This window comes from Salmo salar, chromosome 11 (genome assembly GCF_965601325.2).
Source record: "Salmo salar chromosome 11, fSalSal1, whole genome shotgun sequence".
Lineage (NCBI taxonomy): Eukaryota > Metazoa > Chordata > Actinopteri > Salmoniformes > Salmonidae > Salmo > Salmo salar.
In genome coordinates this window covers 56,001,242-56,070,543 of record NC_138301.1, presented here as the reverse complement: position 1 = coordinate 56,070,543, position 69,302 = coordinate 56,001,242, and the positions used below count along the sequence as shown (strand labels likewise).

Genomic DNA, 69,302 nt, shown 5'->3' with positions numbered 1-69,302 from the left:
CCGTGACAATCCGTAGCTGGACAAGGGTCGGCTCCACCCGCACCCCAACAGGTAGTATGTCTGGTCTCACCAGGGTTACTGTAGAGCCCGTGTCGACCAGGGCCAAACATTCCACCCTCTCTACCTTGACGATGACATTGCAGAAGTCCCCAACGGTGGTACGTCCCACCACAACTACCGGACTAGGAAACACGGCGGCAGCTACACCCTGGGGGAGCAGGTCCCCACCCTCTTGTCTGCGCTGCTGGGTACCTCTTTTGCTTACAGTGGGTTCGGGGGCGGGGGGGGTGGGTCCGCGCTGCCCCCTGCGTGAGAACCCGCCGTTGTTTCCCTGGTGACGGGGGAATCTGCCACACTCCCGCTGAATGTGGCCAGGCTGGCCACAACCCCAGCAGACAATAGGAGTTGAGCTGACACTGCGACGCTGCCTGGAGCCCCTCTCCATGACAAGCGAAGCAGTCTTGACTAGCCCGCCCAACTCGTCGACCCACTCTGGTTTCGTGACCCCTGGCACCCCAGCCACCACTGCTCTCACCTCTGGTTGACTGGCGACTTCCACTCTCACTCCCTCACCCCAGATCAGCTCCCTCTTCCTGGCTATCTCCACTGCAGCCCGCAGAGATGGTGGGTCCGCCATCTGAACATGCTTACCCAGTTCGGTGGAAGAGAGCGCTCTAATAAAACTGTCCCGTGCCAGCTCGTCTTGCACCCCAATCGGCATAGTTGCATAAGCCCGCCTGGTCAGGCTCAGAATACCACTTGCCAACGCCTTTAATGATTCCCCCTGAAGTCTCTTTTTGTTACTCAGTTCAATCCGCAGCATGTTGGGCTGCGCGTCGCTGCCGAAACGGCCCCCCAATGCCTCCACTAGCGCACCGTAGTCGCCCCTCTCGTCCGGGGCTAGCGTTAACAGGCATTCCGACGCCTCCTCTGTCAGGCTCAGGGCAAGCTGTAACGCTTTCGTCTCGTCAGACCACCTCCCGGCTCTAGCCAACAACTCGAATTGAGTGAAAAAAACTTCCCATTTACCTTGTCCATTGAACTTTGGTAGTTTAGCCGCTACCGTGGCTAATGGCAATAGGCCGCTGCCATCTCTGTTTACATAAGCAGGCCCCGCCATTTCCGCACCCGGTGACGTCAATATCCCCGTCGCCGTGACGTCTGCTCTCGAGCGGTGTGAAGGAAAACCCGCCAGTTCTGCCATCTTGCTGACTGACAATTTAACTCCCGCCATGTGGCCCTCCAGCTCTTCTACGGCAGTCGCCACCCGACCCTCCCGACCGGGCACCCCCGAGCCCACAACGGACACATTGTCCGACTCTTCCTTAATTTTCCGCCTCGCCCCAAGCATCATGACCGTAGATGCGAGTCACGCTAAAGCTAACCCGGTCTATACTGAACAGCTAACTCGCCTAGTCTTGATCCCGTAGTTCGAAAACACTTCTGACGCCAATGTAATGACCCGGCTGGGTCATAAAGGAAAAAGAGACGGACTCTAGGTGTGCAGGTCAGAACACAGGTTTATTCCTAAACTGGGCTATTGTTCAGGCCACAGCCCACGCCGCTAAATGCCGAACGTACACAATTATACCATGTCGAATTAAGGGTTACCCCCATAGGAACAGATCAAGGCCCCGAACAGAAAAGAGAGAGAAGATGAGACAGTAATCCCTATTTATGCATTTCCAACTCCCGCGGGATTACCCATCATACCCCCCCAACCTTTCCCTCTGTCCTGACATATTTAACCCCTGCTAGTAGCCATGAGAACCATAACACACCCACAAACACAGAACACAATACCGGGTCGTTACAATATATTTTAGTGTATTTTTACAAAACGCTATATATCCATTGTTTAGCTGGAATGTTCATATCTATTTTAAGATTAATGCACTTACTGTAAGTTACTCTGGATAAAAACAACTAAATGTTTTACATACAGATCACATATTACTGTGTTGAATTATTTAAAAAATATATTTTTTTATATTCATTTCTTTTTTTATTTGTTACATTTGACTGCGTAAAACTTAGCAGTAATACTTATTTCTCTGAGAGTGAGGCAGAAATATAGTATTTTGCTAAAAAACATAACTATTTGTCTATCTGAAATGAAACCATGAAATCATAGATTTTAAACATATCTGTCATTGAACAAACCCCACGCCATGATTAGATAGTGAAAAAAAACACATCAATCTCTTTCAGAATTTCTCTTTAAATAATAAAAGCTCATTTAAATCGATATATAGCGTTTTGGAATGAAACTCTTCAACTGGACAGTGTCATTGGTGTTAACCTTCAAATATAATCCAGTTCCATGATTCAATTATATGTTGAGTTATTTTAGTTTGGTTTGAACCCTGACCCCTAGACCACCTGAAATAGAAACAAATGTATTTCATAATATCCAGCTCAATGTGCATCAAGTAGCTCAGAGAGAGAGAGAGAGAGAAAAACACATCCAGTAATCAAATCAAATCAAAGTTTACCTTACAGTGAAATGCTTACTTACAGCCTCTAACCAATAGTGCAAAAAAGGTATTAGGTGAACAATAGGTAAGTAAATAAATAAAACAACAGTAAAAAGACAGGCTGTAAAAGTAGCGTGGCAATAACAGTAGCGAGGCTACATACAGACACCGGTTAGTCAGGCTTATTGAGGTAGTATGTACATGTAGATATGGTTAAAGTGACTATGCATATATGATGAACAGAGAGTAGCAGTAGCGTAAAAAGAGAGGTTGGCGGGTGGTGGGACACAATGGAGATAGCCCGGTTAGCCAATGTGCGGGAGCACTGGTTGGTCAGCCCAATTGAGGTGGTATGTACATGAATGTATAGTTAAAGTGACTATGCATATATGATAAACAGAGAGTAGCAGCAGCGTAAAAAGAGGGGTTGGGGGCGTCACACAATGCAAATAGTCCGGGCTGCTATAATGTAAAGATGGTGCAGATAGAATCAGAACCATCCAGTAATGTAAAGATGGTGCAGATAGAATCAGAACCGTCCAGTAATGTAAAGATGGTGCAGATAGAATCAGAAGCACCCAGTAATGTAAAGATGGTGCAGATAGAATCAGAACCACCCAGTAATGTAAAGATGGTGTAGATAGAATCAGAACCGTCCAGTAATGTAAAGACGGTGCAGATAGAATCAGAACCGTCCAGTAATGTAAAGATGGTGCAGATAGAATCAGAAGCACCCAGTAATGTAAAGATGGTGCAGATAGAATCAGAAGCACCCAGTAATGTAAAGATGGTGTAGATAGAATCAGAACCACCCAGTAATGTAAAGATGGTGCAGATAGAATCAGAACCACCCAGTAATGTAAAGATGGTGCAGATAGAATCAGAACCGTCCAGTAATATAAAGATGGTGCAGATAGAATCAGAACCACCCAGTAATGTAAAGACGGTGCAGATAGAATCAGAACCGTCCAGTAATGTAAAGACGGTGCAGATAGAATCAGAACCGTCCAGTAATGTAAAGACGGTGCAGATAGAATCAGAAGCACCCAGTAATGTAAAGATGGTGCAGATAGAATCAGAACCACCCAGTAATGTAAAGATGGTGTAGATAGAATCAGAACCACCCAGTAATGTAAAGATGGTGCAGATAGAATCAGAACCACCCAGTAATGTAAAGATGGTGCAGATAGAATCAGAACCGTCCAGTAATATAAAGATGGTGCAGATAGAATCAGAACCACCCAGTAATGTAAAGATGGTGCAGATAGAATCAGAACCGTCCAGTAATGTAAAGATGGTGCAGATAGAATCAGAACCATCCAGTAATGTAAAGATGGTGCAGATAGAATCAGAACCACCCAGTAATGTAAAGATGGTGCAGATAGAATCAGAACCACCCAGTAATGTAAAGATGGTGCAGATAGAATCAGAACCGTCCAGTAATGTAAAGATGGTGCAGATAGAATCAGAAGCACCCAGTAATGTAAAGATGGTGCAGATAGAATCAGAACCACCCAGTAATGTAAAGATGGTGTAGATAGAATCAGAACCATCCAGTAATGTAAAGATGGTGCAGATAGAATCAGAACCACCCAGTAATGTAAAGATGGTGCAGATAGAATCAGAACTACCCAGTAATGTAAAGATGGTGCAGATAGAATCAGAACCACCCAGTAATGTAAATGTAAATGTTTTCAACTCTTCATTAAAAATGTCCTATATTCTCCTGGTTTAGCTGATTTTACCTTGGAGCGTTGAAGTAATGTAATGTTTAACTTGTTCAGTTTCAATCTTATAACATCTACATTTAGGGTCTATAATAGGCCAACACTGAGCTACACAGTACAAGTAATTCATTTGGAATCTACATAACTTGCACTTTATTAAATAGTAAAGTTTATTCATGTAAGAAAACCATACACTGTAAGACTGTTCTGTAATTTCAACAGTGAAACACTGTAAAATGCACAGTCAAATACCTTAAATATGTTTTACAGAATGAATGCTTTAGATTGCATTGAATTACGGGCAAAATGCTGTAAAATACCGTTTAACCCCTATAAAAATGACTCTAACAGGTCCTTACTACACCTTAAGAAGTATTCTAGTTAATTGTAATAACTACTAGCTACACTGTAATAACAACATACAGAGGCATAACAGCAAATGAATGTTACCATGCTTGTTACAAACGGGCAAGTTCCCACTTTAGTTTTTAGTTTATTCTCAGCTGTATCCAATTTAGTAATAACTGTCACAAGGTTGTAATCTCTTGTGGACAGATACGCTGGGTGTCCAAGATTACAAAAGTTGGAGGATCTATAAACTCTAATTACCTACCTGTGAATGCACACTCTTCAATATCTCCACTCAATGTGGCTGCTAGCACTGGCCCTCCAGTAAGTTACTATCTGGGTTGACTTGGTTGAGTTTACAGAAACAGACCTCACTGGCCCTCCAGTAAGTTACCATCTGGGTTGACTTGGTTGAGTTTACAGAAACAGACCTCACTGGCCCTCCAGTAAGTTACCATCTGGGTTGACTTGGTTGAGTTTACAGAAACAGACCTCACTGGCCCTCCAGTAAGTTACCATCTGGGTTGACTTGGTTGAGTTTACAGAAACAGACCTCACTGGACCTCCAGTAAGTTACCATCTGGGTTGACTTGGTTGAGTTTACAGAAACAGACCTCACTGGCCCTCCAGTAAGTTACCATCTGGGTTGACTTGGTTGAGTTTACAGAAACAGACCTCACTGGACCTCCAGTAAGTTTACCATCTGGGTTGATTTGGTTGAGTTTACAGAAACAGATATAGGACAACCTCACTGCCTGGGAGCTACCATACAGATGTCATACCAGGTTATAAATAAAAAAAATAAAAAAAATACTTATAATTCATGTGTACGTTAGCTGTTATGACATGCTGATCCTCCTTACAATCCAACTAGGAGGATAAAGCCACAAGTAAACCACAGAGTTCATGTAATATCTGCATAAAGTACAATGTACTTTCTAAGTGTCACACAGGATTTAGCTAGTTAAAATGAATTGCATCTTGAGGAGCACTTACTTGTAATGAACGTGTACCGTCTGAAAGCTCAATCCAAGTGAGAAAAGAAACACACAGTAAAAACATCACAGAGTACATATCTGTCATATCTGCATAAGTACTGTACACGGTGGTCACTAGTTGTTTCACAGGATTTAGCTAGTTTAAAGTGAAGTGTAACTTTATAGTTACCTATGAGGAATTTATACATAATGATTTATTACTCATTATCATGTGAAAATACCTACACTTTTACTTGAGTACATTTCTATTAAGGTATCTATACTTTTACTCAAGTATGACAATTGGGTACTTTTTCCACCACTGGGAATAATACTATGAAAATTGTGAAAATTATGATAATTCACTTTTCGTCTAAGAGCTGTTTGAAAAGTCCGCCTGAATTTTCAGCCTATTTTGGTAGGATGGTGTTTTGGCCTGCCTGGATATTTCGAGGGTGTTACGCAGATGTGAAGATCTTGACACGATGCCTTAATTCCTGGGATAAATAAATAATTGCACCAATGCATCCCATCCAAAATGTGAGAATATTCCTCAAAAGTGAATCCCTTGCAAGGTTACATGATGGAATAAGAGTTTGTCTTATGACCATTTTGAATAAGAGTTTGTCTTATGACCACTTTATTCAACCAAGCTCAATAGGCTTACAATTTGACAAACACAAATGACTATCTCACAATTTTTAACAAAACTGTTTATTAATGTGTCTAAAAAAATGTTATTGATGGTTAAAGGAATTGATCCATTGTCAAGTGCACCTTTAAATGATTTAACAATTAATATATATTTTTTTTAAGGTTAATCATTCGTGAGGCCGTTTTTGCCATTGGGCCTGGGCATCAGACTACAGAGCTCTTTATTGCAGAGTTGTGTCAATAAGGTGGTCGGTTTTCAGTTGGTTAACACTTACCATGTGGGTTTTCTGTTGGCTAACACTTATCAGGTGTGTTTTCAGTTGGCTAACACTTTTCAAATCAGATTTTCAGTTGGCTAACACTTATCAGGTGGGGTTTCAGTTGGCTAACACTTTTCAGATCGGATTTTCAGTTGGCTAACACTTTTCAGATCGGATTTTCAGTTGGCTAACACTTATCAGGTGGGGTTTCAGTTGGCTAACACTTATCAGGTGGGGTTTCAGTTGGCTAACACTTATCAGGTGGGTTTTCAGTTGGCTAACACTTATCAGGTGGGTTTTCAGTTGGCTAACACTAAGCAGGTGGGTTTTCTGTTGGCTAACACTTATCAGGTGGGTTTTCAGTTGGTGTGTGCAGGCTGAAATGTAATACCTTGGGATCAGAAACTTTAACATTTGTAACAAGCATAGTAACAAAAATGAGGTGTACCACTCTGTAATTACAGACTGCAATTACAACCAGTTACATGTTGTTATTGCAGTGTAACTATGAATCATTACAAGGAATTATAATAGTTTTTACAGTGTAATTGCAGTGTAATGAGGAGCCCTTTAATGAAGTGGTTACTGTAATAGTGTAATAAGGAGCCCTTTAATGAAGTGGTTACTGTAATATGTAATGAGGAGCCCTTTAATTAAGTGGTTACTGTAATAGTGTAATAAGGAGCCCTTTAATGAAGTGGTTACTGTAATAGTGTAATGAGGAGCCCTTTAATGAAGTGGTTACTGTAATAGTGTAATAAGGAGCCCTTTAAGGAAGTGGTTACTGTAATAGTGTAATGAGGAGTCCTTTAATGAAGTGGTTACTGTAATACTGTAATAAGGACCCCTTTAATGAAGTGGTTACTGTAATAGTGTAATAAGGAGCTCTTTAATTAAGTGGTTACTGTAATAATGTAATGAGGAGCCCTTTAATGAAGTGGTTACTGTAATAGTGTAATAAGGAGCCCTTTAATGAAGTGGTTACTGTAATAGTGTAATGAGGAGCCCTTTAATGAAGTGGTTACTGTAATAGTGTAATAAGGAGCCCTTTAATGAAGTGGTTACTGTAATAGTGTAATAAGGAGCCCTTCAATTTACATTTACATTTAAGTCATTTAGCAGACGCTCTTATCCAGAGCGACTTACAAAATGATGCATTCACCTTATGATATCCAGTGGAACAACCACTTTACAATAGTGCATCTAAATATTTTAAGGGGGGGGGGGGGGTTAGAAGGATTACTTTATCCTATCCTAGGTATTCCTTAAAGAGGTGGGGTTTCAGGTGTCTCCGGAAGGTGGTGATTGACTCCGCTGTCCTGGCGTCGTGAGGGAGCTTGTTCCACCATTGGGGTGCCAGAGCAGCGAACAGTTTTGACTGGGCTGAGCGGGAACTGTGCTTCCGCAGAGGTAGGGGGGCCAGCAGGCCAGTGGTGGATGAACGCAGTGCCCTTGTTTGGGTGTAGGGCCTGATCAGAGCCTGAAGGTATGGAGGTGCCGTTCCCTTCACAGCTCCGTAGGCAATCACCATGGTCTTGTAGCGGATGCGAGCTTCAACTGGAAGCCAGTGGAGAGAGCGGAGGAGCGGGGTGACGTGAGAGAACTTGGGAAGGTTGAACACCAGACGGGCTGCGGCGTTCTGGATGAGTTGTAGGGGTTTAATGGCACAGGCAGGGAGCCCAGCCAACAGCGAGTTGCAGTAATCCAGACGGGAGATGACAAGTGCCTGGATTAGGACCTGCGCCGCTTCCTGTGTGAGGCAGGGTCGTACTCTGCGAATGTTGTAGAGCATGAACCTACAGGATCGGGTCACCGCCTTGATGTTAGTGGAGAACGACAGGGTGTTGTCCAGGATCACGCCAAGGTTCTTAGCACTCTGGGAGGAGGACACAAGGGAGTTGTCAACCGTGATGGCGAGATCATGGAACGGGCAGTCCTTCCCCGGGAGGAAGAGCAGCTCCGTCTTGCCGAGGTTCAGCTTGAGCTGGTGATCCGTCATCCACACTGATATGTCTGACAGACATGCAGAGATGCGATTCGCCGCCTGGTTATCAGAAGGGGGAAAGGAGAAGATTAATTGTGTGTCGTCTGCATAGCAATGATAGGAGAGACCATGTGAGGATATGACAGAGCCAAGTGACTTGGTGTATAGCGAGAATAGGAGAGGGCCTAGAACAGAGCCCTGGGGGACACCAGTGGTGAGAGCGCATGGTGCGGAGACAGATTCTCGCCACGCCACCTGGTAGGAGCGACCTGTCAGGTAGGACGCAATCCAAGCGTGGGCCGCGCTGGAGATGCCCAACTCGGAGAGGGTGGAGAGGAGGATCTGATGGTTCACAGTATCAAAGGCAGCAGATAGGTCTAGAAGTATGAGAGCAGAGGAGAGAGAGTTAGCTTTAGCAGTGCGGAGAGCCTCCGTGACACAGAGAAGAGCAGTCTCAGTTGAATGCCCAGTCTTGAAACCTGACTGATTAGGATCAAGAAGGTCATTCTGAGAGAGATAGCAGGAGAGCTGGCCAAGGACGGCACGTTCAAGAGTTTTGGAGAGAAAAGAAAGAAGGGATACTGGTCTGTAGTTGTTGACATCGGAGGGATCGAGTGTAGGTTTTTTCAGAAGGGGTGCAACTCTCGCTCTCTTGAAGACGGAAGGGACGTAGCCAGCGGTCAAGGATGAGTTGATGAGCGAGGTGAGGAAGGGGAGAAGGTCTCCGGAAATGGTCTGGAGAAGAGAGGAGGGGATAGGGTCAAGTGGGCAGGTTGTTGGGCGGCCGGCCGTCACAAGACGCGAGATTTCATCTGGAGAGAGAGGGGAGAAAGAGGTCAAAGCACAGGGTAGGGCAGTGTGAGCAGGACCAGCGGTGTCGTTTGACTTAGCAAACGAGGATCGGATATCGTCAACCTTCCTTTCAAAATGGTTGACGAAGTCATCCGCAGAGAGGGAGGAGGGGGGGGGGGGGGGAGGAGGATTCAGGAGGGAGGAGAATGAAGTGGTTACTGTAATAGTGTAATGAGGAGCCCTTTAATGAAGTGGTTACTGTAATAGTGTAATAAGGAGCCCTTTAATGAAGTGGTTACTGTAATAGTGTAATAAGGAGCCCTTTAATTAAGTAGTTACTGTAATAGTGTAATAAGGAGCCCTTTAATGATGTATCTCGTCATGTGGGGGTGGGAGGATGTCAACGTTGTGAACAGAGTGCCCCATGGTGGCGGTGGGGTTATGGTATGGACAATCATAAGCTACGGACCACGAACAAAATTGCATTTTATTGATTTTATGGATTGTAATTTGAATGCAGAAAGATAATGTGATGAGATCCTGAGGCCCGTTCATCCACCGCCATCACGTCATGATTCAGCATGATAATGCACTGTCCCATGTTGCAAGGATCTGTACACAATTCCTGGAAGCTGCAAATGGTCCAGTTCTTCCATGACCTGCATACTCACCAGATATGTTACCCACTGAGCATGTTTGGGATGCTCTGGATCAACGTGTACGACAGCGTGTACCAGTTCCCATCACTATCCAGCAACTTCACACAGCCATTAAAGAGGAGTGGGACAACATTCCAACAGGCCACAATCAACAGCCTGATCAACTCTATGTGAAGGAGATGTGTCACGCTGCATGAGGTAAATGGTGGTCACCCCAGATACTGACTGGTTTTCTGATCCACTCCCCTATCTTTTTTTAAAAGGAAACTGTAATAAGTAAAATAGTGTAAAATACAACCACCCTTCCCTCAGTGAATTTAATACATCCATTAATCCGTTCATTCATTAATTCTTTACATTTACTGTAAAAAGGTTACAGTAAGACTAGTGATACTGTAAAACTGTTGACGGTAACATGCTGTACTGTCAATTTCCAGCATTATACTGGGAGCAGAGTTGCCAGCAAATTACGGTAATTATATAATACAGCACTGTTTTATCTTACTGTAAAACATTTTACAGCATCCCTACTGTAAATTAAGAATACAGTATTAACCTGGCAACTCTGATGCCACCATAATGCTGTAAATTTACAGGGGAATGTTTTATTGTGTAGCTTTGAAAGAGTGGGCTCTATCCTGTTCAGTTATCGGACATGTGCCTGTCTGCCAGTCTTCAATGCTTCTATGTCAGTCCTTAAAATATATATTTTTTTACTTTACCTAAAAACCCACCAAAGCTTCTTAAAACATCTGCATAGCTTTTATCATAATACTTCCCCCAAAACCATTCCTCTACTGTCCTCTCTCTATATGTACTCATTCAGCAGCATGCTTTAAACTAAAGCCTTTGGGGGATTTCTGAGTCGTTGTCCTAAAGTAGATTTACCTTCAAATCGCCATTTATTAAATATCTATCCATTAAAGAGCTGCTGCATTGGTCGGTCTGGTCTGGTCTGCCCCAGGAGTCCATTAAGCCTGATTATAGAGAGGAAGAGAGAGAGGGAGAGGAGAGGAAGGGGGTCTATGTGTCAACATAGTGTGGTAGTGTAGTTAAGCTGTCATCTCTACTTCAGTAGATCCCTCCTTTCTGTACAACAGCACAGAGAAGACAGATCATAGAGGAGTCCGATCACAGAGGAGACAGATAACAGAGGAGTCCGATCACAGAGGAAACAGATCACAGGAGGAGACAGATCACAGGAGGAGACAGATCCCAGGAGGAGACAGATCACAGAGGAGACAGATCACAGAGGAGGCAGATCACAGAGCAGACAGATCACAGAGCAGACAGATCACAGAGAAGACAGATCACAGGAGGAGACAGATCCCAGGAGGAGACAGATCACAGAGGAGACAGATCACAGAGCAGACAGATCACAGAGCAGACAGATCACAGAGAAGACAGATCACAGGAGGAGACAGATCCCAGGAGGAGACAGATCACAGAGGAGACAGATCACAGAGGAGGCAGATCACAGAGAAGACAGATCACAGAAGGAGACAGATCCCAGAGAAGACAGATCACAGGAGGAGACAGATCACAGAGGAGCTGGATCACAGAGGAGACAGATCACAGGAGGAGACAGATCAGAGGAGGAGACAGATCAGAGGAGGAGATAGATCACAGGAGGAGACAGATCACAGGAGGAGACAGATCACAGAGAAGACAGATCACAGGAGGAGACCAGGGAAGTTCTATAACAGAACTGGAAGTCTAGTTGCTCTGAGAGGTTGATTCCGTCAGTTCTACTCAGGTCAGAGTTCTGTCTTGACGTTAGTACAGTAGTAGTCATGGTGCTGTCAGTGGGTGACGGTCTGCAGGAAGCTCTGTAGGAGAGGTGGCAGCAGGGCCAGTCATCATGGAGAAGAGGGGTAGCAGTGCTGGATCCTTCAGAAGAGCCTCCATCAAGAGGACCACGTCTGGGTCTCAGAAGGTAAGGATGGTGCTGGTCGTGGCGGTGGTCAGGGAGCAGTGGTGTGAGACACCCAAGGGGGCACTAATGAACAAAGTCAATACATTGGCATTATTTTGGTGTGTATCATGTCTATGATGATGCTATACATGTCGTTTAAACATTTCAGTGGGCTCTGTCATGTATTTGAAGTGATCAACAGGTGATTATTGATTGGTCAGTTATTTTTGGGGGGGCTGAACCTGCAGGTCAAAGGTGTTGTTTTGGTTTCTTATTAAAGGAAGGGGTGTTTCCTTTCTCCTCTTTAGAGGGATGTTTCTAGAAGTTTCTGTCATTAGAACAGAAAGGATTTACACCACTGGTGGGAGCTGTGACACACAGCTGTGTTTACTGTGTTCCCATGGTTACTGAGGCATTACTCTGTGACACACAGCTGTGTTTACTGTGTTCCCATGGTTACTGAGGCATTACTCTGTGACACACACCTGTGTTTACTGTGTTCCCATGGTTACTGAGGCATTACTCTGTGACACACAGCTGTGTTTACTGTGTTCCCATGGTTACTGAGGCATTACTCTGTGACACACAGCTGTGTTTACTGTGTTCCCATGGTTACTGAGGCATTACTCTGTGACACACAGCTGTGTTTACTGTGTTCCCATGGTTACTGAGGCATTACTCTGTGACACACACCTGTGTTTACTGTGTTCCCATGGTTACTGAGGCATTACTCTGTGACACACACCTGTGTTTACTGTGTTCCCATGGTTACTGAGGCATTACTCTGTGACACACAGCTGTGTTTACTGTGTTCCCATGGTTACTGAGGCATTACTCTGTGACACACAGCTGTGTTTACTGTGTTCCCATGGTTGCTGAGGCATTACTCTGACACACAGCTGTGTTTATTGTGTTCCCATGGTTACTGAGGCATTACTCTGTGATTAGCTTAGCTCCAACTGAGCATTTGGCTTTTCTCAAGCATCGCTTTGTACTGTAATTTATTGAATAAATGTGCTTTTTTTAAAAACATTTTTACACAGTATGTAGAAAGGCATCTCATGCTATGTTTTTCTATTTGTTATATTATAAATTGTTAGTGGTAAACATACAGTATATTTTCACACTTAAACATTAAATGTACTACAAAATAAAATAAAATAAATAAAATAAAAAATTGCATGAAATGCCTATTTCCATTCACTACCTTAGACGAAGTCTAAACAGGCAGTCCGATTAGATACAATCAATAACTTAGGAGTATTTGAACAAACGTGGAGGACTAGAATGTTCTGGGGAGGATTGTTGGTAATGTGATCAAATGGAGAGCCCCCTCTGAGATCCTCCTAAATGGAGAGCCCCCTCTGAGATCCTCCTAAATGTAGAGCCCCCTCTGAGATCCTCCTAAATGTAGAGCCCCCTCTGAGATCCCCTAAATGGAGAGCCCCCTCTGAGATCCTCCTAAATGTAGAGCCCCCTCTGAGATCCGCCTAAATGTAGAGCCCCCTCTGAGATCCTCCTAAATGTAGAGCCCCCTCTGAGATCCGCCTAAATGGAGAGCCCCCTCTGAGATCCTCCTAAATGTAGAGCCCCCTCTGAGATCCTCCTAAATGTAGAGCCCCCTCTGAGATCCCCCTAAATGGAGAGCCCCCTCTGAGATCCCCCTAAATGGAGAGCCCCCTCTGAGATCCTCCTAAATGTAGAGCCCCCTCTGAGATCCTCCTAAATGTAGAGCCCCCTCTGAGATCCCCCTAAATGGAGAGCCCCCTCTGAGATCCCCCTAAATGGAGAGCCCCCTCTGAGATCCTCCTAAATGGAGAGCCCCCTCTGAGATCCCCTAAATGTAGAGCCCCCTCTGAGATCCCCTAAATGTAGAGCCCCCTCTGAGATCCCCTAAATGGAGAGCCCCCTCTGAGATCCCCTAAATGGAGAGCCCCCTCTGAGATCCCCCTAAATGGAGAGCCCCCTATGAGATCCCTTAAATGGAGAGCCCCCTGAGAGATCCCTTAAATGGCGAGATCCCTTCTGAGATCCCTCTAAAGATGATCCCCCCCTCTGAGATCCACCTAAAGGTGATCCCCCCCTCTGAGATCCACCTAAAGGTGATTCCCCCCCTCTGAGATCCCCTAAAGGTGATCCCCCCCCTCTGAGATCCACCTAAAGATGATCCCCCCCCTCTGAGATCCCCCTAAAGGTGATCGCCCCTCTGAGATCCCCCTAAAGGTGATTCCCCCCTCTGAGATCCCCCTAAAGGTGATCGCCCCTCTGAGATCCCTCTAAAGGTGATCCCCCCTCTGAGATCATTATAGCAGTACTCTCAGTGATATGGAGTCACCGGACCATCTATTGTGCAGATAACTCACTATAGCAGTACTCTCAGTAATACGGAGTCACCGGACCATCTATTCTGCAGATAACTCACTATAGCAGTACTCTCAGTGATACGGAGTCACCGGACCATCTATTCTGCAGATAACTCACTATAGCAGTACTCTCAGTGATACGGAGTCACCGGACCCTCTATTCTGCAGATAACTCACTATAGCAGTACTCTCAGTGATACGGAGTCACCGGACCCTCTATTCTGCAGATAACTCACTATAGCAGTACTCTCAGTGATACGGAGTCACCGGACCCTCTATTCTGCAGATAACTCACTATAGCAGTACTCTCAGTGATACGGAGTCACCGGACCCTCTATTCTGCAGATAACTCACTATAGCAGTACTCTCAGTGATACGGAGTCACCGGACCCTCTATTCTGCAGATAACTCACTATAGCAGTACTCTCAGTGATACGGAGTCACCGGACCCTCTATTCTGCAGATAACTCACTATAGCAGTACTCTCAGTGATACGGAGTCACCGGACCCTCTATTCTGCAGATAACTCACTATAGCAGTACTCTCAGTGATACGGAGTCACCGGACCCTCTATTCTGCAGATAACTCACTATAGCAGTACTCTCAGTGATACGGAATCACCGGACCCTCTATTCTGCAGATAACTCACTATAGCAGTACTCTCAGTGATACGGAGTCACCGGACCCTCTATTCTGCAGATAACTCACTATAGCAGTACTCTCAGTGATACGGAGTCACCGGACCATCTATTCTGCAGATAACTCACTATAGTAGTACTCTCAGTGATATGGAGTCACCGGACCATCAGGATGTGATTTGCGCATTTAATCTGTGAGAATGGCTCTGTGAAGCCACCGGCAGGCAGCAACTAGCTCTAATCCCCAGGGATTTTAGTCTTTCTTATGTCATTCTCCTCTCATGTGATTAAAACACAATATACTGTACACTTCAGGACAGGATTATAAAACACAATACGCTGTACACTTCAGGTCTATAAAACACAATACACTGTACACTTCAGGACAGGATTATAAAACACAACACACTGTACACTTCAGGACTATAAAACATAATACACTGTACACTTCAGGACAGGATTATAAAACACAACACACTGTACACTTCAGGACAGGATTATAAAACACAACACACTGTACACTTCAGGACTATAAAACATAATACACTGTACACTTCAGGACAGGATTATAAAACACAACACACTGTACACTTCAGGACTATAAAACACAATACACTGTACCCTTCAGGACAGGATTATAAAACACAACACACTGTACACTTCAGGACTATAAAACACAATACACTGTACCCTTCAGGACAGGATTATAAAACACAACCCACTGTACACTTCAGGACTATAAAACACAATACACTGTACACTTCAGGACAGGATTATAAACACAATACGCTGTACACTTCAGGATTATAAAACACAATACACTGTACACTTCAGGACAGGACCATAAAACACATTACACTATACACTTCAGGACTATAAAACACAATACACTGTATAGCCCTGTCCTGTCCATTGAAAGTGCTATCCCATTACCTAAACACATTCAAAGTGCTTCATTACCAGACTATGAACTGACCTTCATGTCTTAAAGTAATGATGGACTGTCGTTTCTCTTTGCTTATTTGAGCTGTTTTTACCATAATATGGACTTGGTCTTTTACCAAATAGGGCTATATTCTGTATACCAACCCTACCTTGTCACAACACTAACTGATTGGCTCAAACGCATTAAGAAGGAAAGAAATTACACAAATTAACTTTTAACAAGACACACCTGTTAATTGAAATGCATTCCAGATGACTACCTCATGAAGCTGGTTGAGAGAATGCCAAGAGTTTGCAAAACTGTCATCAAGGCAAAGGGTGGCTACTTTGAAGAATTGTTAAGACACTAACAGTTTACAGACGGTAGGCAATTAAGGTCACAAACTTAGGACACTAAAGAGGCCTTCCTACTGACTCTGAAAAACACCAAAAGAAAGATGCCCAGGGTCCCTGCTCATCTGCGTGAATGTGCCTAAGGCATGCTGCAAGGAGGCATGAGGACTGCAGATGTGGCCAGGGCAATAAATTGCAATGTCCGAACTGTGAGACACCTAAGACAGCGCTACAGGGAGTCAGGACGGACAGCTGATCGTCCTCGCAATGGCAGACCATGTGTAACAACACCTGCACAGGATCGGTACATCCAAGCGTCACACCTGCGGGACATGTACAGGATGGCAACAACAACTGACCAAGTTACACCAGGAAAGCACAATCCCTCCATCAGTGCTCAGACTGTCCGCAATAGGCTGAGAGAGGCTGGACTGAGGGCTTGTAGGCCTGTTGTAAGGCAGGTCCTCACCAGACATCACGGGCAACAACGTCGCCTATGGGCACAAACCCACCGTCGCTGGACCAGACAGGACTGGCAAAAGTGCTCACGGTTTTGTCTCACCAGGGGTGATGGTCGGATTTGCATTTATCGTCAAAGGATTGAGCGTTACACCAAGGCCTGTACTGTGAAGCGGGATCGATTTGGAGGTGGAGGGTCCGTCATGGTTTGGGGCGGTGTGTCACAGCATCATCGGACTGAGCTTGTTGTCATTGCAGGCAATCTCAACGCTGTACATTACAGGAAAGACATCCTCCTCCCTCATGTGGTACCCTTCCTGCAGGCTCAACCTGACATGACCCTCCAGCATGACAACGCAACCAGCCATACTACTTGTTCTGTGCGTGATTTCCTGCAAGACAGGAATGTCAGTGTTCTGTCATGGCCAGCGAAGAGCCCGGATCTCAATCCCATTGAGCACATCTGGGACCTGTTGGATCGGAGGGTGAGGGCTAGGGCCATTCCCCCCAGAAATGTCCGGGAACTTGCAGGTGCCTTGGTGGAAGAGTGGGGTGACATCTCGCAGCAAGAACTGGCAAATCTGGTGCAGTCCATGAGGAGAAGATGCACTGCAGTACTTAATGCAGCTGGTGGCCGCACCATACTGACTGTTACTTTGGATTTTGACCCCCCCTTTGTTCAGGGACACATTATTCCATTTCTGTTAGTCACATGTCTGTGGAACTTGTTCAGTTTATGTCTCAGTTGTTGAATCTTGTTATGTTCATACAAATATTTACACATGTTAAGTTTGCTGAAAATAAACGCAGTTGACAGTGAGAGGACGTTTCTTTTTTGCTGAGTTTATACATATCCAGAAATGTTGGTAAATTAGATTTTATTATTTAAAGAAATTCTGAAAGAGATTGGTGTGTTTTTTTCACTATCTAATAATGGCGTGGGGTTTGTTCAATGACAGATATGTTTTGTTTAAAATCTATGATTTGATGGTTTCATTTCAGAGAGACAAATAACTATGTTTTTTAGCAAAATACTATATTTCCACCTCACTCTCAGAGAAATAAGTATTACTGCTAGGTTTTCTATGTCACAAATAACTACATTTTCAATAAATGAATGTAGAAAAATGACTGAGACTTGATCACTCAGGGACACTCAACACCTCTTGGAAAGCCACTCTGCTTTGTCTTTGGCATTAACATTTGTGTTACTGTCTCACTGAAAAATACCATTTTATTCTCGTGTTAGGTCTTCAGAGGACTGAGGAGGATTCCTCAAACTTTTTATCTGAGCTTTGCTACTTTCATATTTATTTTGAGCCTGACAAACTCCCCAAATCCCTTCCGATGATTCTACCAAAGTTGGTAGAATCTCAATTAAAATGATTTACAACTGTAATGACTACCGAAGGTGCTTCCACCAAGTTTTAACTCAGAGGTTGGTGACTTATCCAATTATGATATTTCCATTTATAAATTTTTCTTAATTTTGACTATTTTCTATAACTGTGTATGAAAACAATCTAATTTAATCCCTTTTTAGTTTTAATTTCAAAGGCAACAAAATGTGAAACAAGTTCAAGGATGTGTAGCCTTTCAATAGACTGTCTTCTAATACTTATAATGTCAACAGATTGTATTGTACCAATTCAAAAGCTATTTTATTCTTTAATGTCGGTTGTTTAGCATTAGTTCAGCCACTGTTTTTGAAAAAGGTAAAAAAGTCCAAAATGGCTCTCTGGTAATTCAATTCATACACGTTTAGGTGATAAGCAAAGGCAGAGTATCATATGAATTGATTAAGTGAGAGCATGGCCTGACTGTCTATAACTGTCTCTGTTTCGGGCTCTCTGCCCGTTGCGCTCTGTGGATAGCCTGCTGGCCCTTGAGCCCTGGTAAAGCCCATGAAACCTAATCACACACATTTGGGGGGGGGGGGGGGGGGGGGGGATTTCACCACCGTTTCTAATGGTAAACGATCACTGCTTGACCGTACTCAGATACAAAAGTCACTGACCCGGGAAAACAATCACATAATCGTCTACGTAGTCAGAGGGCCCTAACGGGTCAGGAATGGGTCTTTTAGTATAGTGTTGAGTTAGTTGTAACAGGTATCACTTGTTATCATGTGACTTTTTAGCACAAGACTGTAAAATAGCATTTCTCTCTTTCTCTCTCTCTGTCTGTCTCTCTCTCTCTCCCTCTGTCTCGCTCTCTCTCTGTCTCTCTCTCTCCCCCCTCTGTCTCTTTCTCTCTCCCTTGCTCTCTATCTCGCTCTCTCTATCTCTCGGTCACTCTCTCTGTCACTCTCTCTCTGTCACTCTCACTCTCTCTCTCTCTGTCACTCTCTCTCTCTGTGTCACTCTCTCTCTCTCTGTCACTCTCTCTCTGTCACTCTCACTCTCTCTCTCTCTGTCATTCTCTCTGTCTCTGTATCTGTCTCTGTCTCTCTCTCTGTCACTCTCTCTCTCTCTCTCTGTCACTCTCTCTCTCTCTCTCTCTCTGTCACTCTCTGTCTCTCTCTCTGTCTCAGTCTCTCTCTCTCTCTGTCTATCTTGAAAGGAAGTCATTTTATTATACACTGCTCAAAAAAATAAAGGGAACACTTAAACAACACAATGTAACTCCAAGTCAATCACACTTTTGTGAAATCAAACTGTCCACTTAGGAAGCAACACTGATTGACAATAAATTCCACATGCTGTTGTGCAAATGGAATAGACAACAGGTGGAAATTATAGGCAATTAGCAAGACACCCCCAATAAAGGAGTGGTTCTGCAGGTGGGGACCACAGACCACTTCTCAGTTCCTATGCTTCCTGGCTGATGTTTTGGTCACTTTTGAATGCTGGCGGTGCTTTCACTCTAGTGGTAGCATGAGACGGAGTCTACAACCCACACAAGTGGCTCAGGTAGTGCAGCTCATCCAGGATGGCACATCAATGCGAGCTGTGGCAAGAAGGTTTGCTGTGTCTGTCAGCGTAGTGTCCAGAGCATGGAGGCGCTACCAGGAGACAGGCCAGTACATCAGGAGACGTGGAGGAGGCTGTAGGAGGGCAACAACCCAGCAGCAGGACCGCTACCTCCGCCTTTGTGCAAGGAGGAGCAGGAGGAGCACTGCCAGAGCCCTGCAAAATGACCTCCAGCAGGCCACAAATGTGCATGTGTCTGCTCAAAGGTCAGAAACAGACTCCATGAGGGTGGTATGAGGGCCCGACATCCACAGGTGGGGGTTGTGCTTACAGCCCAACACCGTGCAGGACGTTTGGCATTTGCCAGAGAACACCAAGATTGGCAAATTTGCCACTGGCGCCCTGTGCTCTTCACAGATGAAAGCAGGTTCACACTGAGCACGTGACAGACGTGACAGAGTCTGGAGACACCGTGGAGAACGTTCTGCTGCCTGCAACATCCTCCAGCATGACCGGTTTGGCGGTGGGTCAGTCATGGTGTGGGGTGGCATTTCTTTGGGGGGCCGCACAGCCCTCCATGTGCTCGCCAGAGGTAGCCTGACTGCCATTAGGTACCGAGATGAGATCCTCAGACCCCTTGTGAGACCATATGCTGGTGCGGTTGGCCCTGGGTTCCTCCAAATGCAAGACAATGCTAGACCTCATGTGGTTGGAGTGTGTCAGCAGTTCATGCAAGAGAAATGCATTGATGCTATGGACTGGCCCGCCCGTTCCCCAGACCTGAATCCAATTGAGCACATCTGGGACATCATGTCTCGCTCCATCCACCAACGCCACATTGCACCACAGACTGTCCAGGAGTTGGCGGATGCTTTAGTCCAGGTCTGGGAGGAGATCCCTCAGGAGACCATCCGCCACCTCATCAGAAGCATGCCCAGGCGTTGTAGGGAGGTCATACAGGCACGTGGAGGCCACACACACTACTGAGCCTCATTTTGACTTGTTTTAAGGACATTACATCAAAGTTGGATCAGCCTGTAGTGTGGTTTTCCACTTTAATTTTGAGTGTTACTCCAAATCCAGACCTCCATGGGTTGATAAATTGGATTTCCATTGATTATTTTTGTGTGATTTTGTTGTCAGCACATTCAACTATGTAAAGAAAAAGTATTTAATAAGATTATTTCTTTCATTCAGATCTAGGATGTGTTGTTTAAGTGTTCCCTTTATTTTTTTGAGCAGTATATTATTACAAACTGGATTTGTTATTTACCGTATAAGGATTATAATGTTTATAGTCTTAACGTTAAAGGAGGAATGTCCAGATTTTATTAGTTAAACATTTTAGATTTGATCTTTATGGGTATAAAATATAATAAAATAAGTCTTCTACGTTTATCAATTTTAAAAATACAAAAAAAACGTAAAGTTCTCTAAGGACTTCTCTAAAATATCCCATCAGCCACCACAGCATTCCTTCCTCTCTCAGCCGCTGAGTCTGTGAGACCACCTGCCATCCTTCAGGGCTAATCAACAGCATGTCGGCCTCATGTGACGCCTCGCTGCTTTACCCAGAGACCAGTAGAACACAATCAGTCCTTTCATCTGGCCCTGCTAATAGCACCCAAAGACACAGCTGTCAAATCCCTGTCTGCTTCCTAAATGGCACCCTATCCCCTATATAGTGCACTACTATAGACCAGAGACCTATTCCCTATATAGTGGTACTACTATAGACCAGAGCCCTATTCCCTATATAGTGGCACTACTATAGACCAGAGCCCTATTCCCTATATAGTGGCACTACTATAGACCAGAGCCATATTCCCTATATAGTGGTACTACTATAGACCAGAGCCCTATTCCCTATATAGTGGTACTACTATAGACCAGAGCCCTATTCCCTATATAGTGGTACTACTATAGACCAGAGCCCTATTCCCTATATAGTGGTACTACTATAGACCAGAGCCCTATTCCCTATATAGTGGTACTACTATAGACCGGAGCCCTATTCCCTATATAGTGGTATTACTATAGACCAGAGCCCTATTCCCTGTATAGTGGCACTACTATAGACCAGAGCCCTATTCCCTATATAGTGGCACTACTATAGACCAGAGCCCTATTCCCTATATAGTGGTACTACTATAGACCAGAGCCCTATTCCCTATATAGTGGTAGTACTATAGACCAGAGCCCTATTCCCTATATAGTGGTATTACTATAGACCATAATAATAATAATAATAATAAATATATAAATGAATGAAGTTGGGAAACAACCACTGACTACTATCAGCTAGTTACATGGTAAACGTGTTTGAGGCTCCAGATAATACACTATACTGAATGAATTCCAACTAAATACATTTGGGGCGACAGGTTGCCTAGCGATTAAGAGCGTTGGGCCAGTAACCGAAAGGTCGCTGGTTTAAATCCCGGAGCTGACTAGATCCATGTGTCCTTGAGCAAGGCACTTAACCCTAATTGCTCCTGTATGTTGCTCTGGGTAAGAGCGTCTGCTGAGTGACTGAAATGTAAACGTTGGGGTATTTAAGGATCTATAGATGGCTGTCATTGGTTGATGTAGTGCGTTCCACTTAAACCAAACAAGTAAACCCCGAATTCCCAAAGGGCCTTGGTCCATATCAGTTCCCTAGAAAGAGAATCGGGTGTTATTTGGGGTGCCGACTTCGACATACCTCAGCTCAGCATGCCGCTTGCTATTTTCATCACCGATGTCTGCTTTTATTGGTCTTTGATCTGAGCCTCATTACCACTAATGTATTGTGACGTTCAGACTGCCTTGTGTGTGTGTGTACGCGTGTGTGTGTGTCTGTCTGTGTGTGTGTCTGTGTGTCTGTGTGTGTGTGTGTGTGTGTGTCTGTGTGTCTGTGTGTTTGTGCCTGGTGTCTGGTCACTCACGTCATCATCACTTCACAACGACTGCTTTGAGAACGTAATGTGATTTACAAATTGAATGGAACTGTTCATTATTAAGAGGAAACAAATAGTATTAACCAAAGCACTAATAATGTGATCTCTAAGCATATGTTTTAGTCTAATCACAACCTGTAACAATTGTCTTTTGTTTTCAAATAGTCATGCCACTATAATACTGAATACAATATCTGTTTGTCCCACCAAAACACATAGGGTTTATTGTTTTGTGAGGTCTAGATGCTAGTCATGTTAATTCACTTATCCTAATCTGATTCTAAAGTATCAAGGGATGCAGCCCAAATAACTCCCTATTCCTCATGTGGCGCACTACAGCCTTATTCTTCCAGGCTTGTTGTTCACTGCTCACAGAGGTTCCTAGTAACACAGTTATACATTTCACATGGGATTTCCATATTAAATGGTGTGGATGAAGGGTTTAGGTGAGCCTAAACTCTTAGGGGGGGGGAAAGGGGGGTTGCGTAAGGGGTTCTTCGGCTGTCACCGTAGGAGAAACCTTTTAAAAACCCTTTTTGGTTCCAGGTAGAACCCTTTCCACAGATGGTTCTACATGGAACCCTAAAGGGTTCTACCTGGAACCCAAACGGGTTCTACATGGAACCCTAAAGGGTTCTACCTGGAACCCAAAAGGGTTCTTCAAAGGGTTCTCCTATGGGGACAGCTGAAGAACCCTTTTAGGTTCTAGATAGCAAATTTTTTTTCTAAGAGTGTGGGATAGGTCGGTGATTTTACCCAGGGGGCCGTGCAGCAGGGCGAGATGCGCGTGTTTTCAAAACACAACCCTCGCCAGTTTACCCTGGGTGCACCGGGTGGTATGAAATACACTGGTTTTTTTTACCACAATGTTTGATCAGTCTTTTTTTAAATAAGATATTTTCAACCTTGTTTCTGTCACAAACTCAAAACATGCACCCTGTTCCTTGTTAAATTCATGTTAGTAACCAAAGTTGAATTGAGTTTAATTGAGAACCAACATTTTCTCTTCAGTAGAAGTCCATGTCCCCTTTTGATTTTTATAATTCGAAGGTTAACAGGGAAAGACATGCCAGGGTAGAATTAATGTCCTCTGAACGAAAATGGTTTCCTCTCTGATTCTTTTGTCTCTCTGTTTCACCATGACAACAGGCTTAGCCAGACATCCTTTAGTTGGATCATATCAAACAAGTTCCTTGGAAAAGTCCAACTGTAACGAAGCTGCTATAAAGAAATGATCCGTTCCATTACATGTTAAAATCATCAATGGGCAAATAGTGCTCTGTCATTCTTCAACAAAACCCCTTTCAACAACATCCCTCCTGTGCCCAATTCTCTCAATTATGCAAATAGAGTTCAATCAGAGCAGCAGGGGGTTGACACATATTCTACGATAAAACATTCCTTTTGTTCCACTACTCTTTTAAATATGTTTTTTTTCTGGTTATTAGAACTTCCTCTTTCTTTCTTTCCTTCTCTTTCTTTTTCAACAACCAGGAGAGAGAGTTGGAGAGAAGAACGTTCTCTAGCAGAGTTAGAGAGATTAGTGAGGAGAGAGAGAGGAGGGGGGTTCTTTCTGGTTCTCGTTCCAGCCCAGGATGAAAATGCCCTGTGTGCAAGGAGGGGAGCAGGGACTGATATGGGTCATGAGACTCTCAAAAGGATTACCTTGAACTGAAGTCATGAGACCAAGGCTTGAACAAAGAGCTGGCTCACATGCTCATCATATGAGCCCCGCTTCATAAAGTCATGTCGTTTCATATCTACTGGGCTTCAGTGGGCTAGGAGGACCCGGGTGAGAGCAGCTAGAGAGCTGGAGATGAAGCTGGGCTGGAGCTGGGCTGGTGGGAAGTTTCTTGAGAGTTCTTAGAGTTATTGAGTGTTCTTGAGTTCTAAGAGAGTTCTTGAGTTCTAAGAGAGTTCTTGAGTTCTTAGAGAGTTGTTGTGTTCTTCTTTACTAGTAGTTGGGTGTTAGAGTGTTGAGTTGCTCTTGTGCTCCTCTTGAAGTTTCTACTGGATGCTCTTCCACTGACGGTAAGTGGTTCTTCATTTATCTGATGTATCGAGGAAACTCTGTATCTTCTTTGGTGTAGAAACGTTTTATGGTCAACTTTGTTCATTTCTTATAGGCAGGGATTCATTTGAGGTGCAATAGAGTGGAGTTGAGTTATGTTCCACCAACTTAGGTTGGGATACAACATATAGAGGGAATGGAATAGAAATCTACTGAAATTATATATTTTAAAAAAATATCATTTTAGAGACAGTTCCATCGACGAAAAAATAACCTCCATGTTAACCTCTATAACCACTGTTCCCCAGTAGACTGTCCTTGTAAAAGAACCTCCATGTTAACCTCAATAACCACTGTTCCCCAGTAGACTGTCCTTGTAAAAGAACCTCCATGTTAACCTCTATAACCACTGTTCCCCAGTAGACTGTCCTTGTAAAAGAACCTCCATGTTAACCTCTATAACCACTGTTCCCCAGTAGACTGTCCTTGTAAAAGAACCTCCATGTTTTTCTCAATAACCACTGTTACCCAGTAGACTGTCCTTGTAAAAGAACCTCCATGTTAACCTCTATAACCACTGTTCCCCAGTAGACTGTCCTTGTAAAAGAACCTCCATGTTAACCTCTATAACCACTGTTCCCCAGTAGACTGTCCTTGTAAAAGAACCTCCATGTTAACCTCTATAACCACTGTTCCCCAGTAGACTGTCCTTGTAAAAGAACCTCCATGTTAACCTCTATAACCACTGTTCCCCAATAGACTGTCCTTGTAAAAGAACCTCCATGTTAACCTCTATAACCACTGTTCCCCAGTAGACTGTCCTTGTAAAAGAACCTCCATGTTAACCTCTATAACCACTGTTCCCCAGTAGACTGTCCTTGTAAAAGAACCTCCATGTTAACCTCTATAACCACTGTTCCCCAGTAGACTGTCCTTGTAAAAGATTCTCCATGTTAACCTCTATAACCACTGTTCCCCAATAGACTGTCCTTGTAAAAGAACCTCCATGTTAACCTCTATAACCACTGTTCCCCAGTAGGCTGTCCTTGTAAATAAGAATTTCTTCCTAACTGACTTGCCTAGTTAAAGAAAGGTTAAATACCAAAACATTTTTATAAATAAAACCTCTATGTTACTTAGCCTCCAAAGAAACTCCACATGAGGAATAGATCTCTGAACAAAGTTCTTATTTTGGAGGCACCCTGATTAAAAGTTCATAATATAATATAATTGTTATAAAGTAAATTAGTTTCAAAACTTTAGTCAATCTGTGGTCAATCTAACTAATCTGTAGTGTACTCAATAAGGTGTAGGGCGTTAGGAGTTAGGAGTTAGGAGTTCTCATGGCAGAGTTTTTGGCCAACTTCCTCTCTGTGCTCCTGAGTGGAGCAACGGTCACTGCATTTCAGTGCTAGAAGCGTCACTACTGACACCCTGGTTCGAATCCAGGCTGTATCACAACCGGCCGTGATTGGGAGTCCCAGCGTCGTCTGGGATTGGCTGTCATTGTAAATAAGAATTTGTTCCTAACTGACTTGTCGAGTTAAAGAAATAAAAGGATCTTGTTAGTTACAGAATTTACTGTCTTCTTGGTCCTGTCTCACCTTTCTTTCCCAGGAACTTGTTGAAACAAGTTCAAATTGATTTATAATATGTTGTTTATTAATTAAACTCTTTACCAGGATGATAATAATGAGTGGTAATATGTTATTTATGAGTTAGAATGTTTACCAGGATGATAATAATGAGGTAATATGTTATTTTATTAATTAGACTGTTTACCAGGATGATAATAATGAGGTAATATGTTATTTTATTAATTAGACTGTTTACCAGGATGATAATAATGAGGTAATATGTTATTTATGAATTAGACTTTTTACCAGGATGATAATAATGAGGTAATATGTTATTTATGAATTAGACTGTTTTCCAGGATGATAATAATGAGGTAATATGTTATTTATGAATTAGACTGTTTACCAGGATGATAATAATGAGGTAATATGTTATTTATGAATTAGACTGTTTACCAGGATGATAATAATGAGGTAATATGTTATTTATGAATTAGACTGTTGTGGAACGTTGTCTGGCTCCATTGAGTCGTTGACTAGATGAGTTTGATATTATCTGCAGCTAAGAGACCTACGTTTACTAATTGTTCTACTATTTTAACCATTTGCAATGAACAAACTTTTACATCAAAATCTCTGAAATATTTATATTTTTAAAGCTTGAGAAAAACTATGTTGAGGTTAGTTACCGTTTTAGAAGATATAAATACTAACTATTTGTTATATGCAGTATAGACATGAATCCAAGATGTACCCAGTCACTATTTGTTGGGACTTGGGTTTAATCCACCATTATCCAGAGTGAACGTATTTCCCAAAGTGCTCTGCGACAGACAGGACCCCTGCCCATGGCTTCTGCTGTAGAGTGACCTGTTAATCATTATGGCATAATCACAACACAAAGTCATTAGGTCTATTTGGCGTCACATACATACGCATGAATGCACACACACACACACACACACACACACACACACACACACACACACACACACACACACACACACACACACACACACACACACACACACACAGCCCTGTTCTTTGCTGGAGCGTTTAGGCAGGATTAGGTGACCAGTGCTGTAGTTAAGAGGATTTGTTCCATCAAGAAATGAGAGTTTTTGTACCTGGCTGTTTCAATAGAAAGCAGCATTCTACCAGTAATTAGCTAGACCCATAGGTCTCCTGTAAAAAGTAGTGCACTATATAGGGAATAGGGCTCTGGTCTATAGTTGTTCCACTATATAGGGAATAGGGCTCTGGTCTATAGTAATACCACTATATAGGGAATAGGGCTCTGGTCTATAGTAGTACCACTATATAGGGAAAAGGGCTCTGGTCTAAAGTAGTGCACTATATAGGGAATAGGGCTCTGGTCTATAGTTGTACCACTATATAGGGAATAGGGAGCCATCTGTGACAGAACCACAGTGTGAAGGTAGGGAGAGACCAGATGGTGCTGGGTATGGTCCATTGTTGGATCAGTAGAACACACTAACAGAACGTGTGTTGTGATATTATGGAACATCCATTTTCAATGTTTGGATCTTTTTCTTTTATCACAGGCTTCGATTGAATTTTTCACAACACAGAAAAAGCACACTGACTAGTGTTGTTCTTCTGTAGTGCTATGATGTTCTTATCATCAGATTTGGTCCATAAACTGCAAATGAACAGAACATGAAATCTCAGACCTCTAACCTGTTGTTATTTCAATGTATCCAAGCTATTCAATAAAGTATTTCATTATGCGGATGGTTTCAATGGTGCCGCTTTTCTTTACCACGTAGTATTTATCAGAGTTGAGTGATTTGAAGTCTAAACCATGAATCTCTCTCTCTCTCTCGCAGGCCCACAAAGCTTGGATTGAGAAGACGTTTCAGAAAAGAGAGTGCATCCAAATATTTCCCAGCAAAGAACCAAACAGGTACCATTCATGTCACTGTTTTCCCAGAACCCAACAGGTACCATTCATGTCACTGTTCTCCCAGAACCCAACAGGTACCATTCATGTCACTGTTCTCCCAGAACCCAACAGGTACCATTCATACTACTGTTCTCCCAGAACCCAACAGGTACCATTCATACTACTGTTCTCCCAGAACCCAACAGGTACCATTCATGCCACTGTTCTCCCAGAACCCAACAGGTACCATTCATGCCACTGTTCTCCCAGAACCCAACAGGTACCATTCATACTACTGTTCTCCCAGAACCCAACAGGTACCATTCATGTCACTGTTCTCCCAGAACCCAACAGGTACCATTCATGTCACTGTTCTCACAGAACCCAACAGGTACCATTCATGTGACTGTTCTCCCAGAACCCAACAGGTACCATTCATGCCACTGTTCTCACAGAACCCAACAGGTACCATTCATGTCACTGTTCTCCCAGAACCCAACAGGTACCATTCATGCCACTGTTCTCCCAAAACCCAACAGGTACCATTCATGCCACTGTTCTCCCAAAACCCAACAGGTACCATTCATGCCACTGTTCTCACAGAACCCAACAGGTACCATTCATGCCACTGTTCTCGCCGATCCAATTTTCCTTGCTCCTCACTATTCTCATATGCTTCCATGATGAGCACCAGATCATTTGTTGAGGCAGAGAGAGAGAGAGAGAGAGAGAGAGAGAGAGAGAGAGAGAGAGAAGAGAGAGAGAGAGAGAGTAAGAGAGAGAGAGGAGAGAAGAGAGAGAGAGAGAGGAAGAGAGAGAGAGGGAGAGAGAGAGAGAGAGAGAGAGAGAGAGACAGCGAGAGAGAGAGACAGAGACAGAGAGAGAGAGAGAGAGAGAGAGAGAGAGAGAGAGAGAGAGAGAGAGAGTGCTTTCACTGACCCAGTTTAAAATATTTAAAAAACTGTGTTTTTAGAGTGCTGTATAACTTAGTGTACATCCCAAATGACATCCTATTCCCTATATATAGTGCACTGTTGTCAGTCCTGGTCAAAAGTAGTGCACTACAAAGGGAATATGATGCCATTTGGGATGTAGACTTAATGAATTCTCCACTCATACAGAAACGCTCTCAGTAAAGAAATTGTATAAACAACCTGCCGTTACTTGGCCCAAATCCCTTATTAAGGCCCAAATCCTTTCAAATGGTGGTGATTGTGGGGACTTAACGTGACAAAACCCCTCAGATAGCTCTAAAGCAAACAGAGATGCAATTGAAATTGGTCAGCACACAAATATGAACAGTAACAGCTGTTAGTAACATGGTTAAGTAGCTCTACGCTACGTTGACAAAGCAATACTAGCCATCTTTCATAGCTATTTACACGATCTGTCTGTGTTTCACATTCCATCACGGTACGCTTCCATTAACACTTTATAAACCAACAGGTAGAAAGCATTATGAAGTGGTTATAATGCATTATAACACCAGTAATAAGCATGTATAACCCCCCATATGTCCTCCCTTTCTATCTCCAGGTGCAGTTGTGGTCAGGTAGTGAACCAGCATGTGGCCATCATCCCGGGGGCGACCACCAGGGTGGCGGAAGAGGCAGGTCAGATAGCACAGGTGGCGGTGCCCATGGAACGCTGGTCCGTGCTTAAACACACACAGGCCATGCCCACAGACACATACGGCATCATGGAGTTCCAGGGAGGAGGACATGTCAACAAGGCCATGGTTAGACGCCATTTTCTTTCTTTCTTTCCTTCATTTCTTTGAAGCATCCTCCATTTATAATTCACTTCCTGCCCCCTTTCCTCTCCTCCTCAATCCTTCACTCTCTCTCTCTCATCTCTCCTCAACATAAACAATAGTTGAAATAGAATGTCCTCATAAACCATGAAGACATTAAGACATGAACCATGAAGACATGAAGACATGAACCATGAATGAAGACATGAAGACATGAACCATGAAGACATGAAGACATGAACCATGAATGAAGACATGAAGACATGAACCATGAAGACATGAACCATGAAGACATGAACCATGAAGACATGAACCGTGAAGACATGAACCGTGAAGACATGAAGACATGAACCATGAAGACATGAAGACATAAACCATGAAGACATGAACCATGAAGACATGAAGACATGAACCATGAAGACATGAACCATGAAGACATGAAGACATAAACCATGAAAACATGAAGACATAAACCATGAAGACATGAACCATGAAGACATGAAGACATAAACCATGAAGACCTGAACCATGAAGACATGAAGACATAAACCATGAAGACATGAACCATGAAGGCATGAACCATGAAGACATGAAGACATGAACCATGAAGACATGAAGACATGAACCATGAAGACATGAACCATGAAGACATGAACCATGAAGACATGAACCATGAAGACATGAAGACATGAACCATGAAGACATGAACCATGAAGACATAAACCATGAAGACAAACCATGAAGACAGGAAGACATAAACCATGAAGACATGAAGACATGAACCATGAAGACATAAACCATGAAGACATAAACCATGAAGACAAACCATGAAGACATGAACCATGAAGACAAGAAGACATGAACCATGAAGACATGAACCATGAAGACATGAACCATGAAGACATGAAGACATGAAGACATGAACCATGAAGACTTGAAGACATGAACCATGAAGACAAGAAGACATGAAGACATGAAGACATGAACCATGAAGACTTGAAGACATGAAGACATGAACCATGAAGACATGAAGACATGAACCATGAAGACATGAAGACATGAAGACATGAATCATGAATCATGAAGACTTGAAGACATGAACCATGAAGACTTGAAGACATGAAGACATGAAGACATGAACCATGAAGACTTGAAGACATGAAGACATGAAGACAGGAACCATGAAGACATGAACCATGAAGACATGAAGACATGAAGACATGAACCATGCCACCATCATCTTGTTCACTCTCTCCATCCATCTCTCCCCTACAGTACATCCATGTGGCGTTTGTATTAAATGTCTTCATCTCCTTTCTCATTTACTCCTCGTCTCTCTCTCCATTTCTCCCCTTCAGTACATCCGTGTGGCGTACGATTCCAAGCCAGACAACATGCTCCACCTGATGGTGAAAGACTGGCAGCTGGAGCTCCCTACCCTGCTCATCTCCGTCCACGGGGGACTGCAGAACTTTGACTTGCAGCCCAAACTAAAACAGGTGTTTGGAAAGGGTCTGATCCAAGCTGCAGTCACCACCGGAGCCTGGATACTCACTGGCGGAGTCAGCACTGGTATGTACTGTAGTTTCCTAACGATGTGTTACATTCACTGACATGATCACTGAGGTATCTAGCAGTCAACGGTAAGGTAGGCAAGTCACTAAATCTTGAGTCCAAATCGAGTACCAAGTCCCTGGTGTTCAAGTCTGAGTCCAAGTTGAGTACCAAGTCCCTAGTGTTCAAGTCTGAGTCCGAGTCAAGTACCAAGTCCCTAGTGTTCAAGTCTGAGTCCGAGTCGAGTACCAAGTCCCTAGTGTTCAAGTCTGAGTCCGAGTCAAGTACCAAGTCCCTAGTGTTCAAGTCTGAGTCCGAGTCGAGTACCAAGTCCCTAGTGTTCAAGTCTGAGGCCGAGTCGAGTACCAAGTCCCTAGTGTTCAAGTCTGAGTCCAAGTCCAAATCCCTTCTACTAATGTCTGAATGGAGTCCACGTCCCTTATTAGTGCTGAACGGGCTCCATGTGTATCCTAGGGGTGATCCGGCATGTTGGAGATGCGTTGAAGGACCACTCCTCAAAGTCCAGGGGGAAAGTATGTGCCATCGGGATCGCTCCATGGGGCATTGTGGAGAACAAGGAGGATCTGATAGGAAGAGATGTAAGTCGCAACTTGTGAACTTGTTTGGGTGTGATTCTCCATTTAAATTCAACTCAACTCCTCAACTCAACAACTCAATTCAACTCCTCAACACAACTCAACTCAACTAAATTCCTCACCTTCAATTCAACTCCTCAATTCAACTCCTCAATTCAACTCCTCAAATCAACTCCATGTTAACAGGATGTTATTATATGTATCCCTCCCAGGTGACACGTCCATACCAGGCCATGTCCAACCCCATGTCCAAGCTGTCTGTCCTCAACAACAGCCACTCTCACTTCATCCTAGCAGATAACGGGACCCACGGAAAGTACGGCGCAGAGGTCCGTCTTCGCCGTCAGCTGGAGAAACACATCTCCCTGCAGAAGATCAACACACGTAAGTTTGACAGATTGAGGGAGGGGGGGGGGGGGGGTTGTCTGTGTAACACCAGGCAGTGTAAGCCCGTTGAACTAAAGCCCAAGGCATTAGCTCAGGGAGCTAACTAACACAAGTTTTCGGGTCTCAGACGAGAACAACTTCATATTTACCATGACCCATCTAATGTTAACGCTAATGTTGGAACTATACACGGTGTTAGTGTCTTAGATACAACATACCCTCGTGTTGTCATAGTCCAGGCTTCTTTAGGTGATTTGATCAGAGAGAGCCTGTCCTGCCCTGCTGTACCCTGATGAGTAGCTGATCTATGTGACCTGTGGGTTTCCCTTTGTCATCCTATGCCTGGAGATCATGATAAGGCAGGGACAGCAAAGGGATGCTCAGCTGTCACCTCTGACTTCAACTACGCTGACATTAATACTGTGTCTGAGGCCTATGAAGACCACATGCTAGCTACAGGCAGCACTGCTGTGTATGAGGACCACATACTAGCTACCGGCAGCACTGCTGTGTATGAGGACCACATGCTATCTACAGGCAGCACTGCTGTGTATGAGGACCACATGCTAGCTACAGGCAGCGCTACTGTGTATGAGGACCACATACTAGCTACAGGCAGCACTGCTGTGTATGAGGACCACATGCTAGCTACAGGCAGCACTGCTGTGTATGAGGACCACATACTAGCTACAGGCAGCACTGCTGTGTATGAGGACCACATGCTAGCTACAGGCAGCGCTGCTGTGTATGAGGACCACATGTTAGCTACAGGCAGAACTGCTGTGTATGAGGACCACATGTTAGCTACAGGCAGCACTGCTGTGTATGAGGACCACATACTAGCTACAGGCAGCACTGCTGTGTATGAGGACCACATGTTAGCTACAGGCAGCACTGCTGTGTATGAGGACCACATGCTAGCTACAGGCAGAACTGCTGTGTATGAGGACCACATGCTAGCTACAGGCAGCACTGCTGTGTATGAGGACCACATACTAGCTACAGGCAGCACTGCTGTGTATGAGGACCACATGCTAGCTACAGGAAGCACTGCTGTGTATGAGGACCACATGCTAGCTACAGGCAGCGCTGCTGTGTATGAGGACCACATGCTAGCTACAGGCAGCACTGCTGTGTATGAAGACCACATGTTAGCTACAGGCAGCGCTGCTGTGTATGAGGACCACATGCTAGCTACAGGCAGCACTGCTGTGTATGAGGACCACATGCTAGCTACAGGCAGAACTGCTGTGTATGAGGACCACATGTTAGCTACAGGCAGCACTGCTGTGTATGAGGACCACATGCTAGCTACAGGAAGCACTGCTGTGTATGAGGACCACATGCCAGCTACAGGCAGCACTTAGGAAAAAAAACTAAAAAACTAAGTCTGTGGAAATGGGAGCTTTTCTTTGCTGCTATTTGTCTTTATCGTCATTATAACATGTTGTTGTGTATGTCTCTGCCAGGTTAGGGGTCAGGGGTCATGTTGTTGTGTATGTCTCTGCCAGGTCAGGGGTCAGGGGTCATGTTGTTGTGTATGTCTCTGCCAGGTTAGGGGTCATGTTGTTGTGTATGTCTCTGCCAGGTCAGGGGTCAGGGGGTCATGTTGTTGTGTATGTCTCTGCCAGGTTAGGGGTCAGGGGTCATGTTGTTGTGTATGTATCTGCCAGGTTAGGGGTCAGGGGTCATGTTGTTGTGTATGTCTCTGCCAGGTCAGGGGTCATGTTGTTGTGTATGTCTCTGCCAGGTTAGGGGTCAGGGGTCATGTTGTTGTGTATGTCTCTGCCAGGTCAGGGGTCAGGGGGTCATGTTGTTGTGTATGTCTCTGCCAGGTTAGGGGTCAGGGGGTCATGTTGTTGTGTATGTCTCTGCCAGGTTAGGGGTCAGGGGGTCATGTTGTTGTGTATGTCTCTGCCAGGTCAGGAGTCAGGGGGTCATGTTGTTGTGTATGTCTCTGCCAGGTTAGGGGTCATGTTGTTTTGTCTGCCTCTGTCGGGTCAGGGGGTCTATAACATGTTGTTTTGTCTGCCTCTGCCAGGTCTGGGTCAGGGAGTGCCTCTGGTCTGTCTGATCCTGGAGGGGGGTCCCAACGTCATCTCCATAGTCCTGGAGAGCCTGAGGGAGGACCCCCCTGTCCCGGTGGTGGTCTGTGACGGCAGTGGACGGGCCTCTGACATCATCTCCTTCGCACACAGATACTCTGAGGACGACGGGTGAGAAACAGACCTGGGTCAAATGCATGCAATTTTAGATATATGTCAAATGCATGTCAGATACATGTCAAATACATGTCAAATACATGTCAAATATATGTAAAATACATGTCAGATATATGTCAAATGCACGTCAGATACATGTCAGATACATGTCAAATACATGCCAAATACATGTCAAATATATGTAAAATACATGTCAGATATATGTGAAATGCATGTCAGATACATGTCAAATATATGTCAAATACATGTCAAATATATGTAAAATACATGTCAGATATATGTCAAATGCACGTCAGATACATGTCAGATAAATGTCAAATACATGCCAAATACATGTCAAATATATGTCAAATACATGTCAGATATATGTTAAATACATGTCAAATACATGTCAGATACATGTCAGATATATGTCAGATATGTCAAATACATGTCAAATACATGTCAAATATATGTAAAATACATGTCAGATATATGTGAAATGCATGTCAGATACATGTCAAATATATGTCAAATACATGTCAAATATATGTAAAATACATGTCAGATATATGTCAAATGCACGTCAGATACATGTCAGATACATGTCAAATACATGCCAAATACATGTCAAATATATGTCAAATACATGTCAGATATATGTTAAATACATGTCAAATACATGTCAAATACATGTCAGATATATGTCAGATATGTCAAATACATGTCAAATACATGTCAAATATATGTCAAATACATGTCAGACATATGTCAAATACATGTCAGATATATGTCAAATGCATGTCAGATATGTCAAATATATGTCAGATATATGTCAAATACATGTCAAATACATGTCAGATATATGTCAAATATATGTCAAATATATGTCAGATATATGTCAAATACATGTCAGATATATGTCAAATACATGTCAGAGACAGTATATAGGACATTGGGTGAGAAACAGAACAAAGAACAGGGCTGTGATCTAATGTCCACACTAGCAGAAACAGAACTAGAACAGGGCTGTGATCTAATGTCCACACTAGCAGAAACAGAACTAGAACAGGGCTGTGATCTAATGTCCACACTAGCAGAAACAGAACTAGAACAGGGCTGTGATCTAATGTCCACACTAGCAGAAACAGAACTAGAACAGGGCTGTGATCTAATGTCCACACTAGCAGAAACGGAACTGGAACAGGGCTGTGATGTAATGTCCACACTAGCAGAAACAGGACTAGAACAGGGCTGTGATCTAATGTCCACACTAGCAGAAACAGAACTAGGAACATGGCTGTGATCTAATGTCCACACTAGCAGAAACAGACTACAGCCAAATACTGTGCTTGGTTTTGCCTTTTTGGTAGGCCGTCATTCTAAATAAGAATTTGTTCTTAATTGCCTAATTAAAAAAAGGTTAAATAAAAAAATTAAAAAATTGATTTAGTTACAATGAAACCAATTCAATAATACTAAGAATGTAAACTCCAAACTGAAGCCCTCCACAAATACTTTCAAATGGAAATAGAACAGGTAGAATCTTTTGAGCATTTTCCAAGCCTAAAGTGTAGACTGTAGAGTTGGTTTGACCAGTCTCTCTGTCTTTTCTCATTTTCCAAGCCTAAAGAGTAGACTGTGGAGTTGGTTTGACCAGTCTCTCTGTCTCCTCTTATTTTCCAAGCCTAAAGTGTAGACTGTAGAGTTGGTTTGACCAGTCTCTCTGTCTCCTCTCATTTTCCAAGCCTAAAGAGTAGACTGTGGAGTTGGTTTGACCAGTCTCTCTGTCTCCTCTCATTTTCCAAGCCTAAAGTGTAGACTGTGGAGTTGGTTTGACCAGTCTCTCCGTCTCCCCTCAGCTTGGTAAGTGATAGCGTGAAGGACCAGCTCCTGGTCACCATACAGAAGACGTTCAACTACAACCGCGGTCAGGCCCAGCAGATCTTCCTCATGGTGATGGAATGCATGAAGAAGCGATCTCTGGTGAGTAGGGAAGACATAATTATACAGGCTATGTTCCCATAAATGACATTAGCATAACACTTAGAATTCCTGTCCAATGCATTGCATGCGTCATAAGTGACGGTTTTAGTATCTAGACAATTTGTTAGTTAAAATGTATTTTTCTAAGCCTTTACGTACATTTTAGAAACACTTTACCGCATAAGTCAAACCTAATGTATTCAAAATATATTCAAACATTAAAGATTATAATTTGTGATGAAAGTAAAGCGACATTTTAATAATTTAATTGTTTTATGTTATTTGATGCGTCAATAAAATTGTCCCATTCATTTGTGTCATCCTGTACTTTCATTCATGTGTCATGTGTCCAATCATTTGACCCGGTACGTTAAATAAGTCAACACAACCAATATCCATCATCACTGAAGACCTGAAACTATTCTACTTCATAAACCCTGCATCCCATAGTCAGTGTCCCCATAAACTATAGTTGAAGAATGTGTCCTCATAAACAACGATAATATGAACTACATCACCATCATCCCTGTCTCACATCTTCAACTACATCACCATCATCCCTGTCTCACTTCCTCAACTACATCACCATCATCCCTGTCTCACATCTTGAACTACATCTCCATCATCCCTGTCACACTTCCTCAACTACATCTCCATCATCCCTGTCTCACTTCCTCAACTACATCACCATCATCCCTGTCTCACTTCCTCAACTACATCACCATCATCTCTGTCTCACTTCCTAAACTACATCACCATCATCCCTGTCTCACTTCCTCAACTACATCACCATCATCCCCATCTCACTTCTTCAACTACATCCCCATCATCCCTGTCTCACTTCTTCAACTATATCACCATCATCCCCATCTCACTTCTTCAACTACATCACCATCATCCCTGTCTCACTTCCCCAACTACACCACCATCATCCCTGTCTCACATCTTCAACTACATCACCATCGTCCCTGTTTCACTTCCTCAACTACATCACCATCATCCCTGTCTCACATATTCAACTACCTCACCCCTGTCTCACTTCCTCAACTACATCACCATCATCCCTGTCTCACATCTTCAACTACATCACCATCATCCCTGTTTCACTTCCTCAACTACATCACCATCATCCCTGTCTCACATATTCAACTACCTCACCATCGTCCCTGTTTCACTTCCTCAACTACATCACCATCATCCCTGTCTCACATATTCAACTACCTCACCCCTGTCTCACTTCCTCAACTACATCACCATCATCCCTGTCTCACATCTTCAACTACATCACCATCATCCCTGTCTCACATCTTCAACTACATCACCATCATCCCTGTCTCACATCTTTATCTACATCACCATCCTCCCTGTCTCACTTCCTCAACTGCATCACCCTCATCCCTGTCTCCCAGCTTCTTCAACTACATCTCCATCATCCCCGTCTCACTTCCTCAACTACATCACCCTCATCCCTGTCTCCCAGCTTCTTCAATTACATCACCATCATCCCTGTCTCACTTCCTCAACTACATCACCATCATCCCTGTCTCACTTCCTCAACTACATCACCATCATCCCCATCTCACTTCCTCAACTACATCACCATCATCCCTGTCTCACTTCTTCAACTACATCACCATCATACGTGTCTCACTTCCTCAACTACATCACCATCATCCCCGTCTCACATTTTCAACTACATCACCATCATCCCTGTCTCACTTCTTCAACTACATCACCATCATCCCCATCTCACTTCCTCAACTACATCACCATCATCCCTGTCTCACTTCTTCAACTACATCACCATCATCCCTGTCTCACTTCTTCAACTACATCACCATCATCATCCCCATCTCACTTCCTCAACTACATCACCATCATCCCTTTCTCACATCTTCAACTACATCACCATCATCTCTAACATCCTGTTGATGTATCTGTCCTCCCGTCCTAACATCCTGTTGATGTATCTGACCTCCCGTCCTAACATCCTGTTGATGTATCTGACCTCCCGTCCTAACATCCTGTTGATGTATCTGACCTCCCGTCCTAACATCCTGTTGATGTATCTGACCTCCCGTCCTAACATCCTGTTGATGTATCTGATCTCCCGTCCTAACATCCTGTTGATGTATCTGATCTCCCTTCCTAACATCCTGTTGATGTATCTGATCTCCCGTCCTAATGTAACAGTGTAGGTTCCGTCCCTCTCTTCGCCCCAACCCGGGCTCGAACCAGGGACCCTTGCACACATCAACAACTGACACCCCACGAAGCATCGTTACCCATCGCGCCACAAAAGCCGCGGCCCTTGCAACGCAAGGGGAAACCCTACTTCAGGTCTCAGAGCGAGTGACGTCACTGATTGAAATGCTATTAGCGCGCACCACCGCTAACTAACTAGCCATTTCACATCGGTTACACTCACCCCCCCTTTGACCTCCTCCTTTTCCGCAGCAACCAATGATCCGGGTCAACAGCATCAATGTAACAGTGTAGGTTCCGTCCCTCTCTTCACCCCAACCCGGGCTCGAACCAGGGACCCTTGCACACATCAACAACTGACACCACACGAAGCATCGTTACCCATCGCGCCACAAAAGCCGCGGCCCTTGCAACGCAAGGGGAAACCCTACTTCAGGTCTCAGAGCGAGTGACGTCACTGATTGAAATGCTATTAGCGCGCACCACCGCTAACTAACTAGCCATTTCACATCGGTTACACTAACATCCTGTTGATGTATCTGATCTCCCGTCCTAACATCCTGTTGATGTATCTGATCGCCCGTCCTAACATCCTGTTGATGTATCTGATCGCCCATCCTAACATCCTGTTGATGTATCTGACCTCCCGTCCTAACATCCTGTTGATGTATCTGACCTCCCGTCCTAACATCCTGTTGATGTATCTGATCTCCCGCCCTAACATCCTGTTGATGCATCTGATCTCCCGCCCTAACATCCTGTTGATGCATCTGATCTCCCGCCCTAACATCCTGTTGATGTATCTGATATTCCGCCCTAACATCCTGTTGATGTATCTGATATCCCGCCCTAACATCCTGTTGATGTATCTCACCTTCCGTCCAAACATCCTGTTGATGTATCTCACCTCCCGTCCTAACATCCTGTTGATGTATCTCACCTCCCGTCCTAACATCCTGTTGATGTATCTCACCTCCCGTCCTAACATCCTGTTGATGTATCTCACCTCCCGTCCTAACATCCTGTTGATGTATCTCACCTCCCGTCCTAACATCCTGTTGATGTATCTCACCTCCCGTCCTAACATCCTGTTGATGTATCTCACCTCCCGTCCTAACATCCTGTTGATGTATCTGACCTCCCGTCCTAACATCCTGTTGATGTATCTGACCTCCCGTCCTAACATCCTGTTGATGTATCTGACCTCCCGTCCTATCATCCTGTTGATGTATCTGACCTCCCGTCCTAGCATCCTGTTGATGTATCTGACCTCCCGTTCTAACATCCTGTTGATGTATCTGCACTCCCGTCCTAACCTCCTGTTGATGTATCTGACCTCCCGTCCTAACATCCTGTTGATGTATCTCACCTCCCGTCCTAACATCCTGTTGATGTATCTGATCTCCCGTCCTAACATCCTGTTGATGTATCTGATCTCCCGTCCTAACATCCTGTTGATGTATCTGATCTCCCGTCCTAACATCCTGTTGATGTATCTGATCTCCCGTCCTAACATCCTGTTGATGTATCTGATCTCCCGTCCTAACATCCTGTTGATGCATCTGATCTCCCGTCCTAACATCCTGTTGATGTATCTGATCTCCCGTCCTAACATCCTGTTGATGTATCTGATCTCCCGTCCTAACATCCTGTTGATGTATCTGATCTCCCGTCCTAACATCCTGTTGATGTATCTGATCTGATCTGATGTTGATGTATCTGATGTATCTGATCTGATCCAATGTTTTCTGCAGCAGTATGTGGCTTGGTATTGGCACATAGAAAAACGTTCACAGCTTAATAAAGGTGATTGACCATTGTTCTGCCCACCACTATTTCGAAAACATCTGCACTACTAATGCCCAACAGCTGGAAGCCAGACAGACCTACCTACCTACCTCTGAATAGGTTTACAGTCACACAGTAGACTAGGCCCACTTTTATTAATCAATCCCTCCCTTTCACTTAGAACCTCTTCAGCGTCTCATCCCGTCAGCGGGATCAAAATCCAGCGAAAAATCATATCGCCAATTAGCATAAAAAAAAAATCATAATTTAAAAAAATATATATATATATATATATATATTTTTTTTATAGATACACCTCTCCTAAATCGACCCAATTCGTCCGATTTCAAAAAGGTTTTACAGGAAAAGCAAATCATTAGATTATGTTAGATGAGTCCATCGTAAAAAGCAGCTTCATAGCCATTTTCCGACCAACCACTTGCATCACATATAATCAAAAAACAGCTAAATGCAGCACTAACCTTTTACAAACTTCATCAGATGGCACCCCTAGGACATCATGTTATACAATGCATGCATTCTTTTGTTCAATAAAGGTCATATTTATATATAAAAACAGCATTTTACATCTCTGTCTGAGGTTGACTAAATAATTTCCCCTCAAATGCGTCCCGGTAAACAATGCTACATTTCCCTAAATTACTATCCTATAACGATTTTTTAAATTTATATTGTCAATCTAACATTTATAGATGAATATCTCTTGAGAACACCTGTCATACCAGATTTTAAATTAACTTTACTGGGTAATCACACTTTGCGATAAAAGGAGATGCGATACTCAGAAAATGAGCTAATATACAGAGCTCGGCGCCATCTTGGAAACAATCGCATGTCACATCTCATCTTGTATAATATTGTCATTAATCGCCTACCTTTAGTTGTCTTCATCAGAAAGCATCCCAGGTCCACAACAGATGTATTTTCGGTCAAAAAGTCCATACTTCACGTTCCATTAGCCTGCTGTTGGTAGCGCGTCCTATGGCTCTCTCCAAGCGCAGGGCTGAAGTTCCGGATAAAATGAGATTCTCCCGCCTGTAGGTTCGTTCAAACATGTCAAACGTTGTAAAACATTAATCTTCAGGGCCTGTAACACCAAGAGAGCCAATAAGATTCGAGGGGGATGATTTCATGGCCTTTAAAACCGTTTCCAAAGGTGGGGGTTGACATGGCCGCCGGCGTCATAATGGTGATGGCCCATCCCCTGTGACCAATTTGCAACTCGTCTCATTCACTGAGTTTCGACTGTATAAGGCTCAAACCACTGTGAAAAGACTGGCGACATCTAGTGGAAGCAATAGGAAGTGCTCACTGAACCATTGTTAACGGTGTGATTAATAAGGAAAGATGAGAAGTCGAGTCCACAATTCAGAATTCCACTTCCTGTTTCAATCGGTCTCGGGGTTTTGACTGCCATTTGAGTTCTGTTATACTCACAGACACCATTCAAACAGTTTTAGAAACTTTAGAGTGTTTTCTATCCATATATAATAAGTATATGCATGCCCTAGCTTCTGAGTTTGATTAGTAGGACGTTGAAAATGGGAACAATTTTTTTTCAAAATGTGCTGTGGCGCCCCCTATCCTAGGGTATCCTCAAGAGACTGAATGACAGTCCACTACATTACAGTATGTAACAGTCCACTACATTACAGTATATAACAGTCTGAATGACAGTCCATTACATTACAGTATATAACAGTCTGAATGACAGTCCATTACATTACAGTATATAACAGTCTGAATGACAGTCCATTACAGTATATAACAGTCTGAATGACAGTCCACTACATTACAGTATATAACAGTCTGAATGACAGTCCATTACATTACAGTATATAACAGTCTGAATGACAGTCCATTACATTACAGTATATAACAGTCTGTATGACAGTCCATTACATTACAGTATATAACAGTCTGAATGACAGTCCATTACAGAACATAACAGTCTGAATGACAGTCCACTACATTACAGTATATAACAGTCTGAATGACAGTCAACTACATTACAGTATATAACAGTCCACTACATTACAGTACGTAACAGTCCACTACATTACAGTATATAACAGTCTGAATGACAGTCCACTACATTACAGTACATAACAGTCTGAATGACAGTCCACTACATTACAGTATATAACAGTCTGAATGACAGTCCATTACATTACAGTATATAACAGTCTGAATGAAAGTCCATTACAGTATATAACAGTCTGAATGACAGTCCACTACATTACAGTATATAACAGTCTGAATGACAGTCCACTACATTACAGTATATAACAGTCCACTACATTAGAGTATATAACAGTCCACTACATTACAGTATATAACAGTCTGAATGACAGTCCACTACATTACAGTATATAACAGTCTGAATGACAGTCCATTACATTACAGTATATAACAGTCTGAATGACAGTCCATTACATTACAGTATATAACAGTCTGAATGACAGTCCATTACAGTATATAACAGTCTGAATGACAGTCCACTACATTACAGTATATAACAGTCTGAATGACAGTCCATTACATTACAGTATATAATAGTCTGAATGACAGTCCATTACATTACAGTATATAACAGTCTGAATGACAGTCCATTACCTTACAGTATATAACAGTCTGAATGACAGTCCATTACAGTACATAACAGTCTGAATGACAGTCCACTACATTACAGTATATAACAGTCTGAATGACAGTCCACTACATTACAGTATATAACAGTCCACTACATTACAGTATGTAACAGTCGACTACATTACAGTATATAACAGTCTGAATGACAGTCCACTACATTACAGTATATAACAGTCTGAATGACAGTCCACTACATTACAGTATATAACAGTCTGAATGACAGTCCATTACATTACAGTATATAACAGTCTGAATGACAGTCCATTACATTACAGTATATAACAGTCTGAATGACAGTCCATTACAGTACATAACAGTCTGAATGACAGTCCACTACATTACAGTATATAACAGTCTGAATGACAGTCCACTACATTACAGTGTATAACAGTCTGAATGACAGTCCACTACATTACAGTATATAACAGTCTGAATGACAGTCCACTACATTACAGTATATAAAAGTCTGAATGACAGTCCATTACATTACAGTATATAACAATCTGAATGACAGTCCACTTCATTACAGTATATAACAGTCTGAATGACAGTCCATTACATTACAGTATATAACAGTCTGAATGACAGTCCATTACAGTATATAACAGTCTGAATGACAGTCCACTACATTACAGTATATAACAGTCTGAATGACAGTCCACTACATTACAGTATATAACAGTCCACTACATTACAGTATGTAACAGTCCACTACATTACAGTATATAACAGTCTGAATGACAGTCCACTACATTACAGTGTATAACAGTCTGAATGACAGTCCACTACATTACAGTATATAACAGTCTGAATGACAGTCCACTACATTACAGTATATAAAAGTCTGAATGACAGTCCATTACATTACAGTATATAACAATCTGAATGACAGTCCACTACATTACAGTATATAACAGTCTGAATGACAGTCCATTACATTACAGTATATAACAGTCTGAATGACAGTCCATTACAGTATATAACAGTCTGAATGACAGTCCACTACATTACAGTATATAACAGTCTGAATGACAGTCCATTACAGTATATAACAGTCTGAATGACAGTCCACTACATTACAGTATATAACAGTCCACTAAATTACAGTATATAACAGTCTGAATGACAGTCCACTACATTACTGTATATAACAGTCTGAATGACAGTCCATTGCATTACAGTATATAACAGTCTGAATGGCAGTCCACTACATTACAGTATATAACAGTCCACTACATTAGAGTATATAACAGTCCACTACATTACAGTATATAACAGTCTGAATGACAGTCCACTACATTACAGTATATAACAGTCTGAATGACAGACCATTACATTACAGTATATAACAGTCTGAATGACAGTCCATTACATTACAGTATATAACAGTCTGAATGACAGTCCATTACAGTATATACCAGTCTGAATGACAGTCCACTACATTACAGTATATAACTGTCTGAATGACAGTCCATTACATTACAGTATATAACAGTCTGAATGACAGTCCATTACATTACAGTATATAACAGTCTGAATGACAGTCCATTACAGTACATAACAGTCTGAATGACAGTCCACTACATTACAGTATATAACAGTCCACTGCATTACAGTATGTTACAGTCCACTACATTACAGTATATAACAGTCTGAATGACAGTCCACTACATTACAGTATATAACAGTCTGAATGACAGTCCACTACATTACAGTATATAACAGTATGAATGACAGTCCATTACATTACAGTATGTAGCAGTCTGAATGACAGTCCATTACATTACAGTATATAACAGTCTGAATGACAGTCCATTACAGTATATAACAGTCTGAATGACAGTCCACTACATTACAGTATATAACAGTCTGAATGACAGTCCATTACATTACAGTATATAACAGTCTGAATGACAGTCCATTACATTACAGTATATAACAGTCTGAATGAGAGTCCATTACCTTACAGTATATAACAGTCTGAATGACAGTCCATTACAGTACATAACAGTCTGAATGACAGTCCACTACATTACAGTATATAACAGTCTGAATGACAGTCCACTACATTACAGTATATAACAGTCCACTACATTACAGTATGTAACAGTCCACTACATTACAGTATATAACAGTCTGAATGACAGTCCACTACATTACAGTATATAACAGTCTGAATGACAGTCCATTACATTACAGTAAATAACAGTCTGAATGACAGTCCATTACATTACAGTATATAACAGTCTGAATGACAGTCCATTACAGTACATAACAGTCTGAATGACAGTCCACTACATTACAGTATATAACAGTCTGAATGACAGTCCACTACATTACAGTATATAACAGTCCACTACATTACAGTATGTAACAGTCCACTACATTACAGTATATAACAGTCTGAATGACAGTCTACTACATTATAGTGTATAACAGTCTGAATGACAGTCCACTACATTACAGTATATAACAGTCTGAATGACAGTCCACTACATTACAGTATATAGAAGTCTGAATGACAGTCCATTACATTACAGTATATAACAATCTGAATGACAGTCCACTACATTACAGTATATAACAGTCTGAATGACAGTCCATTACATTACAGTATATAACAGTCTGAATGACAGTCCATTACAGTATATAACAGTCTGAATGACAGTCCACTACATTACAGTATATAACAGTCTGAATGACAGTCCATTACAGTATATAACAGTCTGAATGACAGTCCACTACATTACAGTATATAACAGTCCACTAAATTACAGTATATAACAGTCTGAATGACAGTCCACTACATTACTGTTTATAACAGTCTGAATGACAGTCCATTGCATTACAGTATATAACAGTCTGAATGACAGTCCACTACATTACAGTATATAACAGTCCACTACATTAGAGTATATAACAGTCCACTACATTACAGTATATAACAGTCTGAATGACAGTCCACTACATTACAGTATATAACAGTCTGAATGACAGACCATTACATTACAGTATATAACAGTCTGAATGACAGTCCATTACATTACAGTATATAACATTCTGAATGACAGTCCATTACAGTATATACCAGTCTGAATGACTGTCCACTACATTACAGTATATAACTGTCTGATTGACAGTCCATTACATTACAGTATATAACAGTCTGAATGACAGTCCATTACATTACAGTATATAACAGTCTGAATGACAGTCCATTACAGTACATAACAGTCTGAATGACAGTCCACTACATTACAGTATATAACAGTCCACTGCATTACAGTATGTTACAGTCCACTACATTACAGTATATAACAGTCTGAATGACAGTCCACTACATTACAGTATATAACAGTCTGAATGACAGTCCACTACATTACAGTATATAACAGTCTGAATGACAGTCCATTACATTACAGTATGTAGCAGTCTGAATGACAGTCCATTACATTACAGTATATAACAGTCTGAATGACAGTCCATTACAGTATATAACAGTCTGAATGACAGTCCACTACATTACAGTATATAACAGTCTGAATGACAGTCCATTACATTACAGTATATATTAGTCTGAATGACAGTCCATTACATTACAGTATATAACAGTCTGAATGAGAGTCCATTACCTTACAGTATATAACAGTCTGAATGACAGTCCATTACAGTACATAACAGTCTGAATGACAGTCCACTACATTACAGTATATAACAGTCTGAATGACAGTCCACTACATTACAGTATATAACAGTCCACTACATTACAGTATGTAACAGTCCACTACATTACAGTATATAACAGTCTGAATGATAGTCCACTACATTACAGTATATAACAGTCTGAATGACAGTCCATTACATTACAGTATATAACAGTCTGAATGACAGTCCATTACATTACAGTATATAACAGTCTGAATGACAGTCCATTACAGTACATAACAGTCTGAATGACAGTCCACTACATTACAGTATATAACAGTCTGAATGACAGTCCACTACATTACAGTATATAACAGTCCACTACATTACAGTATGTAACAGTCCACTACATTACAGTATATAACAGTCTGAATGACAGTCCACTACATTACAGTATATAACAGTCTGAATGACAGTCCACTACATTACAGTATATAACAGTCTGAATGACAGTCCACTACATTACAGTATATAACAGTCTGAATGACAGTCCATTACATTACAGTATATAACAGTCTGAATGACAGTCCACTACATTACAGTATATAACAGTCTGAATGACAGTCCATTACATTACAGTATATAACAGTCTGAATGACAGTCCATTACAGTATATAACAGTCTGAATGACAGTCCACTACATTACAGTATATAACAGTCTGAATGACAGTCCATTACAGTATATAACAGTCTGAATGACAGTCCACTACATTACAGTATATAACAGTCCACTAAATTACAGTATATAACAGTCTGAATGACAGTCCACTACATTACTGTATATAACAGTCTGAATGACAGTCCATTGCATTACAGTATATAACAGTCTGAATGACAGTCCACTACATTACAGTATATAACAGTCCACTACATTAGAGTATATAACAGTCCACTACATTACAGTATATAACAGTCTGAATGACAGTCCACTACATTACAGTATATAACAGTCTGAATGACAGACCATTACATTACAGTATATACCAGTCTGAATGACAGTCCACTACATTACAGTATATAACTGTCTGAATGACAGTCCATTACATTACAGTATATAACAGTCTGAATGACAGTCCATTACATTACAGTATATAACAGTCTGAATGACAGTCCATCACAGTACATAACAGTCTGAATGACAGTCCACTACATTACAGTATATAACAGTCCACTGCATTACAGTATGTTACAGTCCACTACATTACAGTATATAACAGTCTGAATGACAGTCCACTACATTACAGTATATAACAGTCTGAATGACAGTCCTCTACATTACAGTATATAACAGTCTGAATGACAGTCCATTACATTACAGTATGTAGCAGTCTGAATGACAGTCCATTACATTACAGTATATAACAGTCTGAATGACAGTCCATTACAGTACATAACAGTCTGAATGACAGTCCATTACATTACAGTATATAACAGTCTGAATAAAAGTCCATTACAGTATATAACAGTCTGAATGACAGTCCACTACATTACAGTATATAACAGTCTGAATGACAGTCCACTACATTACAGTATATAACAGTCTGAATGACAGTCCATTACATTACAGTATATAACAGTCTGAATGACAGTCCAAAACATTACAGTATATAACAGTCTGAATGACAGTCCATTACATTACAGTATATAACATTCTGAATGACAGTCCATTACAGTATATAAAAGTCTGAATGACAGTCCACTACATTACAGTATATAACAGTCTGAATGACAGTCCATTACATTACAGTATATAACAGTCTGAATGACAGTCCATTACAGTATATAACAGTCTGAATGACAGTCCACTACATAACAGTATATAACAGTCCACTACATTACAGTATATAACAGTCTGAATGACAGTCCAATACATTACTGTATATAACAGTCTGAATGACAGTCCATTACATTACAGTATATAACAGTCTGAATGACAGTCCATTACATTACAGTATATAACAGTCTGAATGACAGTCCATTACAGTATATAACAGTCTGAATGACAGTCCGCTACATTACAGTATATAACAGTCCACTACATTAGAGTATATAACAGTCCACTACATTACAGTATATAACAGTCTGAATGACAGTCCACTACATTACAGTATATAACAGTCTGATTGACAGTCCACTACATTACAGTATATAACAGTCTGAATGACAGTCCATTACATTACAGTATGTAGCAGTCTGAATGACAGTCCATTACATTACAGTATATAACAGTCTGAATGACAGTCCATTACAGTATATAACAGTCTGAATGACAGTCCACTACATTACAGTATATAACATTCTGAATTACAGTCCATTACATTACAGTATATAACAGTCTGAATGACAGTCCATTACATTACAGTATATAACAGTCTGTATGACAGTCCATTACATTACAGTATATAACAGTCTGAATGACAGTCCATTACAGTACATAACAGTCTGAATGACAGTCCACTACATTACAGTATATAACAGTCTGAATGACAGTCCACTACATTACAGTATAAAACAGTCCACTACATTAGAGTATATAACAGTCCACTACATTACAGTATATAACAGTCTGAATGACAGTCCACTACATTACAGTATATAACAGTCTGAATGACAGTCCATTACATTACAGTATATAACAGTCTGAATGACAGTCCATTACATTACAGTATATAACAGTCTGAATGACAGTCCATTACAGTATATAACAGTCTGAATGACAGTCCACTACATTACAGTATATAACAGTCTGAATGACAGTCCATTACATTACAGTATATAATAGTCTGAATGACAGTCCATTACATTGCAGTATATAACAGTCTGAATGACAGTCCATTACCTTACAGTATATAACAGTCTGAATGACAGTCCATTACAGTACATAACAGTCTGAATGACAGTCCACTACATTACAGTATATAACAGTCTGAATGACAGTCCACTACATTACAGTATATAACAGTCCACTACATTACAGTATGTAACAGTCGACTACATTACAGTATATAACAGTCTGAATGACAGTCCACTACATTACAGTATATAACAGTCTGAATGACAGTCCACTACATTACAGTATATAACAGTCTGAATGACAGTCCATTACATTACAGTATATAACAGTCTGAATGACAGTCCATTACATTACAGTATATAACAGTCTGAATGACAGTCCATTACAGTACATAACAGTCTGAATGACAGTCCACTACATTACAGTATATAACAGTCTGAATGACAGTCCACTACATTACAGTATATAACAGTCCACTACATTACAGTATGTAACAGTCCACTACATTACAGTATATAACAGTCTGAATGACAGTCCACTACATTACAGTGTATAACAGTCTGAATGACAGTCCACTACATTACAGTATATAACAGTCTGAATGACAGTCCACTACATTACAGTATATAAAAGTCTGAATGACAGTCCATTACATTACAGTATATAACAATCTGAATGACAGTCCACTACATTACAGTATGTAACAGTCTGAATGACAGTCCATTACATTACAGTATATAACAGTCTGAATGACAGTCCATTACAGTATATAACAGTCTGAATGACAGTCCACTACATTACAGTATATAACAGTCTGAATGACAGTCCACTACATTACAGTATATAACAGTCCACTACATTACAGTATGTAACAGTCCAATACATTACAGTATATAACAGTCTGAATGACAGTCCACTACATTACAGTGTATAACAGTCTGAATGACAGTCCACTACATTACAGTATATAACAGTCTGAATGACAGTCCACTACATTACAGTATATAAAAGTCTGAATGACAGTCCATTACATTACAGTATATAACAATCTGAATGACAGTCCACTACATTACAGTATATAACAGTCTGAATGACAGTCCATTACATTACAGTATATAACAGTCTGAATGACAGTCCATTACAGTATATAACAGTCTGAATGACAGTCCACTACATTACAGTATATAACAGTCTGAATGACAGTCCATTACAGTATATAACAGTCTGAATGACAGTCCACTACATTACAGTATATAACAGTTCACTAAATTACAGTATATAACAGTCTGAATGACAGTCCACTACATTACTGTATATAACAGTCTGAATGACAGTCCATTGCATTACAGTATATAACAGTCTGAATGGCAGTCCACTACATTACAGTATATAACAGTCCACTACATTAGAGTATATAACAGTCCACTACATTACAGTATATAACAGTCTGAATGACAGTCCACTACATTACAGTATATAACAGTCTGAATGACAGACCATTACATTACAGTATATAACAGTCTGAATGACAGTCCATTACATTACAGTATATAACAGTCTGAATGACAGTCCATTACAGTATATACCAGTCTGAATGACAGTCCACTACATTACAGTATATAACTGTCTGAATGACAGTCCATTACATTACAGTATATAACAGTCTGAATGACAGTCCATTACATTACAGTATATAACAGTCTGAATGACAGTCCATTACAGTACATAACAGTCTGAATGACAGTCCACTACATTACAGTATATAACAGTCCACTGCATTACAGTATGTTACAGTCCACTACATTACAGTATATAACAGTCTGAATGACAGTCCACTACATTACAGTATATAACAGTCTGAATGACAGTCCACTACATTACAGTATATAACAGTCTGAATGACATTCCATTACATTACAGTATGTAGCAGTCTGAATGACAGTCCATTACATTACAGTATATAACAGTCTGAATGACAGTCCATTACAGTATATAACAGTCTGAATGACAGTCCACTACATTACAGTATATAACAGTCTGAATGACAGTCCATTACATTACAGTATATAACAGTCTGAATGACAGTCCATTACATTACAGTATATAACAGTCTGAATGAGAGTCCATTACCTTACAGTATATAACAGTCTGAATGACAGTCCATTACAGTACATAACAGTCTGAATGACAGTCCACTACATTACAGTATATAACAGTCTGAATGACAGTCCACTACATTACAGTATATAACAGTCCACTACATTACAGTATGTAACAGTCCACTACATTACAGTATATAACAGTCTGAATGACAGTCCACTACATTACAGTGTATAACAGTCTGAATGACAGTCCACTACATTACAGTATATAACAGTCTGAATGACAGTCCACTACATTACAGTATATAAAAGTCTGAATGACAGTCCATTACATTACAGTATATAACAATCTGAATGACAGTCCACTACATTACAGTATATAACAGTCTGAATGACAGTCCATTACATTACAGTATATAACATTCTGAATGACAGTCCATTACAGTATATAACAGTCTGAATGACAGTCCACTACATTACAGTATATAACAGTCTGAATGACAGTCCATTACAGTATATAACAGTCTGAATGACAGTCCACTACATTACAGTATATAACAGTCCACTAAATTACAGTATATAACAGTCTGAATGACAGTCCACTACATTACTGTATATAACAGTCTGATTGACAGTCCATTGCATTACAGTATATAACAGTCTGAATGACAGTCCACTACATTACAGTATATAACAGTCCACTACATTACAGTATGTAACAGTCCAATACATTACAGTATATAACAGTCTGAATGACAGTCCACTACATTACAGTGTATAACAGTCTGAATGACAGTCCACTACATTACAGTATATAACAGTCTGAATGACAGTCCACTACATTACAGTATATAAAAGTCTGAATGACAGTCCATTACATTACAGTATATAACAATCTGAATGACAGTCCACTACATTACAGTATATAACAGTCTGAATGACAGTCCATTACATTACAGTATATAACAGTCTGAATGACAGTCCATTACAGTATATAACAGTCTGAATGACAGTCCACTACATTACAGTATATAACAGTCTGAATGACAGTCCATTACAGTATATAACAGTCTGAATGACAGTCCACTACATTACAGTATATAACAGTTCACTAAATTACAGTATATAACAGTCTGAATGACAGTCCACTACATTACTGTATATAACAGTCTGGATGACAGTCCATTGCATTACAGTATATAACAGTCTGAATGGCAGTCCACTACATTACAGTATATAACAGTCCACTACATTAGAGTATATAACAGTCCACTACATTACAGTATATAACAGTCTGAATGACAGTCCACTACATTACAGTATATAACAGTCTGAATGACAGACCATTACATTACAGTATATAACAGTCTGAATGACAGTCCATTACATTACAGTATATAACAGTCTGAATGACAGTCCATTACAGTATATACCAGTCTGAATGACAGTCCACTACATTACAGTATATAACTGTCTGAATGACAGTCCATTACATTACAGTATATAACAGTCTGAATGACAGTCCATTACATTACAGTATATAACAGTCTGAATGACAGTCCATTACAGTACATAACAGTCTGAATGACAGTCCACTACATTACAGTATATAACAGTCCACTGCATTACAGTATGTTACAGTCCACTACATTACAGTATATAACAGTCTGAATGACAGTCCACTACATTACAGTATATAACAGTCTGAATGACAGTCCACTACATTACAGTATATAACAGTCTGAATGACAGTCCATTACATTACAGTATGTAGCAGTCTGAATGACAGTCCATTACATTACAGTATATAACAGTCTGAATGACAGTCCATTACAGTATATAACAGTCTGAATGACAGTCCACTACATTACAGTATATAACAGTCTGAATGACAGTCCATTACATTACAGTATATAACAGTCTGAATGACAGTCCATTACATTACAGTATATAACAGTCTGAATGAGAGTCCATTACCTTACAGTATATAACAGTCTGAATGACAGTCCATTACAGTACATAACAGTCTGAATGACAGTCCACTACATTACAGTATATAACAGTCTGAATGACAGTCCACTACATTACAGTATATAACAGTCCACTACATTACAGTATGTAACAGTCCACTACATTACAGTATATAACAGTCTGAATGACAGTCCACTACATTACAGTGTATAACAGTCTGAATGACAGTCCACTACATTACAGTATATAACAGTCTGAATGACAGTCCACTACATTACAGTATATAAAAGTCTGAATGACAGTCCATTACATTACAGTATATAACAATCTGAATGACAGTCCACTACATTACAGTATATAACAGTCTGAATGACAGTCCATTACATTACAGTATATAACATTCTGAATGACAGTCCATTACAGTATATAACAGTCTGAATGACAGTCCACTACATTACAGTATATAACAGTCTGAATGACAGTCCATTACAGTATATAACAGTCTGAATGACAGTCCACTACATTACAGTATATAACAGTCTGAATGACAGTCCACTACATTACTGTATATAACAGTCTGATTGACAGTCCATTGCATTACAGTATATAACAGTCTGAATGACAGTCCACTACATTACAGTATATAACAGTCCACTACATTAGAGTATATAACAGTCCACTACATTACAGTATATAACAGTCTGAATGACAGTCCACTACATTACAGTATATAACAGTCTGAATGACAGACCATTACATTACAGTATATAACAGTCTGAATGACAGTCCATTACATTACAGTATATAACAGTCTGAATGACAGTCCATTACAGTATATACCAGTCTGAATGACAGTCCACTACATTACAGTATATAACTGTCTGATTGACAGTCCATTACATTACAGTATATAACAGTCTGAATGACAGTCCATTACATTACAGTATATAACAGTCTGAATGACAGTCCATTACAGTACATAACAGTCTGAATGACAGTCCACTACATTACAGTATATAACAGTCCACTGCATTACAGTATGTTACAGTCCACTACATTACAGTATATAACAGTCTGAATGACAGTCCACTACATTACAGTATATAACAGTCTGAATGACAGTCCACTACATTACAGTATATAACAGTCTGAATGACAGTCCATTACATTACAGTATGTAGCAGTCTGAATGACAGTCCATTACATTACAGTATATAACAGTCTGAATGACAGTCCATTACAGTATATAACAGTCTGAATGACAGTCCACTACATTACAGTATATAACAGTCTGAATGACAGTCCATTACATTACAGTATATAACAGTCTGAATGACAGTCCATTACAGTACATAACAGTCTGAATGACTTTCCACTACATTACAGTATATAACAGTCTGAATGACAGTCCACTACATTACAGTATATAACAGTCCACTACATTACAGTATGTAACAGTCCACTACATTACAGTATATAACAGTCTGAATGACAGTCCACTACATTACAGTATATAACAGTCTGAATGACAGTCCATTACGTTACAGTATATAACAGTCTGAATGACAGTCCATTACATTACAGTATATAACAGTCTGAATGACAGTCCATTACATTACAGTATATAACAGTCTGAATGACAGTCCAAAACATTACAGTATATAACAGTCTGAATGACAGTCCATTACATTACAGTATATAACATTCTGAATGACAGTCCATTACAGTATATAACAGTCTGAATGACAGTCCACTACATTACAGTATATAACAGTCTGAATGACAGTCCATTACATTACAGTATATAACAGTCTGAATGACAGTCCATTACATTACAGTATATAACAGTCTGAATGACAGTCCATTACATTACAGTATATAACATTCTGAATGACAGTCCATTACAGTATATAACAGTCTGAATGACAGTCCACTACATTACAGTATATAACAGTCTGAATGACAGTCCATTACATTACAGTATATAACAGTCTGAATGACAGTCCATTACATTACAGTATATAACAGTCTGAATGACAGTCCATTACAGTATATAACAGTCTGAATGACAGTCCGCTACATTACAGTATATAACAGTCCACTACATTAGAGTATATAACAGTCCACTACATTACAGTATATAACAGTCTGAATGACAGTCCACTACATTACAGTATATAACAGTCTGATTGACAGTCCACTACATTACAGTATATAACAGTCTGAATGACAGTCCATTACATTACAGTATGTAGCAGTCTGAATGACAGTCCATTACATTACAGTATATAACAGTCTGAATGACAGTCCATTACATTACAGTATATAACAGTCTGAATGACAGTCCATTACAGTACATAACAGTCTGAATGACAGTCCACTACATTACAGTATATAACAGTCTGAATGACAGTCCACTACATTACAGTATATAACAGTCTGAATGACAGTCCATTACATTACAGTATATAACAGTCTGAATGACAGTCCACTACATTACAGTATATAACAGTCTGAATGACAGTCCATTACATTACAGTATATAACAGTCTGAATGACAGTCCATTACAGTATATAACAGTCTGAATGACAGTCCACTACATTACAGTATATAACAGTCTGAATGACAGTCCATTACAGTATATAACAGTCTGAATGACAGTCCACTACATTACAGTATATAACAGTCCACTAAATTACAGTATATAACAGTCTGAATGACAGTCCACTACATTACTGTATATAACAGTCTGAATGACAGTCCATTGCATTACAGTATATAACAGTCTGAATGACAGTCCACTAAATTACAGTATATAACAGTCCACTACATTAGAGTATATAACAGTCCACTACATTACAGTATATAACAGTCTGAATGACAGTCCACTACATTACAGTATATAACAGTCTGAATGACAGACCATTACATTACAGTATATACCAGTCTGAATGACAGTCCACTACATTACATTATATAACTGTCTGAATGACAGTCCATTACATTACAGTATATAACAGTCTGAATGACAGTCCATTACATTACAGTATATAACAGTCTGAATGACAGTCCATTACAGTACATAACAGTCTGAATGACAGTCCACTACATTACAGTATATAACAGTCCACTGCATTACAGTATGTTACAGTCCACTACATTACAGTATATAACAGTCTGAATGACAGTCCACTACATTACAGTATATAACAGTCTGAATGACAGTCCACTACATTACAGTATATAACAGTCTGAATGACAGTCCATTACATTACAGTATGTAGCAGTCTGAATGACAGTCCATTACATTACAGTATATAACAGTCTGAATGACAGTCCATTACAGTACATAACAGTCTGAATGACAGTCCATTACATTACAGTATATAACAGTCTGAATAAAAGTCCATTACAGTATATAACAGTCTGAATGACAGTCCACTACATTACAGTATATAACAGTCTGAATGACAGTCCACTACATTACAGTATATAACAGTCTGAATGACAGTCCATTACATTACAGTATATAACAGTCTGAATGACAGTCCAAAACATTACAGTATATAACAGTCTGAATGACAGTCCATTACATTACAGTATATAACATTCTGAATGACAGTCCATTACAGTATATAACAGTCTGAATGACAGTCCACTACATTACAGTATATAACAGTCTGAATGACAGTCCATTACATTACAGTATATAACAGTCTGAATGACAGTCCATTACATTACAGTATATAACAGTCTGAATGACAGTCCATTACAGTATATAACAGTCTGAATGACAGTCCGCTACATTACAGTATATAACAGTCCACTACATTAGAGTATATAACAGTCCACTACATTACAGTATATAACAGTCTGAATGACAGTCCACTACATTACAGTATATAACAGTCTGATTGACAGTCCACTACATTACAGTATATAACAGTCTGAATGACAGTCCATTACATTACAGTATGTAGCAGTCTGAATGACAGTCCATTACATTACAGTATATAACAGTCTGAATGACAGTCCATTACATTACAGTATATAACAGTCTGAATGACAGTCCATTACAGTACATAACAGTCTGAATGACAGTCCACTACATTACAGTATATAACAGTCTGAATGACAGTCCATTACATTACAGTATATAACAGTCTGAATAAAAGTCCATTACAGTATATAACAGTCTGAATGACAGTCCACTACATTACAGTATATAACAGTCTGAATGACAGTCCACTACATTACAGTATATAACAGTCTGAATGACAGTCCAATACATTACAGTATATAACAGTCTGAATGACAGTCCATTAATTACAGTATATAACAGTCTGAATGACAGTCCATTACAGTATATAACAGTCTGAATGACAGTCCACTACATTACAGTATATAACAGTCTGAATGACAGTCCACTACATTACAGTATATAACAGTCTGAATGACAGTCAATTACATTACAGTATATAACAGTCTGAATGACAGTCCACTACATTACAGTATATAACAGTCTGAATGACAGTCCATTACATTACAGTATATAACAGTCTGAATGACAGTCCATTACAGTATATAACAGTCTGAATGACAGTCCACTACATTACAGTATATAACAGTCTGAATGACAGTCCATTACATTACAGTATATAACAGTCTGAATGACAGTCCATTACAGTATATAACAGTCTGAATGACAGTCCATTACAGTATATAACAGTTTGAATGACAGTCCACTACATTACAGTATATAACAGTCTGAATGACAGTCCATTACAGTATATAACAGTCTGAATGACAGTCCACTACATTACAGTATATAACAGTCTGAATGACAGTCCATTACATTACAGTATATAACAGTCTGAATGACAGTCCATTACATTACAGTATATAACAGTATGAATGACAGTCCATTACAGTACATAACAGTCTGAATGACAGTCCACTACATTACAGTATATAACAGTCTGAATGACAGTCCACTACATTACAGTATATAACAGTCTACTACATTACAGTACGTAACAGTCCACTACATTACAGTATATAACAGTCTGAATGACAGTCCACTACATTACAGTACATAACAGTCTGAATGACAGTCCACTACATTACAGTATATAACAGTCTGAATGACAGTCCATTACATTACAGTATATAACAGTCTGAATGAAAGTCCATTACAGTATATAACAGTCTGAATGACAGTCCACTACATTACAGTATATAACAGTCTGAATGACAGTCCACTACATTACAGTATATAACAGTCCACTACATTAGAGTATATAACAGTCCACTACATTACAGTATATAACAGTCTGAATGACAGTCCACTACATTACAGTATATAACAGTCTGAATGACAGTCCATTACATTACAGTATATAACAGTCTGAATGACAGTCCATTACATTACAATATATAACAGTCTGAATGACAGTCCATTACAGTATATAACAGTCTGAATGACAGTCCACTACATTACAGTATATAACAGTCTGAATGACAGTCCACTACATTACAGTATATAACAGTCTGAATGACAGTCCATTACATTACAGTATATAACAGTCTGAATGACAGTCCAAAACAATACAGTATATAACAGTCTGAATGACAGTCCATTACATTACAGTATATAACATTCTGAATGACAGTCCATTACAGTATATAACAGTCTGAATGACAGTCCACTACATTACAGTATATAACAGTCTGAATGACAGTCCATTACATTACAGTATATAACAGTCTGAATGACAGTCCATTACATTACAGTATATAACAGTCTGAATGACAGTCCATTACAGTATATAACAGTCTGAATGACAGTCCGCTACATTACAGTATATAACAGTCCACTACATTAGAGTATATAACAGTCCACTACATTACAGTATATAACAGTCTGAATGACAGTCCACTACATTACAGTATATAACAGTCTGATTGACAGTCCACTACATTACAGTATATAACAGTCTGAATGACAGTCCATTACATTACAGTATGTAGCAGTCTGAATGACAGTCCATTACATTACAGTATATAACAGTCTGAATGACAGTCCATTACATTACAGTATATAACAGTATGAATGACAGTCCATTACAGTACATAACAGTCTGAATGACAGTCCACTACATTACAGTATATAACAGTCTGAATGACAGTCCATTACATTACAGTATATAACAGTCTGAATAAAAGTCCATTACAGTATATAACAGTCTGAATGACAGTCCACTACATTACAGTATATAACAGTCTGAATGACAGTCCACTACATTACAGTATATAAAAGTCTGAATGACAGTCCATTACATTACAGTATATAACAATCTGAATGACAGTCCACTACATTACAGTATATAACAGTCTGAATGACAGTCCATTACATTACAGTATATAACATTCTGAATGACAGTCCATTACAGTATATAACAGTCTGAATGACAGTCCACTACATTACAGTATATAACAGTCTGAATGACAGTCCATTACAGTATATAACAGTCTGAATGACAGTCCACTACATTACAGTATATAACAGTCCACTAAATTACAGTATATAACAGTCTGAATGACAGTCCACTACATTACTGTATATAACAGTCTGATTGACAGTCCATTGCATTACAGTATATAACAGTCTGAATGACAGTCCACTACATTACAGTATATAACAGTCCACTACATTACAGTATGTAACAGTCCAATACATTACAGTATATAACAGTCTGAATGACAGTCCACTACATTACAGTGTATAACAGTCTGAATGACAGTCCACTACATTACAGTATATAACAGTCTGAATGACAGTCCACTACATTACAGTATATAAAAGTCTGAATGACAGTCCATTACATTACAGTATATAACAATCTGAATGACAGTCCACTACATTACAGTATATAACAGTCTGAATGACAGTCCATTACATTACAGTATATAACAGTCTGAATGACAGTCCATTACAGTATATAACAGTCTGAATGACAGTCCACTACATTACAGTATATAACAGTCTGAATGACAGTCCATTACAGTATATAACAGTCTGAATGACAGTCCACTACATTACAGTATATAACAGTTCACTAAATTACAGTATATAACAGTCTGAATGACAGTCCACTACATTACTGTATATAACAGTCTGAATGACAGTCCATTGCATTACAGTATATAACAGTCTGAATGGCAGTCCACTACATTACAGTATATAACAGTCCACTACATTAGAGTATATAACAGTCCACTACATTACAGTATATAACAGTCTGAATGACAGTCCACTACATTACAGTATATAACAGTCTGAATGACAGACCATTACATTACAGTATATAACAGTCTGAATGACAGTCCATTACATTACAGTATATAACAGTCTGAATGACAGTCCATTACAGTATATACCAGTCTGAATGACAGTCCACTACATTACAGTATATAACTGTCTGAATGACAGTCCATTACATTACAGTATATAACAGTCTGAATGACAGTCCATTACATTACAGTATATAACAGTCTGAATGACAGTCCATTACAGTACATAACAGTCTGAATGACAGTCCACTACATTACAGTATATAACAGTCCACTGCATTACAGTATGTTACAGTCCACTACATTACAGTATATAACAGTCTGAATGACAGTCCACTACATTACAGTATATAACAGTCTGAATGACAGTCCACTACATTACAGTATATAACAGTCTGAATGACAGTCCATTACATTACAGTATGTAGCAGTCTGAATGACAGTCCATTACATTACAGTATATAACAGTCTGAATGACAGTCCATTACAGTATATAACAGTCTGAATGACAGTCCACTACATTACAGTATATAACAGTCTGAATGACAGTCCATTACATTACAGTATATAACAGTCTGAATGACAGTCCATTACATTACAGTATATAACAGTCTGAATGAGAGTCCATTACCTTACAGTATATAACAGTCTGAATGACAGTCCATTACAGTACATAACAGTCTGAATGACAGTCCACTACATTACAGTATATAACAGTCTGAATGACAGTCCACTACATTACAGTATATAACAGTCCACTACATTACAGTATGTAACAGTCCACTACATTACAGTATATAACAGTCTGAATGACAGTCCACTACATTACAGTGTATAACAGTCTGAATGACAGTCCACTACATTACAGTATATAACAGTCTGAATGACAGTCCACTACATTACAGTATATAAAAGTCTGAATGACAGTCCATTACATTACAGTATATAACAGTCTGAATGACAGTCCATTACATTACAGTATATAACATTCTGAATGACAGTCCATTACAGTATATAACAGTCTGAATGACAGTCCACTACATTACAGTATATAACAGTCTGAATGACAGTCCATTACAGTATATAACAGTCTGAATGACAGTCCACTACATTACAGTATATAACAGTCTGAATGACAGTCCACTACATTACTGTATATAACAGTCTGATTGACAGTCCATTGCATTACAGTATATAACAGTCTGAATGACAGTCCACTACATTACAGTATATAACAGTCCACTACATTAGAGTATATAACAGTCCACTACATTACAGTATATAACAGTCTGAATGACAGTCCACTACATTACAGTATATAACAGTCTGAATGACAGACCATTACATTACAGTATATAACAGTCTGAATGACAGTCCATTACATTACAGTATATAACAGTCTGAATGACAGTCCATTACAGTATATACCAGTCTGAATGACAGTCCACTACATTACAGTATATAACTGTCTGATTGACAGTCCATTACATTACAGTATATAACAGTCTGAATGACAGTCCATTACATTACAGTATATAACAGTCTGAATGACAGTCCATTACAGTACATAACAGTCTGAATGACAGTCCACTACATTACAGTATATAACAGTCCACTGCATTACAGTATGTTACAGTCCACTACATTACAGTATATAACAGTCTGAATGACAGTCCACTACATTACAGTATATAACAGTCTGAATGACAGTCCACTACATTACAGTATATAACAGTCTGAATGACAGTCCATTACATTACAGTATGTAGCAGTCTGAATGACAGTCCATTACATTACAGTATATAACAGTCTGAATGACAGTCCATTACAGTGTATAACAGTCTGAATGACAGTCCACTACATTACAGTATATAACAGTCTGAATGACAGTCCACTACATTACAGTATATAAAAGTCTGAATGACAGTCCATTACATTACAGTATATAACAATCTGAATGACAGTCCACTACATTACAGTATATAACAGTCTGAATGACAGTCCATTACATTACAGTATATAACAGTCTGAATGACAGTCCATTACAGTATATAACAGTCTGAATGACAGTCCACTACATTACAGTATATAACAGTCTGAATGACAGTCCATTACAGTATATAACAGTCTGAATGACAGTCCACTACATTACAGTATATAACAGTTCACTAAATTACAGTATATAACAGTCTGAATGACAGTCCACTACATTACTGTATATAACAGTCTGAATGACAGTCCATTGCATTACAGTATATAACAGTCTGAATGGCAGTCCACTACATTACAGTATATAACAGTCCACTACATTAGAGTATATAACAGTCCACTACATTACAGTATATAACAGTCTGAATGACAGTCCACTACATTACAGTATATAACAGTCTGAATGACAGACCATTACATTACAGTATATAACAGTCTGAATGACAGTCCATTACATTACAGTATATAACAGTCTGAATGACAGTCCATTACAGTATATACCAGTCTGAATGACAGTCCACTACATTACAGTATATAACTGTCTGAATGACAGTCCATTACATTACAGTATATAACAGTCTGAATGACAGTCCATTACATTACAGTATATAACAGTCTGAATGACAGTCCATTACAGTACATAACAGTCTGAATGACAGTCCACTACATTACAGTATATAACAGTCCACTGCATTACAGTATGTTACAGTCCACTACATTACAGTATATAACAGTCTGAATGACAGTCCACTACATTACAGTATATAACAGTCTGAATGACAGTCCACTACATTACAGTATATAACAGTCTGAATGACAGTCCATTACATTACAGTATGTAGCAGTCTGAATGACAGTCCATTACATTACAGTATATAACAGTCTGAATGACAGTCCATTACAGTATATAACAGTCTGAATGACAGTCCACTACATTACAGTATATAACAGTCTGAATGACAGTCCATTACATTACAGTATATAACAGTCTGAATGACAGTCCATTACATTACAGTATATAACAGTCTGAATGAGAGTCCATTACCTTACAGTATATAACAGTCTGAATGACAGTCCATTACAGTACATAACAGTCTGAATGACAGTCCACTACATTACAGTATATAACAGTCTGAATGACAGTCCACTACATTACAGTATATAACAGTCCACTACATTACAGTATGTAACAGTCCACTACATTACAGTATATAACAGTCTGAATGACAGTCCACTACATTACAGTGTATAACAGTCTGAATGACAGTCCACTACATTACAGTATATAACAGTCTGAATGACAGTCCACTACATTACAGTATATAAAAGTCTGAATGACAGTCCATTACATTACAGTATATAACAATCTGAATGACAGTCCACTACATTACAGTATATAACAGTCTGAATGACAGTCCATTACATTACAGTATATAACATTCTGAATGACAGTCCATTACAGTATATAACAGTCTGAATGACAGTCCACTACATTACAGTATATAACAGTCTGAATGACAGTCCATTACAGTATATAACAGTCTGAATGACAGTCCACTACATTACAGTATATAACAGTCTGAATGACAGTCCACTACATTACTGTATATAACAGTCTGATTGACAGTCCATTGCATTACAGTATATAACAGTCTGAATGACAGTCCACTACATTACAGTATATAACAGTCCACTACATTAGAGTATATAACAGTCCACTACATTACAGTATATAACAGTCTGAATGACAGTCCACTACATTACAGTATATAACAGTCTGAATGACAGACCATTACATTACAGTATATAACAGTCTGAATGACAGTCCATTACATTACAGTATATAACAGTCTGAATGACAGTCCATTACAGTATATACCAGTCTGAATGACAGTCCACTACATTACAGTATATAACTGTCTGATTGACAGTCCATTACATTACAGTATATAACAGTCTGAATGACAGTCCATTACATTACAGTATATAACAGTCTGAATGACAGTCCATTACAGTACATAACAGTCTGAATGACAGTCCACTACATTACAGTATATAACAGTCCACTGCATTACAGTATGTTACAGTCCACTACATTACAGTATATAACAGTCTGAATGACAGTCCACTACATTACAGTATATAACAGTCTGAATGACAGTCCACTACATTACAGTATATAACAGTCTGAATGACAGTCCATTACATTACAGTATGTAGCAGTCTGAATGACAGTCCATTACATTACAGTATATAACAGTCTGAATGACAGTCCATTACAGTATATAACAGTCTGAATGACAGTCCACTACATTACAGTATATAACAGTCTGAATGACAGTCCATTACATTACAGTATATAACAGTCTGAATGACAGTCCATTACAGTACATAACAGTCTGAATGACAGTCCACTACATTACAGTATATAACAGTCTGAATGACAGTCCACTACATTACAGTATATAACAGTCCACTACATTACAGTATGTAACAGTCCACTACATTACAGTATATAACAGTCTGAATGACAGTCCACTACATTACAGTATATAACAGTCTGAATGACAGTCCATTACATTACAGTATATAACAGTCTGAATGACAGTCCATTACATTACAGTATATAACAGTCTGAATGACAGTCCATTACAGTACATAACAGTCTGAATGACAGTCCACTACATTACAGTATATAACAGTCTGAATGACAGTCCACTACATTACAGTATATAACAGTCCACTACATTACAGTATGTAACAGTCCACTACATTACAGTATATAACAGTCTGAATGACAGTCCACTACATTACAGTATATAACAGTCTGAATGACAGTCCACTACATTACAGTATATAACAGTCTGAATGACAGTCCACTACATTACAGTATATAACAGTCTGAATGACAGTTCATTACATTACAGTATATAACAGTCTGAATGACAGTCCACTACATTACAGTATATAACAGTCTGAATGACAGTCCATTACATTACAGTATATAACAGTCTGAATGACAGTCCATTACAGTATATAACAGTCTGAATGACAGTCCATTACAGTACATAACAGTCTGAATGACAGTCCACTACATTACAGTATATAACAGTCCACTGCATTACAGTATGTTACAGTCCACTACATTACAGTATATAACAGTCTGAATGACAGTCCACTACATTACAGTATATAACAGTCTGAATGACAGTCCACTACATTACAGTATATAACAGTCTGAATGACAGTCCATTACATTACAGTATGTAGCAGTCTGAATGACAGTCCATTACATTACAGTATATAACAGTCTGAATGACAGTCCATTACAGTACATAACAGTCTGAATGACAGTCCATTACATTACAGTATATAACAGTCTGAATAAAAGTCCATTACAGTATATAACAGTCTGAATGACAGTCCACTACATTACAGTATATAACAGTCTGAATGACAGTCCACTACATTACAGTATATAACAGTCTGAATGACAGTCCATTACATTACAGTATATAACAGTCTGAATGACAGTCCAAAACATTACAGTATATAACAGTCTGAATGACAGTCCATTACATTACAGTATATAACATTCTGAATGACAGTCCATTACAGTATATAACAGTCTGAATGACAGTCCACTACATTACAGTATATAACAGTCTGAATGACAGTCCATTACATTACAGTATATAACAGTCTGAATGACAGTCCATTACATTACAGTATATAACAGTCTGAATGACAGTCCATTACATTACAGTATATAACATTCTGAATGACAGTCCATTACAGTATATAACAGTCTGAATGACAGTCCACTACATTACAGTATATAACAGTCTGAATGACAGTCCATTACATTACAGTATATAACAGTCTGAATGACAGTCCATTACATTACAGTATATAACAGTCTGAATGACAGTCCATTACAGTATATAACAGTCTGAATGACAGTCCGCTACATTACAGTATATAACAGTCCACTACATTAGAGTATATAACAGTCCACTACATTACAGTATATAACAGTCTGAATGACAGTCCACTACATTACAGTATATAACAGTCTGATTGACAGTCCACTACATTACAGTATATAACAGTCTGAATGACAGTCCATTACATTACAGTATGTAGCAGTCTGAATGACAGTCCATTACATTACAGTATATAACAGTCTGAATGACAGTCCATTACATTACAGTATATAACAGTCTGAATGACAGTCCATTACAGTACATAACAGTCTGAATGACAGTCCACTACATTACAGTATATAACAGTCTGAATGACAGTCCACTACATTACAGTATATAACAGTCTGAATGACAGTCCATTACATTACAGTATATAACAGTCTGAATGACAGTCCACTACATTACAGTATATAACAGTCTGAATGACAGTCCATTACATTACAGTATATAACAGTCTGAATGACAGTCCATTACAGTATATAACAGTCTGAATGACAGTCCACTACATTACAGTATATAACAGTCTGAATGACAGTCCATTACAGTATATAACAGTCTGAATGACAGTCCACTACATTACAGTATATAACAGTCCACTAAATTACAGTATATAACAGTCTGAATGACAGTCCACTACATTACTGTATATAACAGTCTGAATGACAGTCCATTGCATTACAGTATATAACAGTCTGAATGACAGTCCACTAAATTACAGTATATAACAGTCCACTACATTAGAGTATATAACAGTCCACTACATTACAGTATATAACAGTCTGAATGACAGTCCACTACATTACAGTATATAACAGTCTGAATGACAGACCATTACATTACAGTATATACCAGTCTGAATGACAGTCCACTACATTACAGTATATAACAGTCCACTGCATTACAGTATGTTACAGTCCACTACATTACAGTATATAACAGTCTGAATGACAGTCCACTACATTACAGTATATAACAGTCTGAATGACAGTCCACTACATTACAGTATATAACAGTCTGAATGACAGTCCATTACATTACAGTATGTAGCAGTCTGAATGACAGTCCATTACATTACAGTATATAACAGTCTGAATGACAGTCCATTACAGTACATAACAGTCTGAATGACAGTCCATTACATTACAGTATATAACAGTCTGAATAAAAGTCCATTACAGTATATAACAGTCTGAATGACAGTCCACTACATTACAGTATATAACAGTCTGAATGACAGTCCACTACATTACAGTATATAACAGTCTGAATGACAGTCCATTACATTACAGTATATAACAGTCTGAATGACAGTCCAAAACATTACAGTATATAACAGTCTGAATGACAGTCCATTACATTACAGTATATAACATTCTGAATGACAGTCCATTACAGTATATAACAGTCTGAATGACAGTCCACTACATTACAGTATATAACAGTCTGAATGACAGTCCATTACATTACAGTATATAACAGTCTGAATGACAGTCCATTACATTACAGTATATAACAGTCTGAATGACAGTCCATTACAGTATATAACAGTCTGAATGACAGTCCGCTACATTACAGTATATAACAGTCCACTACATTAGATTATATATCAGTCCACTACATTACAGTATATAACAGTCTGAATGACAGTCCACTACATTACAGTATATAACAGTCTGATTGACAGTCCACTACATTACAGTATATAACAGTCTGAATGACAGTCCATTACATTACAGTATGTAGCAGTCTGAATGACAGTCCATTACATTACAGTATATAACAGTCTGAATGACAGTCCATTACATTACAGTATATAACAGTCTGAATGACAGTCCATTACAGTACATAACAGTCTGAATGACAGTCCACTACATTACAGTATATAACAGTCTGAATGACAGTCCATTACATTACAGTATATAACAGTCTGAATAAAAGTCCATTACAGTATATAACAGTCTGAATGACAGTCCACTACATTACAGTATATAACAGTCTGAATGACAGTCCACTACATTACAGTATATAACAGTCTGAATGACAGTCCAATACATTACAGTATATAACAGTCTGAATGACAGTCCATTAATTACAGTATATAACAGTCTGAATGACAGTCCATTACAGTATATAACAGTCTGAATGACAGTCCACTACATTACAGTATATAACAGTCTGAATGACAGTCCACTACATTACAGTATATAACAGTCTGAATGACAGTCAATTACATTACAGTATATAACAGTCTGAATGACAGTCCACTACATTACAGTATATAACAGTCTGAATGACAGTCCATTACATTACAGTATATAACAGTCTGAATGACAGTCCATTACAGTATATAACAGTCTGAATGACAGTCCACTACATTACAGT

The 69,302-nt window shown here is 39.9% G+C and overlaps 1 protein-coding gene across 1 annotated transcript; it reads left to right on the top strand.

Annotated features, from left to right (window-relative positions):
- Positions 1-24,013: 24,013 nt before the first annotated feature.
- Positions 24,014-36,664, top strand: LOC106591737 (transient receptor potential cation channel subfamily M member 1-like). Its single transcript, XM_082958027.1, has 7 exons — positions 24,014-24,413; positions 27,821-29,614; positions 30,988-31,201; positions 31,658-31,782; positions 31,992-32,163; positions 34,208-34,382; positions 36,230-36,664. The coding sequence occupies exons 2-7, from the start codon at positions 29,390-29,392 to the stop codon at positions 36,393-36,395; spliced, it is 1,077 nt and encodes a 358-aa protein (XP_082814153.1). The 5' UTR covers positions 24,014-24,413; positions 27,821-29,389; the 3' UTR covers positions 36,396-36,664.
- The last annotated feature ends 32,638 nt before the right edge of the window (positions 36,665-69,302 follow it).

Excerpts from the sequence above, each read along its gene's own strand:
- LOC106591737 (XM_082958027.1), top strand. The coding sequence starts at position 29,390 with ATGTCCTCCCTTTCTATCTCCAGGTGCAGTTGTGGTCAGGTAGTGAAC. Across the intron at positions 29,615-30,987 it reads GACATGTCAACAAGGCCATG|TACATCCGTGTGGCGTACGA; the intron begins GTTAGACGCCAT and ends TCTCCCCTTCAG. Across the intron at positions 32,164-34,207 it reads CCTGCAGAAGATCAACACAC|GTCTGGGTCAGGGAGTGCCT; the intron begins GTAAGTTTGACA and ends TGCCTCTGCCAG.